The sequence below is a fragment of the Leopardus geoffroyi genome, chromosome B2, assembly GCF_018350155.1.
Source record: "Leopardus geoffroyi isolate Oge1 chromosome B2, O.geoffroyi_Oge1_pat1.0, whole genome shotgun sequence".
Taxonomy (NCBI): domain Eukaryota; kingdom Metazoa; phylum Chordata; class Mammalia; order Carnivora; family Felidae; genus Leopardus; species Leopardus geoffroyi.
This window is the reverse complement of record NC_059332.1, coordinates 102,351,448-102,423,536: the sequence shown is the minus strand read 5'-3', so window position 1 is coordinate 102,423,536 and position 72,089 is coordinate 102,351,448. Positions and strand designations below refer to the sequence as shown.

General features: G+C 40.4%; 1 long non-coding RNA gene across 2 annotated transcripts; it reads left to right on the top strand.

Moving 5' to 3' along the window:
* The first annotated feature begins 41,650 nt into the window (after positions 1-41,650).
* On the top strand, positions 41,651-71,698 carry LOC123608882. Of its 2 annotated transcripts, XR_006717492.1 has the most exons (5): positions 41,651-42,161; positions 68,678-68,803; positions 68,903-69,069; positions 69,730-69,824; positions 71,042-71,698. It is a non-coding gene; the product is annotated as an uncharacterized LOC123608882 (long non-coding RNA). The 2 variants fall into 2 exon arrangements; XR_006717491.1 differs by lacking the exon at positions 41,651-42,161 and having other exon boundaries at positions 68,140-68,803.
* Positions 71,699-72,089: the final 391 nt, after the last annotated feature.

Below are 72,089 nucleotides of genomic sequence, written 5' to 3'. Positions count from 1 at the left end.
CATGTCCTTCCTGAGCATTTGTGTCTGTGCTGACGTTTCTCCAGGTTTCTTTTTGATCTTTTCCCCCATCCCTATATTGCTGGTCTTATCACTGTACTGTTTTGCCTGACTGGCCTGCAATCAACGTGCTGTCCATCCTGGATGTCTTCCCCTCAGGTGCTTCCTAAATTCACTCTTGGCATATTTTCATTCTACAGCCACCCAGCCTCAAGCTTGCCGCCTCCGGCAACTTCCTTGCCAATCTGCTTGCCTTTAGTCTGTCTTCATCTGATTAGCTGCATGAACGCCAAAAATATAATTTTCTTTATCGTACGCAATCTCTTTTGTAGTAGTTTCTAGCGACCTGTCACTTCATATTTAAGCAGCTTGTTAAGAGATTCTGGTCTTCCTCTTGCCCTCTTCCTTCAAATCTCATTACCCTCTGCTCTCTGTAAGGAGTTACATATCTTTCTTGGTTCACCCAAGATAGTCCTGGTTTATGCCTGTTGCCCCAGAGCAGCTGTTAATTGTGCCCTTTTACTCTCAAAAGTATCCTGTTTGGGTATTAAATTATAGGCTCATTCTATCTCTATGGGACTTGGGTCATGACTGTGCATGCCATACAAATTTACGTTGCAATTCTCTGTATTTGAGTTGCCCTCATGCTTGTCAGTAATAATATATGCCATTTGTTTTGATTTTTTTTCTCATGCTCTCCTTATCATGACTTTCATGTCTATTAAACTGTGTTCAAGATCACATGTGGTCATTCTCTCCTTTAGTCAAAGATTCTTTCCAGAAACCCCAGTATATTTCATTTTCTATGGCTTAATTCATTAAGACTGTGCCCCAAACAACAGTGAGAACCTGGAAGTTGTAATTTCTCTTAATGTGGCCATGTGGAACCAGTGTCCATTTTTTTTAATTGGGGTTATAGTCACTTCCTGTGTATGACTCATTATTAAATCACTACTTGTAAAATTCTTACAAAATTAAAAATTATGAACAGAAATAAGTTGAAAACAAACCAAAAAAAAAAAAAGATTTTGATCTTATTTAATCCACTTGTGACTTAATGCTACAAATATTCAGAAGCCAATTTTTGATCCATGTTGTAAGCAACATGTAATGTTACCTGGTATATTTCTGTGTGAAATGAGGTAGATCTGAGCTCTTTTATTTCATTTTTTTTTTCTGTAAAAGAGTCCTGTACCTTTCCTAGTTAAATAGTATCCCAGCTCTAAAGAATTATAAAACAAACATTAATTTTTGCCATTTCTAATAAATACCGGGAACTGGAGTTTTTCCTTATACAAAACTCAGGGATTTTAGCGCCTTTAGTTTTGCACACCGATTGAAGGTCAAACATGATCTGGAAGTGCTCTTGCTTCCCTCTTGGGTTCTTGCCTTTATAAAATAGTGAGGTTGCCAAGTTTTCAGTTAGGATCATACAGATTTGCCATTATCTACAAAGTGTTTCAGTGGAATTCAGGACAAATGTTAGTCAGCGTTAGGGAGGGACAGATGACTGAAATCTACAATTTCTGTCTCTTTCCTTGTTCCTAAAGGAATTCTATGGGGCCTTATCAGCATTGCTGGAAGAAAACAGCTGAGGATTGAGCACAGTGAACTCATTTCCTCACACCCTGTAATAAGCTGTAGTTGGTGAAAAGGAATGTAAACATTCTTATGGTAAAAGAAGTTCAAAAAGAGGCCCTAAATCCTTAAAATTAATAAACCAATAAACCAAAACATTAAACTGCACAACTATTTACATGGCTGATAAGAAGAAGGAAAAGAATTTCAGATATCTTTTTGAAGAAAGGAACAATAAAACAAGTATATTAAAAACGAAAACAACACTGAATGCTATACAATAGAAAAAATATAGAGGATGCCAAATGAAAGCGAACATAAGCTTCTATTGACAGATAATGCCTTTCAGAGTGATGAGTCAAGTTGTTGACTTCCTTGACTTCCTGACCCATTGCCCAGAACTTCTGAATTTTTTCTTTTTTTAAAAAACAAGAAACAAACAACAAAAAACTTCTCTTGTACCTTTTATCTGTTCCTGTTCATCAGGGCACTTCAGAAAAGTTTATTTTCTGAGTTACTTATTCCCTACACATTGCAGGTATGGTTGCGTGTTTTTCAGTTATTAGCACTCGCACTGAACCCTCAACAGCTCACTCCTTTTCCATAAACAAGTTATCCTTTATTTTACTGAGATGGCACTACTGATTCGCCATCAATATTCAGGGCTTCAGGTTGTTTTCTGGAAGTGATGATGGATTTACATGACCCACTCATATTTTTCCAACACTGAGCCCTGGTAATTAAGGTCATTAATTTAAGTGAGGATTTTTCAGGGCTAGCAGTATAGTCTAGGGTCATGGAACAGACCCTACATTTCTTAAATTTTGCTGTATATCAGAATCATGCGAGGAACCTTGATATAAATTTTGAAATCTATGTCATATTGCTTATCAATTAAATCCAAATTTCTAGGTAAGGGATCCAGGATCAGATTCCCCATTGCTGTCGTTTAATCTGTGTTCATGAGGGAACACGGATTAAAGTGTGGGGCCAGTACTTTTGTTTTCTTGTAATGTCTTTCTTTAAAAACAGCTTTCTTGAAGTGTGATTAATATACAATAAGCTCACGATCAAGCGTAGCCATGTTTTTTCATGTCCCTTTGTAAACTCTTCCTTCTGTCCCTCCCTGCCATCCCCAGGCAACCTCCAACCTGATTTCTGTCACTACTGTTTTGTCTGTATTTTCCATAATTGCACATAAACGGAATTGTATATGTACTCTTTTGTTCCCATGTGCTTTACCAGAAAGAGGTTGCATGTATTAATGGCTCATTTAATAAAAAAAATTTTTTTTTCTAGGTAACATTCCATTGTATGGAAAAACCATAATTTTCTTAACAGCTCATTTATTGATAGGTATTTGAATTGTGGCTATTATAAATAAAGCCACTATGAACATTCATGGACAAGTCTTTGTATAGGTGTATGTTTCCATTTGTCTTGCATAAATATCTAAGAGTCGAATGGCTTGGTCATGTGGTAAATGCATGTGTAAATTTTAAAAATCTGTCGCACTGTTTTCCAAAGTGACTGTACCATTTTTATCAACAGTGTTTTAGAGTTCTAGTTCCTTCACGTCTTTGCCAGCGTTTGATACGATCACTTTTTAATTTTTTACTTATTTTTAATAGGCCCATAGTGATGTCTCCTTATGGCTTCAACTTGTACTTACCTAGTGACTAATGATGTTGAGCACACTGCTTATTTACTAACCATATGTATTTTTTCGTGGAGCGTCTGTTCAACTTTTTAAAAATTGGGTCACTTGTCCTTTTATTATTCAGTTGTAAGGATTTTTCATATATTATAGCTAAAAGTCTACTCTGTGAATTTGCCTTCTCATTTTCTTAACACTAGCTTTTGAAGAGCAAAATTTGTGATTTTGATTAAGTCTATTTATTGACGTTTCCTTTTGTGGCTTGTGCTTTTGCCACACTCCAGATCACTAAGATTTTCCTTGAAATTTTCTCATAGAAGTTGTCTACTTTTTGCCCTAATATCTAGGTCTATGATCCTTTTAAATTAGTTATAAGGAAAAGGTCAAGATTTATTTATATTTTTCCGTATGAATGTCTAATTGTTCCAGAGCCACTTGCCAAAAGGATTAGCCTTCACCCCACTGAATTGTCTTAGTAATTTTGTTGAAAATACATTGATTACAGGCATGCTTTATTTTATTGCAGGTTTGCTTTATTGTGGTTTGCAGTTATTATGTTTTTTTAGAGACTGAAGTTTTGTGACAACCCTGTGGCAAACAAGTCTATTTGCACCACTTTTCTAGCAGCATTTTTGCTCACTTCGTGTCTCTGTGTCACATTTTGGTAATTCTCATAACATTTCAAGTATTTTCCCTATTAGTATATTTGTTATGGTGATTTGTGATCAGTGATTATGACTTGCCGAAAGCTCAGACGATGGTTAGCATCTTTTAGCCATAAAGTACTTTTTAATTAAGTATGTACATTGTTTTTTTTAGACATAATGCTATTACACACGGAAAAGACTATAGTATAGTGTAAACATATCTTTATATGCATGGGGAAACCAAAAAATTCATTTAACTCTCTTTATTGTGATATTTGCTTTATTGCAGTGGTCTGGAAGTGAACCTACAACATCTCAGAGATATGCCTGTACACACGTGTGGGGCTATTTCTGGATTCTATTCCATTGCATTGATCTTTTGCCTATTTTTATACCAATGCTGCACTGTCTTGACTCTTGTAGCTTCACAATAAGTCTACATCTGGTAGTGCTAGTTCTTACGTTTCTTCTTTTTCAAAAATTTTTGGCTATTTTGGGTCCTTTGAATTTCTCTATAAATTTTAGAGAATCAACAAGCCTGTTGAACAGATCATATCAACAATACACATATTGAAAGGACAAAGACCATTATATTAGCAGGCAAACTAGGGGAAGCACATTATGAGCCAGGTTCAAAGATCACCTAGTGGTGGTTTTCAAGCCTGAGAACGAATTAGAATCACCTGGGAGCTTACAAAAATTTGATCCATATGTTCATACTAACATAATTAAATAAATGAATAGTTAAACAAATGGGAGAAGGAGGGATAGTGTTTCCTTACAGATGAATTCAATAACTGTGGAAGAAATGAGGGAAATAGAAAATTGCCATTAGAACCCCATGGTAAGAATTTTTGCAGGCAAGATCCATGGACACATGCTAAAGTTAGTTTCAATGTTTGGGGAAGAAGTTTGAGAAGAAAGAGGATATTTGCATAGTCTCAAAGTATTTTCCCCAGGAAATTCATTAATTACATCAGTGAAACTAGTAACATTGCAGTGGAGAAGCCCAGCAGATACAATCTCAACCAAGTGATCAAGATTAACATCACCAGAAATAAGACGCATTGACATAATGCACCTGCTGACATTATGTACTGAGAAGGGCAAACCACTTTTATGGTATTCTGGCAAAAATGAAAAGCCTCAGTGTAATAATCAGCAAATGAAAGGCTTCCAAGTTGGGGCACCTTCTACAAGTCAACTGATCAATACCCTTCTAAAGTGCTAAGGTCATGGAAGACCAGGAAGGAATGGGAAATGTCACGGATTGAAGCAGACTAAGGAGATACGACAACTAAATGCCGTGTAGGATCTTGGATTGGATCCTGGACCAGAAAAAGCACATCCCTGCAAAACTAAGCTGTAGTTTGAGCTGGAACGTTGCAAGACCTTCAGTGTGACTCAGGATTGAGAACCACTGATTTAGATAGCCAAAACTGTTGTTCCTGAAAGGTTTGAAAACCCACGGTATTCAACATGCTTTTAAATAAGCAAGATGGGGGCGCCTGGGTGGCGCAGTCGGTTAAGCGTCCGACTTCAGCCAGGTCACGATCTCGCGGTCCGTGAGTTCGAGCCCCGCGTCAGGCTCTGGGCTGATGGCTCAGAGCCTGGAGCCTGTTTCCGATTCTGTGTCTCCCTCTCCCTCTGCCCCTCCCCCGTTCATGCTCTGTCTCTCTCTGTCCCAAAAATAAATAAACGCTGAAAAAAAAAATTTAAATAAGCAAGATGTACTCATACATTTTTTTTAAAGCTTCAGTAACAATGCCTTTACAAGAAAAACAAGAAAATAGAATGATCTAATGTTTGTTAACCATCTTCTACGTTCCAGCCATTGGGGATGAAAAGGTGACTGAAACCTCCATTCCTGCCATTGACTGAGTGTACAGTTTATCAGAAGAGATAGACAAGTGAACAATGAAGTGTACACCCTGTTATTTTTGAACCTCGTACAGGACATGTGGGACAGGGAAGATAGGGTAGGTGATTCTACCTTCCAGGTAGAAATGAGTTTCCGAAATGCCCCAACTCTCAGGGGCAGCTGGGTGGCTCAGTTGGTTAAGTATCTGACTTCAGCTCAGGAGCTCAGGTCCTGATCTCAAGGTTTTTGGGTTTGAGCCCTGCATCAAACTTGGGATTCTCTCTCTGCCTCTCCCCCACCTGTGCTTTCTCTCCCTCTCAAAATAAATAAATAAACTAAAAAAAAGAAAGAAAGAAAAAAGAAATGTCCCAACTCTCAGAAGTTCTACCGGAAAGATCATGAATTCAATCACCTTACTAAGAGTTACTCACGTGCATCTGGTCTGCCTGGGAAGAAGATAATGCAAAGCAAGATAACTCCAGAGCCATGAAAAATCAATAACATGTAAGTACCTTATGCATTGAAAAAGGAATAGAGATGCTTTTCAATGACTTTGGCATTGTCAGGAGCCTTTAGATGCATTATTTTGTAGTTAATAGAACGGGATCTTTTTGGAAAATTTATTTAAGCATGTGGTGTCAAAATGCTAATCAAACCGTGGCTTAGAACCAGAATCATTAGTTGAATTGTTCATAGAGACTTCTCAGTCTCAGTGAAGCAATGTCAGACCCATTTAAAAATGTTTAAATTCCATCTTTACCGTCCAGGTGAAAAAAGACAAAATATCTTTCAACTTTTTCCCCCCCTAACAACCAAAAATGTTCATTTTAAACTAAATAATTAAATCCTGTACTTTCAAATGCTTTACATTTCAGCCAGGATTTTTTTTTTAAGGAGAGTGTAATTACAGAAGCTTTCTTTTGTGTGCGAGGGGACTTGTTAGTGTATGAGGTGGGAGAAGGATTGTTGTTACAATAAATGAATTGAAATATGGCAGTTTTAAAACTTGTACTCAAATTCTTTGACATTCCTCCCATGGAGAGATGGGGTCTGTGTCCTGTCCTATGGAATCTGGGCTAACCATACTAACTAGTTCGTAAGCAACAGAATGCAGGGTAAGCAACACTGGGTAACTTTGGGAGCTTGTTCATAAAAAGCCATGCAACTTCCTCTAGTTTTTCTTGAGATGCTCGCTCCGGGGGAAGTAACTGCCCTACAGTCTTAACCCGAGGCTTCCAGAATGGAGTGTGCTGGCACTCTCCGCCAACACTGTGGAGACAGACACCTGGGATGACCAGCCTAGTAGACCCTTAAGTTGGCTCCAACTCCTAGCCCAACTCTTGCTGCAACCTTCTGAGAGTCCCCAGCCAAAAACTACCCAACCAAGCCTTTCCTACGTTCCCGATCCACAGAGTACTGTCCCAAATAAAATAGGTGCTTTAAAGCCCCAAGTTTTGTAATGATTTGTGATGCAACAAGCGTAACCAGAGGCATATCAGAAAATATATAGGAAACTATTCATTCATTTTATATATTTCTGGAACAATTTGTGGATTGAAGGATCACATACAGTCCACCAAAACTGGTTTACTGCACTGACCAATTTTTGTCTCATTTAATTGCGTATTCTCGATTTTACATGCATTTCTCTAAAAGCAGTCTCTGATTAATTGTATTGCTAGTGGGAGGACTCACAGTTCAAAAAATGCCCAGAAGGGCAGCTGCTAGGGAGGAAATGTGTTTCAATGGGCTGGAGACTCAGGCCCCCCGTTTTTCTGGCTCTGGCCACCTGTTTCGAGTAAGCTAAAATAGCCTGTATGCAGACATTTTGAAAGTAGTCATTAGGAAAGAAGATGAACCATACTCATTTAGAAAACTCAATTTTATAGAGAGAGAGAAAAAATTGAAGGCTCAATTTAGGGTACAGTTATGAAAGCAATTTGCAAATGATTTAGGATTACTTAGTGGAGAATTTTATATCCAAACGGTAAAACATTTGGCATGGCTGATCGCAGGAAGAATGCGGGGCTGTGTTGAGAAGGAAGCCTGGTGAACACCAATTTCATGAAGCTGCATTGTTGAGAGGGATGTAGTCTGAGTAAGTCACTATCAGGCATATAAGTCTTCTGTTGTCAGGGAGTATGTCCTCCGAGCAAGGCACGGGATAGAGTGTTGCGTACAAAATTGAATGAATTCACTGTTGTATGAAAATGTCTCTCTGACCATGTTATTATAAGTTCTGTTCCTGATGAATTTAGAAGTTGTACTGATTTTCTGAAACTCACAAACTCCTGCCTTTCCTTTTTTTTCCCCCTTTTACTCTAATTAAGCTAAATAGAAAAAAGTAAAAAAAAAAAAAAAAAAAAGATAATCTGGGAAAGGAGAAGGAAGATGGGAGGCCAATCATTTATCTGAGAAAGAGAAAAATTAAGGGTGGGGGGTAATACCATCAATATAATTTTTAATTAACACATCTTGTAAGTGCTCTGAGGAGAATACAGGTAGTTTATTTTCTTTTAAAGTTTATTTATTTTGAGAGAGAGAAAGAGAGAGAGAGAGAGAGCACACAAGCAGGGAGGGGCAGAAAGAGGGAGAGAGAGGATCCCAAGCAGTGCACTGATAGTGTAGAGCCCGATGCGGGGCTCAAACACATGAATCGGGAGATCACAACCTGAGCTGAGATCAGGAGTTGGACACTCAACCAACTGAACTGTCCAGGCACCCGAATATAGGTAGTTTATATTAATTACTAGGTATCCCAGTCTTTTTTTTTTGGTAGCATTGCAATTGTTTTGTCTTTTATTTCGAATTGGAATACTTAAAGTCATGTAGCTATGTAAGTGAGTTATTGAATGGGCTAGACCTGAGAGCATATAAATCATGAAAACCTTTATTACAGTTTATTACCACAAAAAAATATGGCCTATCCCTTCCTTGCCTTACAGTTTCTCTTTTTTTTTCTTAATTTTTTTTTCCCTTCCTCCCTCGTTCCCTCCATCCTTCCCATCCTTCTTTTCCCCCCATCTGTTTCCCATCTCTTCTTTCTCCATTCTCTCTTTACCTGATATCTTCTTTTGGTAACAACTGAGGTATTTTACAATGAGATATAACATAAATTATAAGTAGTCGAGAAAAGAAAAAGCAATCTAGGAAGGTGGATAGCATGGAACTAAGAACAAACCAAGTTGAAAAAAAAAACACATCCCATAAAAGCCTACACAGTTTGTACAAAAGGACTGTGAATCTGGTACTAATTGGCATCCTAGCAGCCAGGAAGAAAGAGAAAGCTGCTTGATCACTTACACAACTTATAGCAGCCATGGCATAAAGAGAGACTAATTGGACAGGAAAAACCAAAGTATTGTAATAAGGACAGGCAGGAATTTCTCCCGAGGGAATAATGTGACGAACAACAAACCCAACAAACTACCTCTTAGTGGGCATAAGAGTGGGTTTTGTGGGGCTGTTTTCAGAGGGCAACCCTCCATGTGAGTGGATGGCATCTTGCCAAAACTCAGTTTAGTAACGAGTTGGTGAGCCATAGTCACTGCTCTGCCTTTTCTTATCCACTGGGTAGACAAGGGTGTGACTCAAAAAGCGCAGGAGAGGAAATGAAAGCGGACGGTTTAGGCATCCTAGTTGGACCAGAGGCAAACACCTATAGCTCCTCACCTACATGAAATGTGAGCTAACAGTCATACTCGACCCAGAGGGGAAGAAAGCAGGTCTGGAAAATTGAGCTCCAGAGAAGATAAATCGGCATGTGATGTCTTTATGTGCCATCTTTACTCAAGACCAGCACCCCAGGTGATAAATAATGCCCAGAGTGTAGCTGGACCCTTCTGAGATGTAGAAAGCCAGGTCCGGCCTGGAGTAGTCCTACGTTTAAGTTCAAAGAATATACTTAAAAACAATTTTTTTTCACATTTATTTATTTTTTTTTTTTTGAGAGACAGAGCACAAGTGGGGGAGGGGCAGAGAGAGCAGAAGACACAGAATCCGGAGCAGGTTCCAGGCTCTGAGCTGTCAGCACAGAGCCCAACGCGAGGCTCGAACTCACAAACTGTGAGATGATGACCTGAGCCGAAGTCGGATGCTTAGCCGACTGAGGCCACCCAGGCACCCCAAAGAATATACTTTTAATTCAATAATATCAAGAAAGCTTTCCAAGAAATAAAGTTATGTTTTTGATGGCAGCTGTTAGGCAGGAAAGAGTTTCTAAAACATTTTAGGTGTTTTGTTTATTTTTTAAATCTCTTTAGGATGTCTCATTACCAGAGCCTCAAATTCCTAAGTTCAACGTCTCAATACGACATTTTATTTGTGGTGTCTTTTTCCTTGGTATTCTTGATCTGTTTCTTAGTCTTGATTGGAAAAGAGATTCTGATTTGGGCAGTGTTTTTCAAAACATCTGTGGCCGGGATCAGAGTATTTCCCCCTTCCCCCTGTCTGTCATGAATTCATATTTTTATAAAATCCAATGAAAATGAATGACTAGAAAAATGATCATGTCGTTGGATATCATGGCAACAGCAAATTGTAAAAAAAAAAAAAAATTCTAAATGCTTACTCTCAGTTTCTGTATTTGTTTCTTGGAGGATTAACAGTTTGCAGATGGGCTTGACATGTCTGGGCTCTATATTTGGAGGACCATGGCTCCAAGGTACCTATACTGTTCAAAGTCAAATTCTAGTTGGCGTGTGATCAAGCTGAGATGCTGTTTGGCCTAATATCTTATGACAGTTTTAACTCACCTTCCTGTCCATTTAGAAGGTATTATGCTGACTAGCACATAAGACGATGGATATAAGGCAGCTACTGGGGCCAGCAATGGCTACATAATGTGTGGGGCTCAGTGCGAAATGAAAATACTCCTTATTTTGACTCCTTATTCAAAATTATTAAGAATTTCAAGATAGTGACAACAGAGCATTAAACTAAGTGCGGAGCTGTTCTGAAGGCAGGGCCTTCAGGTCACATACCTACGATGCTGTCCCTGAAGAGGGTCCTTAAACTGCTGTCACTGAACTTGACACCTTAGTAAGACGTCAGGTACCTGCCCTGTGGATGCTCTAAGAGGCAGCCTAGTGCAGCTGATCCTGGTGTCTACTGGGCCCCACGTGGTATATAAACTCAAAGGTGCTGTTGCTGACAGAGTAGTCCCTTAATACACGTGCATGACATAAAAAATAAACAAACACAAAAACCAAAAAAAAAAACATGATCAACAGTCATTTACACATTGAGTTCCCATGAAGTCAGGTCCACTTTAGAGCCTATTGTTAATATCATTCCAGCTTCTTAGCCCTTTAGAGAGCTTTTGGCTTTTATCTTTCTCTGCTATCTGAATGCCAGGGCAACAAGGATAAATAAAAATGATTATCTTGGTGGCAAGATAAAAATGAGTTTTAGGGAACAGACTGTTTTCTTTCTTTCTTTCTTTCTTTCTTTCTTTCTTTCTTTCTTTCTTTCTTTCTTTCTTTCTTTCTTTCTTTCTTTCTTTCTTTCTTTCTTTCTTTCTTTCTTTCTTCTTTCTTAACAAAGTTAAATGGGTCATTAGGATGTGAAAAAACAGAGACCTGCTTTCAGTCTGGAAGGTGAGGACAGAAAAAAAAAAGGTCTTTAATGTACACGGGCATTTACAATTCAATTTTGAGTTGTTTTAATGGCTATAAGGCAGACTTGCTCCATTCATCTTTTTGAACCTCTAATAAAGTCAGTTAGACACATACATATCTCGTGTCATAATCTTTTCTTTTTTTGGTCTATCAAATAAAGGGGTTGTTCCATTTCCAAGTCCGTGAAGTAGACAATAGATGCAACGCATGCAAGACAGGGCAACATTACGTCAGCAAAACTCCGTGGATGAGAACGCGGGCTCTAGAACCAAGCTGTCTGGGCTTGAACCTCATACCAGCACTCACCAGCACTGCTTTCTCAGGAGGCTATTACCTTCTCTGTGTTTCCGTTTCCTCTGGTAATAGTAATACCACCCCCACCCCCCACCAAGGTTGTTATGAACAGTAAATGAGTTAATTTGTAAAGCTCAGAGAAGAGTACCTAGCTCAAAGTAAGTAGTATGTGTGTTAGCTATTATTATGAATCCATAAACTCCATTAATTTGATGAGGACCATAGCGACATAAATCTACTGGAAAGACATGGAAATCTTAACAGGGCATTGAGCCATGAGAATTTAGTTTATATCACTCTCATCTAGATCTTTTATTTTAATAATTTTTTTTAAAGTTTATTTTACTTATTTGGAGGGAAAAAGAGAGAGAGCACAGGAGGGACAGAGAGAGGAAGAGAGAGAGAGAGAATCCCCAGCAGGCTCTGCCCTGTCAGCACAGAGTCCGATGTGGGACTCGAACTCAGACACCATGAGATCATGACCTGGGCCAAAACCGAGTCAGTCATTTAACCAACTGAGCTAACCAATCTCATCTGAATCTTAAGAGACCAGGTAATGGCAGTGGCCATTGTGATTGTTCTAGTTCAGATTCTTCCTTACTTTGTCCTTGTTGAGTCTATAATATCTTAGCATGGGAAGAGTATTTGATGAGGCCCTTTTGACAAGGCAGTTTGGTCACAGACTAAAACAAATCATTGAACTTCCCTACTTTTTAAATGTACTGAAGTGATGGTGCCATCTTTGATTCCTGACATTCATCTGGTCATCCCTGATCCTCCCTCCTTCTTTATTACTCTTTCATTTGTAGAAAATATCCTGTTTGGGTCTCCAAAGCTAGACTGAACGGCTTACTTTTGTTTTCCTACACAGCTTATTTCTTCAATGTGTCTTCACAACTTTTCCCTTAGCTGTTTGTCATCCATCATCCATCCCCCACTTCCCCAATAACTGAACGTCTGTTTGAATAAGTCTCCTGTTCTCAGCATCTTGTCCAGCAAGGCTGGTTCACAACATCCTTTTCACACTGCACCTGTGAGGAGAGGCTGTTATCAGTGGCCCTATTAGGCTAGACAATGAAGAACCATGTGTAGAGCCTACTTTGGGGTTGAGAGTTTACTATCACTGCGACAAGTACAAAAACTTCCCCACAAAAAGAATTTAAGAGCAGTTAACGGCATCAAAGTTCAGTGGTCCCAACACAGTTTTTAAATTATGCTCATGAACCATTTCAAAAAGCTGAATATCTATAAGGGTAGCAATGGGAGTGATAATAAACTAATATTTAGTAGCCACATATGTGCCAGGCTTTGTTTTCAGTATTTTATATTAGTTGTCATAGCACTCTTGTAAAGTAGGTATTGCTATCCCATTTTTAGATGACTGAACTCTTGATTCCTGAAGTTGGGCTCCGTGTTTGTGAAATGAGAGGGCCTCTCAACTCAGAATGATCTGGCCAGAGAATACAGTGGCACTGTACTCTAAATCAGTGGTCCTTAAACTTTGGTTTGCATCAGAATCACTTAGAGGGCTTGTTAAAAGATTGCCTGGCCCCACTGCCAGAGTTGCTGATTCAGTGGGTCTGGGTGGTGCCTTAAGAATTTGCATTTCTTTTAAGTTCCCAGGAGATGCTTTTACTGCCTTGGGCTCAGCCCAGTAATGGGGGATTGTGATGTCATTCAAAACCAGGGAGAACTAAGGCAGAAATCTATGGCTATGGGATCACTTCTCATGTAAATGAGTATGTTGCAAGACTAGTGATATATATACATCGTTCTGTTTATTCCACCGGAATGAGGAAAACATTGTTTACTTCTTTGTCAAGCTAGGAGTACATTTATTTTCATCATGCCAGTATGTTAAAAAAAAAAAAAGAAAGACTTTTTTAAAAGCAATTTTAACTTCATGGCAAAATTGAGTAGAATGTACAGAGTTCCCATTACCCCTTGCCCCCCAATGCACACAGCATCCGCCTCTATCCACATCCCCCAGCAGAATAGCACATTTGTTATGTCTGATGAACTATATTGATGTATCATTATCGGCCACAGTCCATAGTTTATATTAGGACTTACTCTTGGTGTTGTGCATTCTTTAGATTTTGACAACTATATAACGCTTGTATCCAAAATCCTGTCTTAAAAAAAAAATAAATTATTTTTAGCTACTGCTAAGTAATCAAAATTTCTTTGCTTTTATGGGATGTACTGTAGTTCTTCTCAGAGAACTTTTTTTTTCAAAGTTAGGAAATTCCTGGTAAACGACGCTCTGCTTCTGATTTCAATGGCAAATCAGTCATGGGATTAAGTGGATTATTGTAAAAAGCTTTCTCAAAAAGAGAAAGAAAATCCAGTCATTTTATTCCGAGTGAATGTGTCTGTGATTTCAACGACCCTGATGGTACCAGTAGGAAACAGCCACCACACAAATGGATGGTAACAGCTGTACTATACCACCGGGGAAGACGGCGATTGTCCACGCAGTACACAGCTCTGAAAGGCTTCTTGTCATTCTGTAATTCCCTGTATTGTAGGTGGTAGGGATGTCCTTTCAACAAAACTTCACTCGAGTCTACTAGCCATATTTGAAAGGCAACGTGTTATGGTGGAAAGAGCTGCAAGGTTTTCAATTCGTCAGGTCTGGGTTTGACTCAACTTCAAAACCTGGGAAGTTTTTTCATTCTCTCAGAGATCATTGGAATGGTGGTCATAAATGACAAAACTTACCTTCTCAGGTTGCTGTGAAGGTTAGCAGTGTGCGAAAAAAATGCCAATAAATGGGCACTATTATCTATTCTCATTTTGCCAAAAGCGCTTTGTTAAAGCAATCATTGAGCTTTCTACAAAGATGATTATTCATAAGGTCTTTTATGGATTCATTGGTTCGCTCCTTCACTCTTTCATTCATTTTTTGTGGAACACTTGTGTAAATGCTCTGCATGAGGCATTGGAGCGTGTCGACTGCTTCCTTCTTCATAATGGCATGGAGGTATTCTTGAAGATATTGACGTGAAATATTTTTGATGCTTATGAAAATATAGATGGAGCATGATATTTTATTTTTAAGTTTCAAGAGTTAGGGAGATAGAGATAAGGACCATCTCTAAATGTTACAGTGGTTTTCTAGGGAAGTGAGAGCATGCATACATTTCTTCTTTGTGTTACTGACATTTTCTAACAGTTTTCACATGAAGTTTAGATCATTTGGGAGTGAGGAAAAGGACATCAATTTTTTAAAAAAATTTTGAAAAGTGGTTAATTCTGATCATTATCATTAACAATTATCATTCCTTGGTTCCCCTTGTTGGTAGAACTTTGAGTTATGCATCAGGGGATAGAGGGTAAGAGACCAGACCAGTGCTTAAGAGTCTTTCAAAAAAGTTATAAAGGGAGATGTTTCTCATATATTTGTAATATGGTTACAGAACCTGAATGATATGTCATGAATCAGTTATATTACTATTTTTGTTGCTTGCCACAGCTAGCTTGATCAATGATATCCCACTATCTTAATCAATTTTTAAAAGGACAAAGGATAAAGTTTAAATTTAGAAATAAAGGACAACCAAAATAATGAGAGAAGATAACAAACATCTTTCCTAGAGAAAAAAATCCTCTTAAAAAAATCTTAGGACCTGTCCTGATGTTCCAAAGTTAAATATTACACATGTTTACCATCTTAGGATAAGGAGTTTTACAAATTTAGTTTCATTTTATCCAGGTTAACGTGCACGTCAATAGGCTTGTCCATTCTAAGAGTATTTATCCTGTCATCAATGATGTCATTTACCATGTCTGAGTGATTATGGGAAGAAATCCAAACTAGACAGGAGATGAAATCATATTGGAGTTTTCCACTGTTACTAAGCCTGTGATAAATGGAGGGTTGCTTTGTATAAAACATCTTGCTGTTTCGTACCACATGTCAAATGTCAATTGCTCTGAAATCACAAATATAAAAATAACCAGAGTTTAACAAGAACATTTTCTTAGGGACAAACCAGTTCAGCAGCCAGAGTCACAGATTACTTCAGAATGTTGAGGGGACTTCCTGGGGACGGGGAAGCCTTGGCAGAGTTGTAGATTCTGGAGGCACAATATTATAGTTGTGGTTTTTGCCAGTAACTGGAATATTTCTACCTATTCTTGCTACTGGACACCTGAATCACTCAGAACTTATATTTGTAGTTTGAGACCTGAGAAGGCCTGATAAGAGCTCATGCTTTTTTCCAATATGAAACCCAGTTATATTTCAAGGGCTTATATCAGCAAAAATTATATATTTTTCAAACTTGATTCAAATCATTATCACAACTGTCAGGCCTACAGTGGAAAAAAAAGTTACATAGGAGATTATTATTATTTTTTAAAGGAAAATAAAATGAGATGAATACCATTTACTTCCCAATTCCCTATCTTTGAAGAAAAATTTTGTATAAACAGTATGACTCTTACCAGCTTAAAGTGATTTTATGATGGATTTGATTAGTCAATTAAAATAAGAAGAAGAGGAAAATTCATTCCATTGAGTGCAAATATGCTTGTGGTTGGAAAGAATGCTTGTGGCAGTTTCAGGTAAAATGGCCAGCAGGTGATCAGTTAGTGGTTCATGGTGGTCAAAGGTGGGTAATGTGGTGAACATCCATGCACTTGGGCTCAGGGAGGCAGTTGGTAAGAGAACAGTGATGGTTCTAACCCTGGGTACTGGAAAAGCTTGAGGCCCATCGATCACAATGCAATTCATTCCACAAACATCTTTTGGGCTCTCTGAGCCAGCCACCACACTTTATTGGGTCTACAAAATCATCGAGGCACATCTGTATTTTTGAGGAGCTCCCAGAACAGGGTGGAGGTTGGATAGATATCAAAATCCTGGTAGACGGTACTGCGGGAGCCTTGAGTAGGGAGCTCCAAGGTTCCTAGGGTGGTGGGGAGAAGGTTTTTGTTTTTCTTTGTATCGCTGCTGTTGTTGTTGTTTTCTTTTAGAAAGAAAGAATATTGAGGCTTAGCGAGGCCATATAATCAAAAAGTGACAGAGCTGGGACTCGAAGCCCATGTCCTTTTTGCATACTATGCCAACTTCTCTGAGGGTAGCAAGGTCTTGCTGAGGATTAGATGGAAGCAGTGGGACAGAGACAAATTGAAAAATTTTAAGGGATAAGATGGGGGATTGAATATTGAATGTGACTTAGGGGAACATGCCTAGATGACCCTTGGGTGGAACTCTGGCTTGGACAACTAGAGAGATAGTGACACCATTTACCAAGGAAGGGGAAACAGCAAATTGGAAACAGAGCGGGCATGACAGTAATCACAACTTTAAATCTCCATGCTGCTATTGCTTATGCGTCTAGTTGATATTTGGAGCCCACAGGAGAGGAATGTGAACAGGCAAAGATGTTGTGGAAATCCTTGGCATACAGGTGGTGGTTGAAGTTGTGTGGAGAATGGCATTTCCCAGGAAGAATGTGTCGGGAAAAAAACTGATTTGAAGCTAGGATCCTATGAAACATGGGCGGGAAGAGGAAAGGCAGCCAATGACGAGTTAATGAAGAGATGATCTGCAAAGCGGACAGGGGACTAAAAGTATCCAGTGGTAAAGAAGTAAGGGACATTGGGTTCAAGAATGGTGATGGTCGTTAACAAAGGCTTATTGTTGCACATTGTATGCTAAGCCTTGTTCTAGACACTTTATACAATTCTTCTTTTTAAGAAATGTTTATTTATTTATTTTGAGAGAGAGAGAGTGCATGCATGCACATGCATGAGTGGGGTAGGGGGAGAGAGAGAGAGAGAGAGAGAGAGAGAGAGAGAGAAGTCTCCATGTTGTCAGAGAAGAGCCTGGTGGCAGGCTCAGTCTCACAAGCCCATGAGATCATGACCTGAACTGAAATCAAGAGTCAGACACTTAAATAGCTGACCCACCCAGGTGCCTCTACACTTTAGACAATTCTTATTTGGGTCTCACAACAACTCCATGAGGTAGGTGCCATTTTATAGCCATTTTATCTCCATTTTATAGCTGTAGCTTCACAAGAGTCATGCAGTTAGAAGATAGTAAAAGTGGGATTTGGACCCAGACAGTCTGCTCCAGAGCTCATGCGTTACATTGCATTATACCAAGAATTTGGCCTAAAAAGTTTCCAAAGAAGCTACAAAATGGGATGGTTTCTTTATCCGACTTTTTGCTTTTTAAATTGATTTTCCCTTTCAAGGTTAGCCTTGAAATTCTTTATGAAAATTCCCATAGGAGTGATTTTTTTAGAGAGCCCACTGCTTTGGGGACCTCGGCTTTCATCATTCTCCTGGCATAAGCTCAAACAGGAGTATTTAACATGATATCTGGTCCATAACAAATGCTTGTTGAATGAAAAACTGATGTCTCCTCTGGGAACGACTTGTGGTGTTTTCAACATATTCCTTGAGTATCCATACGATACCATACCATACCATACCGTAGCCAGTTTCCAAGATAGGTAAAATGACCCTTGTCTCCTGGTACTCATGCCCTTCCATAATCCCTTACTTTATAGTGTAAGCTAAGCTTACTGTCTTGCTTCTAACAAATAGACTAAAGTTAGGAGTTAGGTTGTATGTGTTGGAGACTAGGCCATAAAATGCAGTGTGGCATCATTTTCTCTGAGGGAAGCTGAGTTATAAGCTTGCTCTATGGAGAGGAATACATAGAAAAGAACTAAAACTTCCTGCCAACAACCGTGTGAGTAAAATTGGAAGTGGATCCTCTGACCTCAGTCATTTTTAGAGATTACAGGCCCAAATGACACTTGATTTGTGGGAACCAACCGTCTAGGTTTTTCAGGGACTTTTTCAGTGTCAGCACTGACATTCTGTTTCCTGGGAAACTCCTCTGCCGTGGGCAAACTGGGACTATTGGTCACTCTAACTTGACTGGAACCTCATGAGACCCTCTGAGCTAGAACTAGTCAGCAAAACCCCTGTCAGGTTCCTGACTTTCCAGAAACTGTATGTGGGGGTAATTTGTAACCAGCAATGAGTAAGTAATGCATATAACATATCATATTGTACCAAGAAGCCAGGTTCTGCCCCTATGAAAAAGGATGTCGAACAAGGAAAATACAAGGGAATAGGCTGTAATTTTCTATACTTCAGCCTTAGAATTTTCCAGGTCCTACTTTCCTGTATGGCAGAGAATGTTTCGGTTTTTTTCCTGGTACCTTAATTTTTATTTCAACTGCGATGGAGAAATATTATTAGAAGGTTTTCTCACTGGATTAGTGAGAATGCCCTACATGAACATTAATGAAATTACTGCCTGGAAATATCCTAAAACAAAAAGAACTGCTTAAACCAAATAAAATATAAAGTACTGATGCCTTTTCTTCTATCTTTTGCTTTTTATCTCTATAGCTCACGGAGAACAGCCTGGAGTAAGGGTTCCATGATAGAGTCAGCTGATTTAGGGATCAAGAGGATGTTATATTTATAACATTTACAGGTGTGTTTATAGTTTACAAATAAAAAAAATCACTGTTTTGCATAATAAGCAGATGAATTTAGGATTCTACAACGCGGCAATACATTTGGCTCTCCAATACCATCTCCCCCCCCCCCCCATTCTAGGCCTAAAACATTTGTGGATTATAGGTTATTATATGTAAGGCTTTGGCTTCCAGTATATAAAATGACTTGGCGATACTGAATTTTAAAGATGTTGTCTAAATGTTCTAAAGATATAGCTTTTATTAATGGCACACATATATTGTGTTATTCCAAATTATTACTCCAACCCCATAGAACAGGCTTTACAAGATCAGACCAAACACATCTGCATTTAATCTAAAATAATATGTGCATCTATTTTTCTATTATTTCATTTACCAGAGGGACAAAAGTAAACTCTTTAAATAAGCTTTATTCTGTTATGAAAACGTGAATCTTTAAAAACTATCACTTAGGAAACTTAGGGCATTCTTAATGGCTGAGCTGGGAGTCAAACGCCTTTGGGGAAAGGGCACGGAAAATTAAAAGCAAGGTTGAGTCTTTCTGTCAGTTGAAGGGATACATGAGCCCCGAGAGTTTTTGGATCCTTTAAATGGAGGATACCCAATGGATGACAGTGGAATATAAATCTCCAAATGGCTGATACTGCAATATCAGAAAATAAACCAGTGTCGGTGGAATAATCTAATGAGTTGTATCTTATCTAGAATCAGATATTTAAGACAATTTTTAAAATCTTTATTTTAAGGTTTTAATGAAAATTAGCGAAATGTAACGTAAGACTTAACTAAAGAAACACTTTGAGGGAAAGAACTAAATACTTTCTTGTCGATACAACTGGAAAACTTTTTGACCAAAAGGACTATTATTCTCCCTCCCAGTATTTCCTTGTTCCCCATCATCCCCCAAAGGATGTTCGATGCATCATCCACAGTCACTGCTGCATATCTTCTGACATTTTTTTTTTAAGTTTAAAAACTCTGTCTCTTAATTTTTCCCTTTCTGTCATTTTTAACACAGACTCATTTTGTTATGTCTTGAAGCCTCTTGGTTTCTTTTTCAGGTATCTTCTGATAGTTCTTCTGTTGTCTTCGCTTCTTTGCTCTTGTCTTAAAAAGTATTCACGTCCTATTCCCTGAAACTTCCAGTTTCCACATGCTTAATCACTCCCTGTGAAACCTGCCCGTTGTAACCTTCCTCGCCTCTGACCTGCAGCACCCAGATGCTTCCTGTGAGACAAAGCCCAGGCGCTGACTTATGAGTTACAGGAAGCATTGTTCTTTTTTGCTGGAGTCGAAAATGCTAAAATAGTGTAAAAATGCACTATGTTATCTCTTGGTTATTGGAAGGGTGGTTCCCATGCTTTTAGATTTTCCTTCTCTTCTTTTTGGTGACCAACTTTAACCCAGTTAAATTACCACCCCTGCACTGGTGGCTGGATAGAAAGTAGACACACAGGTGAAACTTAGTCCTACTTGTTGGTGTCTCCTATGAAAAATTTGTAATAGAAGGACATGAAACCTATAGGCAATCTTTGACCATGTCCTCTCTTGGAGGAAACTTGTCACACTTTCCACAATGGAAGCTATTTTAAAATTATTACTTTTGAAACGTAAGTTGATGGCCACATTTAGCTCTGGATGTGTTTGATCTTCCACTAGCCTATAATATTTCAAACAAAATCATAAAGCTGAACTGTTAAAAGGAAGTGTGATAAAATCATTTGTCATATTCTTCTCTGTCTCCTCTACAATGGAAAGAAATGACGTCATATATTAGACTGATACAATGCTAAAAGCCCAGTCAGCAGGAAGCCAACCTGTTATTCCACATTCATTCGTTCAAAAAACATTCATGAGAGCCAGTTCTTGTCAGGCATTATACTGAGTACTGAGGATGAGTATGCAGAGGGAGATATACAAGACATCTGAGGTCTTGGAGGAGAGAAGTTCAACTACCCTGCGGTGGAAAAGAGGGTGTTGCTGTCAGAAAAGCTTTAGGAGATTATATTTAGCTCATTCTCAAAGGATGAGTAGAAGCTAGGCAGGTGGGGGGTGTTGGCCATGGTGAGTGGAAGATAAGAAGAGATAGGAAGGGAGATGAGCAAAGTATGAAAGCAAGAAATTGAATGCTGTGTGGGAAACTATAGGCATTTGAATTTTCTGAAGTATGAAGTGTGGGACTGCGTGCTAAAAAATTAAAAGAGTGAGATTGAGTGGCAAGAAATGAGGGCATGGAGGTGGGCAAGGGGCTGTGTTCCCTGTAAAGGAGCTTGGTTTTCATTCTGGGGAGATAGGGAGCCATTAAAGAGATAGACACTTTAGATCGAACTTTAGCAGGTAGTGGAAGATGAAAAGAATGTAAATTAGATAATTGAGGATGTTACACTGTGTAAGCAGAGACAAGAGCCTTAGTTATAACACTAGTAGTTGGGGTAATAAATGAAACATTTTAGAAGTAAAATAACCTCGAGTTTGTGATTTCATTGATTATATCTAAGGATTGAGGGAGGTAGCAATGGAGAATGACACCCAGGTTTCTAGATTAAACATTTGTTTGAATGACAGTACCATAAACTAAATAGAAAATACAGGTATAAGGGCAAATTTACGGGAGAATTTGATAATTTCAGCTTTGGAAATATTGAATTTGAAGTTTTATTGTTTATTCTCGTGGAGTTATTCTGCCTATTGTTCAGCATGAGAATCTCAGTCTCCAGCAGGAGATCTGGACCAAGGATTTGAACTTGGAAGCTATCAGCAAACATACAGCTCTTGAACTACAAGGGTAGATAGAACCACAGCGGGATGGAACATAGATGGGAAATGGTGAGATAAAGTTCTATGTGCCTGGGCAATATTGACTGGTTGTGCAGAGAAAACAGGCAAAAGGAAGACTTACATAAATATAAGGAAAACCCTGGTAGCGTGGAGGCCAAGGGAGTGGAGCTTTAAGAAGCAGGAGGTAATCAATGGTATTAAAACCAAGCTGACTTCCCCGGGTAAAGACTGAAAAATATCCTTTGGAGGTGGTCACTTAGGAGTTCTTGTGACTTTAGAAGGAATAATAAGAGTAATTTCAATCGAGTACTGAAGCAGATGCCAGATTTCACTTGTTTGTCCAGCAAATGGGAATGTAGGTTGCACTTCCGACGAATTTGAAGAAGGGGATAAAAAAATTTTAATGGTAGTCCAAGAGATAGAATGGGATCAAAGAAGAAGGTTTTGTTTTGTTTTGTTTTTAATGATTATGGGAGAGTCTTGTACATGTTTGAAGACTATTGGAAGAGAGCAGGGACAGCAGAAGAAGCCAGAATTGAACCCAGGCTTCCAGTGTCTCCGATATATTTCCCTCACCTACAGAGCTTCGCTGAGGACAGAAATTCAGAAACCTGGACGTTGGCAGAGCAGAGTCTGGTTGAGCCAGTTCTCCAAACTGCAGTTACTCACTACTGAAATAGGTTGTCTTTCTGGTTAGCACATTGCTTGGGGGCGGGGGGGGGGGGAGTTGGGTAATTGGATGGATTAGTTAAAGAGGTGTGATCTAACTCCTTCATGTCTGCAGAATACCACGGAGGTCTTAGGAAACAAAAATTGGATGAAAATTTAGGAAGAATTGGTGAAGTTATTAACAAGGAATGAAAACCCATATTTACCATGAACAAATGAATTAAAAAGTAGAATGTGGTATCTAAAATGAAAGTGTCTGGATTGAGTAAACTAATCTTGCCCCTTATTAACATGGATTACTGAGGGCTGCTTCTCCTCTACTTTCACCCTATTTTCCAAATAAATATTTGACCTTACGACTCCCTCTCGGCACTGCTTTCTTTCTTTTACGTGTAAGAAAGAGAGTTTATCTTAAAAACAAAAACAAACAAACAAGAAATGATTCTGTATACCTCTAGTTGTCAAGTTCCAGCAACTAGAATGCAAAAGACACTGGATATTGGGTGTCACATGTTTGGATAGAACTTTAACAGAACTTGGGAAAAAATGAGGCCATTTTCTTCTTTATGAGCAAGATTAATAGTTGGCATTTTTTCTTATGCTTTCCAAGCAGGCCTTTAGACTTTTAAGGATATTCTCCCTGTGCTATTCTTCTGCAGAGATACCATCTTTTACCGGTGATAGATGTGTTCCTGAAAATTGGTAAATAAAATCTTATTTAAATGCAGTAAAAGAGCTATTTAAAGAAATCCTATAGCAAATATTTTCATATATCCAAAGAGCATTTTTAAATGGATCCATTTAAAAGGTTGGTATGTGTGTGAATCAGGCTTTGTCAGGTGGGAGTGTAACAGTATCTACACTAGACGAAATCCTACCAGAGACAAAGCCAGAGAACTTTAATCAGAGTCACCTCCAAATTCACTTCAGCAAACGAAGCCCTGATCAGCAGTAATAGATCCTGAAAGTCAGGACTCAGGTCTTTTTTATCCAAGTGTAATTCTACTGAGCTATCGGAGGATATAGAAAGCAAGATGCCTGTGGAATGTTAGTAAGGTGAACTGCACTAGGACAAATATAGTCCAGAGCACAGAAGAGCCTCTCCTGGATGTAGACAATAAACTAGCACACCGAGCATTTAAAATATAATCACTAGAATGGATCTTGGGCCAAAGGTTCAAAGTGATCCCACAACCCCAAGGCATGGGTAGTAAGTAGGGACAGGTTCTGCAAACATCAGGTAGACCTGAAAAGAGAATTGACACAGTTCTTTGATTTATACAACTCCTGAATGTCACTCTTACTATGTATCTTGGAGAAGTCAGATATCATATACCCTAACAGCTTTATGGCGAGATTTTATGAGCACAGTTATATTTCATTCATTATCATCTCTGTACCAACTCCTTTGTTTTCTCAGGTTTTCCAGTCTCCCTTTCTTTTATCCTTGGCTTTAATAACATCTTCTGTCAGGTATCATCTTGACATACGTTTTGTCAACTCACTCTCTTTTGGACAAGGTTTTTCTTATTTTTCCCCCTCGACATGAGGTAGAGAGCGCTTTGAGAGAAATGCTACACATCTAATTCATACATTCAGATGCAGACATTTGGTGACATCCCGTTCTATGCACTCATTTTGATTTTTCTGTTTTTAAGAATAACAAAAAATATTTTGCCATGCTTAAAATTAATAAAGGACTTTCACATTCACTAGTCTATTTACCTTTCACAACTATCCCACGAGGAAATATTATGAATTTTGTTTTTCAGAGGAGAAAACTGATGCTTTGAAAGGTCAAGCCACTTAGAGTGGGTGGACCAAGCACCATATGTGCCTTGGATATTCTCTTAGGGAATCACTTAGGCCATTCCCTCAAGTGGCTTTAAGAAATTCCCATAATTAGTTTGAGATAACTGGAAAGCAAGTGACTTCAGAAAGAATGAAAAGCAGCAGCAGCACTACTCACAGCTGCATCTTGGGCTGCCAACAAGCTCCCAAGGCAGATGCTTGTGGACTGCAAGGTATAGAACCCAGAGAAAATAGAACACTAATCCAGGGAATATGATGGTCAAATCATGCATTTATTAGCTTTGAATGCGACATATATATACATATATATATGTATATATATACACACATATATAAATACATATGCATACATATATACATATACATATACACATACATATATATATACACACACATACACATACATATATAAATATGTGTATATATAAATAAATTTATATATAAATATATATGCATACATATATACATATGTACACATACATATATATACGCATACATATATACATATGGCATACATACATATGGCAGAGTATACATATACATATATACATATACATATATACGCATACATATATACATATACATACATACATATGGCAGAGTAAAGGGAAACCTAAGATGTATTTTGTTGGTATGGGAAGATTCCAGTGAAGGGGTGGTGTCTGTTTAATCAATGAGGAAACAAATTCTCAAGAAATAATCATCTCCTTGAATCTCACCACCTTCCAACTGGTGATTCGGGCCGGGATCGAGCTGGTTACGAGATATTCAGTTGAGGTAAAGAGCATCGTGGCTGTGTCATCCGCACTGTTGCATGTTTGAGGTGTGTTGAGGGGCAGAGGGGGCTCAAGTGACTCTATCTCCTGATGTGGCATTTCTCTGGCTCTAGTTCTGGGGCTGCTCCGGAACCTATTTGAGCTCCGGGCCAGCAGGGAGCTTCTCAGAGCAGGCTCCGCCTCTGGGAAACCTCGGTATCGCGGTCACTGGTTTGGCTCCGCCCGGCCCCCGTCGCCAACCATGAAGTTCCGGGCAGGGTGATAACACTTTTATCTCCCTAACTTTCAAAGGCTGCAATGAGAGAGTCCGTGAATGTGTGAAATCACAAACTATCCTTCAATGTGGGGGATTCTGAAAATGAGCAATCAAGCAATGAAAACGTCAAGACAAAAGGAAAAACTTGCCCTTCAGGCGTGCACAGCAGTAACAGCCCACGTAGAGAAACGCCATTAGGATGAAAGTTCCAGGCTTTTATTGTACTTTCTTTTTCTGATATTTGAAAAGGAAAACCTATGTAGAGCTTCTAGTGTTTAGAAGCCTATAAGCCTGTAAGAATCATAGTTGTACTGACATAATGTTATGTCAGTTATGTCTCAATTAAAAAAATTATTATTTAACCTAAACACAAAAATTATGTTATGATTGCCATATGACTGGATTCGGTTGGCTCATGGATTTTCGGGAACTCAATGGAAAGACAAGGAAATACCACCACATACCTTTCTGTATGTGGAACACCTGGAATTCTTGTCTTTTTTTTTTTAATTTTTTTAAATGTTTATTTATTTTTGACAGAAAGAGAAAGAGACACACAGAGCACGAGCAGGGGAGGGGCAGAGAGAGAGAGGGAGACACAGAATCCCAAGCAGGCTCCAGGCTCTGAGCTGTCAGCACAGAGCCTGACGCGGGGCTTGAACCCATGAGCTGTGAGATCATGACCTGAGCCGGAGTCGGATGCTCAACCGACTGAGCCACCCAGGCGCCCCGGAACTCTTGTTTTTTGTTGGTGAGAATATAAAATGGAATTTTACTTTATAGAACTGTTTGGAAGGTTCTAATAAGAAGACATTTACTGTACAGCCAACCCATTTCATTTTTAGGCATACATCCAAAAAAGACAAGAATATTCATGGTGGCATTGTTCATAATAGGCCTCGAATGAAAACAACCCAAAAATCCACTGACAGAAGAAGAATGGAAAAACCAACTGTGGCACACATATATTTAATTATTACTCAGCAATAAAAAGGAATAAACTACTAAAGCAGTCAAAAATTTTTTGAGCAAAGGAATCCTGACACAAAAAGTAAACGTGTGATCCTAGCTACATAAAATTCAAGAAGAGGTCAAAGTCATCTACGGTTATAGAATTTTGAATAGTGGTTACCTGTAGAGGTAGGAGGAATGTGAGGGTTATTGACTGTGAAAAGACTGAAGAAACTTTCTGGAGTTGTGGAAATATTTTCTGTTTTGAATAGGCCACCCTGAAGTATACAAAATTTCATCAAGCTGCACACCTTAGGTTTTGATTAGATTGCAAGGAAAATATACTTCGGGAGAACACCATGAGCATAAATTAAAGAAAAGTCATAAGATGCGGTAGAGACATACAGAAAGTTGTAAGGTAAATTCGTGTTGGTCCCCAGTGAGGACAACCTGAAGACGTGGTTTGGGTGGTGTTGAGATATCAGTTTAACCTACTTTATGGTTTTTGTGGGGAGACAGCTTGTTCATCGTTCCTAGGAGGGGATGGAAGATAGAAATAAAGACAAGTGATGGTGGCACAGTGATTCAGATCTCCAGCTTACAGAGGGTGTGAACACAGCTGTATTTCAGTGTGTTGAGGGCCATGTAACGTCAATGTATCAGGAGACGGCACCTTTAGCAAGACTGGGTCATCTAGAAATAGTGGAAATAGTGGTAGAGACGGATGCTCCCGATCATGCTGGTTTTCCATCAGAGAACCTGGGAAAAGTTATACTATGTCCAGTGGATTAGACCTGTTCCAGAATGCACAGGAGGTCCTTGCTGGGGATACTTCCCAAATACATCTTGGGAGAAGAGATGTCAGGTTAAAGAAGGCTGAAATTTTACATGAAGAAGTGAGAGATGAGTCAGAGACACTGGGTGTAAAAATTACTGCGACTTCAGGTATACTCGGGACCAGTGAGCAGCCAAGGGCTAATTCAGGGGCTCTACGCTGCCTTAAAAAGGAAATAGTATATGTTATATTCATGTGTGTGCTCTAGGGCCCCAAGGTCAAAACTTAATGAGCTTGACTAGGTTTGATCATCAATCTTACTGCTATAACCGTGAGCCATTAGGAACTAACTTTCAGTTTCCAGACTTTCAAAATAGTACAGGTGAGCTTGCCAGGAATTTTCTATGATCCTATAGAAAGTCCAGTAGCAGCTGCCAAGAGTTTGAGTCTCCATGGCAGCAAATAGCTACGCCCAGTAGGAGAGGATCCCCATTTCTTTAGGAAAGACTTCCTGATAGGTCTGAGCCATCTCAATGCTAGGACTGAGAGGTCCCCACCCATGGAGTGGCTTAATAATACCTTGCCAAGACAAATACAGAAACTTTAAAAGAGCCTTTCTCCTCACCCACAGAAATGGTTCACAAATAAGAGCTAACACACACCCGTGAACTCCATGAATCTTCCCAAAGCAAAAAGGCAAGGGATCCACTTGGTGATAAAGTGAACCCAACACATGAAATCTTAGCGAGACGTCAGTCAGGAGGCATGAGAGACAGTTTCCAGGGTATTAGATTAGATCTTCAAAATTACTTGTGGGATAATAGAAGATATAGACATCACGGGGAAACAAAACACTGGTTATTTCAGTTTTGCATTTACAAAACATCCTTGGTCCACGGAAGCTATTGTTTTCTTATGCATTCTTTCTCAGCATACAAATAAATTTCATCCAAAAACTGAAAACAGAAAGTAGAGTGATGTAGTGGAAAGAACATGGACACTGGAGCCAGACAAACTTGGGTTTGAATTTTGTCCTCAGCAGTTGCTAGAGAGTCTTAGCAGAGGTTAGGTTAGGATATACAGCTGCCAGGTCTCGGTAGTTTACAATAAAGATTTATTGTTCACTCGCATTACATGTTTTATTGAGTTGGCTGTGCTTTTGCTCCCTGGTGTCTTTATTCCAGAAACTAAAATAAAGACACAGCCTGTATCTTGTTATTGAGGACCTTGTTGGCCTCATGGGAGAGGGAGAAGAGAAGGCTCATGGTGAACAATGTGATATTTCTGCTCATTGACCTAAACAAGGCCCAAGGCCAAGCTGGATTGTAGAACTCTGTGTAGGGAAGGGCCCACTGGAAGTAAAACATTTGGAGAGTACTTGGAATATAATTTACTTCAGTGATTTTAGTGAAGTTACTTCTCCAAATCTCAACCCCCTCAAACTGGAAAGCAAGGTTAACAATCCCTGTCTTATACAATAGTTCCTAGTAAACAAATGTGAATTATCTGACATGCAGTATGGTCTGAACGAACAGCTCTTTTCTTTCTTCTTTTCTAATGTCTATGAATGAGCACTGATTTGCATTACTGTGAATTTCAGAGTTGAAAAATTAATCAATCCTTCTAAATCATAATTTCTTAACAACTATGTGTTGGCCATGTTTCACTGTGTGCACTGGAATTCACTAAACGGGAAGAAATAGAAGACGTCATCATTTTTTCTTTAAAATTTCACTAGCCTACAGAAGGAAACTAATACTAACAATCGGAGTGCAAAGTAGAAGAGTATTTTCATTAAGCTTCACACATGAGGATCTGAGAGGGGAAATAGTATTGTTAGTGGCATTTTATAGTTAAACGAGTTCAATAACAATTTTTTAAAAATTCATCAGTTCACTAATTAGCAAAGATTTGAGAATTTTTTTCTTCTGGCTATTAAGCAGAAATGAATGTACGTTACAGAAACTTAAAATACAGAAAAGGACTTGCAAGAAAAATAATCATGCATAATCTCACTCCAAGAATATTCACGGTTAACGTTTTATCATATTTTCAGTCTTTTTGTGTGTGTGTTTATAATATTGTACAACTGGAATGATAATGCATAGAGCTTTTTAAAACTTGATTTATTCACTTAATAGTATGTTTTACTTTCCTGTCCACAAAAACACCATTTTGCAAGAATGCTTAACATCCATCTATCATATATCATATGATATATTCATATACATATAGCTTCTATCATTGGATACTTCATGAATTACTCAGCCCTCTGCTCTTGATGACTATTTGGATTGTGTCTTTTTTTTGTTTTGTTTTGTTTGTTTTGTTTTGCAATTAAGAAAACTCTGGATTAAACATCTTTGCACATATATTCTTGTGTGCATTTGAAATTATTTATTAAGATTAGGGTTCTAAAAGAATAATTCTGTCAAAGAATATTTTCTTTTTAAAGCACTTGATACGTATTGTTACTTTGTTTTCCAGAAATTTTTGGTGAACATTTTAACAAACATTCTTTATTTTATTTTTAAGTTTATTTACTTATTTTCAGAGACAGAGTGTGCGAGCGAGTGAGCGGAGTGGGGAGGCAGTGACAGAGGGAAAGAGGATCCCGAGTAGGTCCTGCACCCTTAGCACAAAGCCCCACGGAGGGCTTGAACTCATGAGCCATGAGCTCCAACTCACAAACCATGAGATCATGACCTGAGCCAAAATCCAGAGTCGGATGTTTAACCGACTGAGCCAACCAGACGCCCTAAACCTTTTTTATTTTTTAACTGCATGCATAATTTTGGAGGGGTGGGATTGGGAATAGGTGGGGATAAGGAGTTGGGTTGGAAGATGGGATGTGAACCTGAATAAGACCATATATATATATATATATATATATATATATATATATATATATATGTATGTATATGGGAATGTGCAAAAAATTAATTGAGTGTGGGCTAAATCTAAGAGCAGCCAGGTGAAAGTACTAAGTGGGAAAAGCAGTAGCATTTGAAAATCCTACCCCAAAAGAAGGGTTTTGTGTCCTAGGTGGTTTGGAGGGCAGGAGACAGACTAGTCAGCAGAGTTAGACAGGTTTAGCTCTTCCCCAAGGTCACAGAGCTAGTTAATGACGTAGGATATGGGTCTTTGATCTCACGGTGAGTACATTTTGCAATGCACCACCCTGCCTCTCAAGAAAAGGCATACGTTAAAGAGTCAAATTACTACACCGGGTATGGTGCAATTAAATGACAAAATGGACACCATAAACACGTGCTTCCTGAGGCAGTCGTTCTCTATCCAGGGACTCAGGGTTGGGTCAGGTGGATTTCAAAACAATTGCTGAAAATGTGTTCTGTCTTAGTTTCCATGACTTCCTACAAATTGTTGTTGTTGTTGTTTTATTTCTGTTAATTTTAATTCCGATCGAAATCGTCCATGTGGGGATTTGAACAGACTGTTATATGTTCCAAATTAGTATTTCTCTTGATGTTCCCTTTCCCCTGACCTCCGGCAAATGTTTTGGATATACCCTGTGTAGTGGACAGCTTAGTATTTATTATTATTAGTTTAAAAATGATTGAGCATTACTCTGCACTCTTACTGTTCTAGCTCCTGGAGGTAAAGATGTGAACAATAAAGATATGGCTCTTCAGAGGGTATTTACATTTTAATGAGGAGAGACAGACAACACTAAAAAAGTTAACTGGCCCAGTAATTTCAGAGGGTAATATATGTTATAAAGAAAGTAAAATGTGATGTTTTGATAGTTATGGGGCCTTGGCTTTACTTAGGGTAATGGACAGGGAGATACTCATTAAGGCAAGGTCTTTGAGTTAAGGGCCAGAAGGGCAAGAAGGCACCAGCCTTATGAAGACTGGGGTAGAGTATTCTGTACAGAAGGAATATCAGTGGCAAAGGCTCCAAATCAGGAACAACGTGCCATGTTCAAGAAATGGTAAGAAGCCTGTGTAGCTGTGAGTGTGACAGAGAAAGGGAAAAGAGGATCTTAAAAACAGAAAAGGATTAGCTCCTGGGGGTCAGGTAGGCTATGGTACGTTTCGATTTTGTATCAGTTTTAGTAGGGAGATATTAGAATGCTAAAGAGACCACAATGAATGTGTCTGTCTAAACCTAATAATAATTGGCGACAACAGCAGACGTGAAAAAATTATGAAAAATGATTTCTATCTTTTCTCCACATCCCTCACCGTCTTTCATATGAGATAAAGAGATTAGAGGGCCAGGGACGGAAGATAACAACAAAGAGGCAGAGACTGGTGTAGGGCCCTGAGCACTGGCCGGGTTTGGCCAGGTGGCTAACAAGGGGTTGGTTGTGCCAATCACCAAAAGAGGCAGTCTGGAGAAGGAACAGGCTCCTGAGAAAGGGTGATGGAAATGGCAGATTCATTTTGGACATTTTAGGCGTGAGATGTCTGTGGAGTAAATACCTAGCTGGATTCTTCAGCAGACATCTGGCAAGACAGTCTGAAACTATTATGGAGAATTTGAGCTGGGATTGTAGAGCTGTAGATGTGGGAGCCCCAACCATACGTAGTGATCGGCATAGACTTTTTGCAGGTTGTGGATTACATGTGGTTTAAAAAATATTAAACAGTTTATTAACTGAAAAAATAAAATGTCCATGAGGCAGCATTTAGAAGGTATGTATCATCTGGATGCTACAATAGCTTACATAGTGGTTATAACAGTTTGGGAACCCGCTTTCTTACCAAACAGACATGAGGCTATGAGGCAGGCCTGGGAGAACTGTCATTCTGTGGGTGTGAACACAAATTGCAAATCATGTTTTTTTGAGGCCAGAAAGTTGTGTTTTTTTTAAATTAATTTTTTTAAGTTTCTGTAGTCATCGAGAGAGAAAGAGAATGGGGGAGGGGCAGAGAGAGAGAGGGAGAGAGAGAATCCCAGGCAGGCTCTGTGCTGTCAATGCAGAGCTTGATGCAGGGCTCCATCCCATGAACCTCGAGATCGCGACCTGAGCCTAAACCCACAGTCTGACTCTTAACTGACTGAGCCACCCAGACATCCTGTTTTTGTTTTTGTTTTTGTTTTTAATGAGTATTTTGACTATACTATATGTGAACTCGGGTATGGGGCTCTGAAAGAAGAAAACATGATTTGGAGAGAAGGAAAATGGCAGTGACAGTGAAGGGTAGGGGTCAACCAGCAAAAATGAGTTTACCCGTGGAGGTGGGCTTTACGAGGCCAGCGTTCAGTGGACCATTTAAAAGGTGAAGAGGAGAAGTTTCTCAGAGTGAAACGGATGGTGTGTAGTCTTTGTTTTCATATCTGAACAAAGGAAGAGCTGAGCTCTGACAGCAACATGAGAAAGATGGCTTTGACCAATTTTCTTTAAATAATGTAATTTTAAACCACTGGACTTTTGAATGATGTCTCTAGAATGGTAATATGTCCCTGAATATGTAAAATAAACCTTTATAAATAAGTTGGCTTTCAAAGTATTTTGCAGTATATTTCATCTATTTATATTCTCTCCATGACACGATTATCCAAGGTTTTCTTCTCCTGTTGTGCTGGCTAACCTAAAGCTGATAATGGATAGTCAGCAGTTATGGAAATGGATAGAATTACACAAGGCAACTCTATAGAGCAGTGGTTCTTTGACCTAGTTGTGCACCAGAATCACCAGTGAGATTTATTTTATTTTATTTTACTTTATCTTATTTTAATATTGATGTACAGACTTACCCCAGATCAAATAAATCAAAATCTCTGGGAATGGGAACGAGGCATCAATAATTACAAGTAAGTCTTGGAGGTAATTCCAATGTGCAATTAAGGTTGGAAACTATATAATATAAAAGGAAGAGAATTGAGGACATGGTCCTGGGAAATACTACATGTGAACATATATAGAACATATATAGAAGAGGGAACAAGACAGGGCCAAAAAAAACCAGGATGGCTGGAGAGACAGACAAAAAACCAGAAGGGGTGGGTTTTCAGAAACTGGGAGAGATACAGAAAATAGCCAACAGTGTTAGGTACTGAAATCAGCAAAGACAAGGACTAAATATTCTTCTGGATGTCATTTGTGTCTTTTGCATGAGCCACTCCAATGAAGCCAAGGGTTCTGAAGTCGGTTCGCAGTGAGAGACAATAAGTATGGGAATAAAGAAATTGAACAGAGTATTAGCATGGCTGTAAGTGGATACAAATATGTGGCCATAGATGAATGAGACATAGAATCAGGGAGAGCTTCATCAAAAAAATATGGGTATCTTACAGCATGTTCATAAGCTTAGAGAAAAGAGTGGTAGAGAGTGAGAAACTGAAAGTATAGGAAGGAAAAGGAAAAAGAACAAGGTTTTTGAGGAATCAGAGGAGGGTAATATATAATATGATGTATATAACATGATTAGATTTCATTAGAAAAAGAAATTCATTCATTGGGATTGAAGAAAAGCAATAATATAGGAATGAATAAATGTATTGGGAGAAGGGAGGCCTGATGTTATGAGAGATGAGGCAAAATAGCTTCTATTTTCTCTGTGAACTAGAAGGTAAATCTCCGTTGTGAGTGAGAGGAGTATTGGTGGAGTTAGTTCCTAGAAGAGAGTGGAAACATTTTGGAAAGATTGCAGGGCAAAGTGGGAGAAGCAGGTGACTGGGGTTAAATGGAAAGATGGCAGAGCCTTGTTGTGACAGGAGACTGTGGTGCTGGTGTTCAAGGGACGTCAGCAATCTGGACACAGTAGTCGGGGTTGGATGGTTGGATGAATTGAGGCTGGACGTTTTACTGGGTGGTCATTTTGAACTAGAAAGAAGCTGATGGTGTTAACAGCATTAGGGTCTAAGAGGTGGACCTCCATAAGATCCAGACTGGCTAGAAAAGGAAACAAAAAGAAATGATTGATAAATTGAGAGAAAATGGAGGGAAGGATGAGGCAACAAAGGTGAAGCAGGAGAACATTTATGGTGGGAAGAAGGGGAAGAGAAACGAGGGGCATAGAGAGGATTGTTGTCAGAGAGGAAGGTTTTGGAGATCGTGTTACAGAGTAGTAAAGGAGAGGGAGGAGGTACACAAAAGCCGAGGAAAGGATTTTAGCTACATTGAGTTCACAATTCGAATTGGAGGCTAAATACAAAGACAAGAAATAGAATAAAGGTGACGTTTGCCAGTACTGAAAGAGTGATATGCGCAATGCCTGCTCTGGAGGTTCAAATACGACATCATCATAAGGAAGAACTACCAATGGACTTCACGGTGGAGAAGAAGAAATGCCACCTGTATCTTGAGGGTGAACACAATCCAGAAAAATAGGAGCCGGGAAGGGATTTTAGGCAAACAGTAGGGTAGCCTTGAATATAGAAGGAAATAAAATTATATTTGAATAGAGCAGTTTGACTAGACAAGGACTTGTGGAGAGAAGGTTGCATAAAAGGGAAGTAACACTGGAAGGCTTAGGATGGCCTTCAATGTACGGCTAACGAGTTTTGATAATGTGATAGCATTCCTTAACAATATCTCAGGTAAATAGAATTTCTGCCAAAATGAAAGCAGAAAATCATACCTAAAGGTTAGCTTTTCAACAGCCTTCTTCTTCACCTGATTCGTTAAATCAGGATCCATCTTTTCTGGAGATTGCTCGGAACCCTGACATTCTTTAGGGCCCAATGTTTCTGGGACATGACCTTCTTTTGTCTCCTCCACCCTGCCCTCTGACTGCCAGATTTGCCACCTTCCAGCCAAATCATCTGATATTTCCCAGTAGAATCTCATCCCCATCCAGTGAAGCTCACCCCGGAAGTTAACAAGAGGGATCCTTTCGCAGCTCCGGCCCCGCGAGGTTGTGCATTTTAACTGTCAGCCTCTGGGGACAAGATGGTCACATTCCTCGTGTCACCCAAGGAAGAGATCGCAACAGCGGGGCCTTCAAGATGCTCCCCCTCCTAAGATGAGTCAGACCGTATACAGAGAAAAATGGTGATGCAGGATGAAGGCCCTCAACTTCTGGTCCCTCACCCCAATTACATTTACCTTTGCAGCCACTCAGTGCTTCCCCCTCCCCTCTCAGGACAAGTGGTGGCCTTCTCTCTATTTAACTCCAAATCTGTTCCCTACACCCTCTTCACCCATTCTATACAGTTTTCTCAGAGACCTCACCCATTTATGATTTCCTCTTTCCGTCCAGTCGTTATTTTAGTGCCTCTTTCCTCTTGGAAGATAAACATCTTCTATCATAAAACAGTACAATAAAATCACTGTGGCATAGCCTCATTTCTCTTCCGGTGGCATTCATTCTCCTTTCCCTCTTGGTCTAGCTTCATTGTCCACATTCTCTGCCTCTGCCTTTGATTCACTGTTCTAGACTCTAATCTTATTTATTTATTTGTTTAATGTTTATTTATTTTTGAGAGAGAGAGAGAGAAAGCAAGAGAGAGAGAGAGAGAGCACATGTGAGTGGGGGAGGGGTACAGAGAGAGGGGAAAACACAGAATACGAAGCAGGCTCCAGGCTCTGAGCTGTCCGCACAGAGCCTGACACAGGGCTCGAACCCAAGATCGTGACCTGAGCCGAAGCTGGACGCTTAACTGATTGAGCCACCCGGGCACCCTTAGACTCTTAATCTAGCTGCTGTCCATATGCAGCACTGAAATTCTCTTCTGAAGTCACTAATGAACTCCTTGTTGCTATTTTAAAGGATCAGTGTTCAGTCCTTGCTTCTCCCCAAGACTAACCCAATTTATTCTCGTCTGTAGGTGGATTTCCTCTACTCTTCCCCTGAATATTGGCCTTCCTCAGAGTTCTGTTCTCAGGCTACCTCTGCGCTCACTGGGCAACTTTCCAGATTGATCTCTTTCTCCCTCACATCTTCACCTGCCACCTGTACGCGGAGGTTTCCCGAATCTACATCTCCAGCCCTCAGCTGTCTTTCCAGTCCAGACTCACATCCCCTCACCCAGGGGAAACCTCTGTTGGAGGATCCACAAGCACCTCCAACTTAAGATGAAAAAAAATGAGCTCAGCATCTAACCCTTCTCCCTACCTTCCCCACGTCTTTACGTCTTCCTGCTACATTTAGCAAAGGCGCCATCATTCATGTTGTTTCTCCAAATGGAAAATTGCCAGTCATCCCTGATTCCTCCCTTGCATCCTCCACCCCTCCTTTTTTCCTCCTGGAAGCTCCCCCACCCCACCCTTTGTGAAGCCTTATCAGGGTTGTCTATATGATACAGATAGTCTTCTAACCTTTTCCTTGACTTCAGATTTCCTCACCTGCGTTCATTCCCACAGTAACACTGGAGGGATGGTTCTGCCATGGTCTGCCTGTGCCTCTCTAGCTTTCAAGTAACAGGCGGAAAAGTCTTTGCAAAGCAAGTAACGCCCTCCTTATCTGGCCCAGCCTCATTTCTTACCACCCGTTTCTCCTCTCTTCACATTTCCTCTCTCTGTAATCCCTCCTATTTGCTTTCTCTCAAACCATTCAGAGCTACCCGCCCCCGCACCAAACTCGCCATGCTTGTTTTCGCATTTGCACCCATGTTTCTCTCTGCCACGTACACCTGGTCTTTCTTGCCTGCTCTTTTACATCTCTGTCAACGCCTCTCCTGTCGTGAGAGATGGAGCTGGCTGCCCGCCCTGTGCTCTAGCCCTCTGCACCTGCAAGGATCAGAGCTTCTGTCACGCATGGTATATCTTACACATTCAGTTCCCTCATTGGTATGGGAGCTCCAGCAGGTAGGGTCTGAGTCTGCCTTGCCTCTCTATTCTCAGAATTAGGATGAGGGCAGCGCTGGGCATGCGCTCTATGAACATGGGAAAGAGGTGCATCTCTATCGTGGGTCCTGATAGGTGATTCATCTGGGCTGGAGGGACCCTGAGGTGCCTCTGAGCCCTCCTCTGATTTGGAGGGCTGTGACAACTCCGCGGTCTCAGGAAATGTACTCCAACAACTATTGTAGTATCAGTCATGGTTTACATGAGAAGATACTAAAAATCTCCCTGGTACCAAGTGCTTCCTCTAGACATAGAAGAGGTTAAGTAAATATTTGATACATTAATGATTGAACAAATTGGTGACTCAAATATTAATTCTTTCTGTTCCAAAATAGCCCTGGCAAGGAGATTACCGTATTAAAGAATGAAATGTCACCTTTATTGTCTAGGGTAAAGGCGGAGTTGATTGTTTTCAAGTTCTTATAGCAAAGTCAGAATTTATTTGATGTTTGGAGGTTATTCCCATTGAACCTGAAACAACTGTTTGTTTAAACTTTTCTCAGGACACTTTACATACAGATCCTAAATGTAGCGTGGGGGGGGGGGTGGGGGATGGGGAAGGTGCGGGTGTGTGCGCTTGCGCACCCATGCACGTCTGCTGCTTGTTTGTTTTCTTAGGTTTGTGGAAAGGAAATACTGTATTTACATCGTGCTTCAGCTTTCTCAGCACTCCCTTCCTTTAGTCCCAGGAACATGCATCACGCCGAACTTAACTATTTCTTGACAAACCCAGAGCATATGTTCGCACAGACAAGGAAGTCAGAATGACAACACTATTGAAGGTAAACACGTCTGCACTGAGCTATTATTTCCTCAGAATTCGTCTTTTGTGGCTAATTTTGTCACATCTCAATGGTGGACTTGAAAACATTCAAATATTGGCTAAACTGATCTCAGAAAAATGCTCTGAGAAATATTAGGGCAAAATCAGCTTATTGATTCATAAACTGAAGAATTTGATGAAATGTAGTGTAATGATCTATTCAAAAATTCATCACAAAAAGTGGAAGATGTGCTGGGTATAATTGATTTTGCCATCACTTCTGGAGATTTATTGAAAACAATCAATGACTGAAGCTTTGTGAAGGATGCCTTCGTTCTTATTATGACTTGGATGTTATGTGAAAATTGAAAAGTTATGACTAGTTCTCTGAAACTGGCAGAATAAAGAGAATGCACCTTGTATATATTATGAAAACCATAATTCTTGTCAAATGAAATGCATCTCTTCTGCATAAAACACTCAAGTGTGTTAGTGAATGCGGTGTTTCCTTTTTCCTCCCATATTTTACTGTCAAGCAAAACTGACGATGTTTTGTGGATACATATTCCAAATCAAGATCTCTCTTAGCATGTAGATATATAAGATTTTTGATTAGTATTTGGTAATCTTGACCGAAAGAAAACTGCCATATCCAAGACTGAAGAGTAGGAGGAAGCAAAAACAAGGGGAATTCTTTTTTTTTTTTTTTTTTTTTGTGTATTTATTTTTTTTGGGACAGAGAGAGACAGAGCATGAACGGGGGAGGGGCAGAGAGAGAGGGAGACACAGAATCAGAAACAGGCTCCAGGCTCTGAGCCATCTGCCCAGAGCCCGACGCGGGGCTCGAACTCACGGACCGCGAGATCGTGACCTGGCTGAAGTCGGACGCTTAACCGACTGCGCCACCCAGGCGCCCCGAGGGGAATTCTAATAATACAAATTCATGAGCCTTGGTCAGTACCATAGGCGTGGACCTGGGTCTGTATTGTTTTTTGAGTTCTCTAGGTAGTGCTGAAGCATGGCCAGGTTTGGGAAGCACTAGCAAGAACCCAGTTCTCTCTGCCTGGATTAATTTTCACATCTGTCAGAATGCTCTCCTGAACTAGATGTGGGTATGAAACAGTGTCTCTAGCTGGTGGCAAGGGAAAGGGAACAGGTGCTTGCCTCTTCTTTCCCTTCTGTGATAGCAAGTACGTCTATGGTAGGTACACTAGCTGGCCGCAACACCTCCCTTGCCCCGCTGGAATCATCAGTTGACAGAGCTGGTGGGAAACGCAGAGATTACTTTAGAGGAATTACATTTTGTAGTTGAGGACGCATTTATATAGATAGTAAGTTACTTGGAAGATCACATAGATAGTTCCAGAAAGATTTGAGACGAGAACTCAGATCTTCTGAGACCACATGCATTTCTAATTTTAAAAAAAGGAGGGGGGGGGGAAAGCTATTTACAATCAGACTTCAATCTAATTTCTCATCCTCATTTCCTATCACTTCACTCTCAAAACTCTGTTGACTTTTTCTCAGAACTCTGGGTATTTCATAATACAGTAGACATCAGTTGTAATGCCAGCTCAGTGTCCCTTCTTCCTTATTTTGGTAAAAGTTCTTGACTTGTCATTGTGAAACCACTTATCCATCATTCTCATCTGATTTGAGTGGGTTCACCCCAGCCCCTGGCTTGGGGAACAGGATATGACTTAAACCAGGGCAACTGCAGGCCGAGCGATTGGTTCAAGAAGGACAGGGATTCATCCAGGCCAACGAGAGTCAGTCAGAGAAATTTTTTGGAAGCATTAGGAAAGAGCCGCTTTCTCCACTGTGGTCCTCATGAGCAGGAAGGAAACTATTGCAGCTGATGGCCTGGTTTGACAGCAGTTAGGGAATCCCTGCCTGAGAATAAGGTCAACACAAAGGTCATGTGGAAAAAGAGAGACTGATTCTTGGTGTTCCACCTAGAGTATATGGATCCAGTCACGCCATTTCCATGTCGGTTCCTGGATTTTCCACTTATGCAGCCAATAAATCACCTTTCGGCTTCGGCTGGTTTGACTGGGTTTTTGTTACTGTGCAGCTATCCTACCGTTTCCTTGTAATATCCATTTTCTGTTTTTCCTCCTACAAAGCTATTTATTAGAGAAGGCATGAAAGTCAAGTTTAACTGTTAAAAATAAACAAGAAAAGGCATGAAAGAGTGTCCTGCAGGTGTTCTATTCTCGGCACAAACCAACTGCCTGGTTAATAGCCTTGACTTGATGACCGTTGGGGCAAGCATGTGGGAAATGGATTTCATTACTTTTAGAACACTGGCCTAGGCCTATGAAATGTCATTGGACAAAGATTCATGCTTTTGTGGGGTTTATCTTTTTATGCAGGGAGAGATGATTTTTTTAAAAAACATGAAAAACTAAACATGTAAATTATTCTGTGGCTAGTAAGTGATAAGTGTTGTGTTAAAAACATGACCAACAGCAAAGAAATCAGAGAAGGGGGTTCTTTTAGAGTTTTAGGACTTCCTTCCAGTGTAGGGGGAGATTCCCCCCAACAAAACACTAAGCAATTCTTGGACACCCCGCTGGTGTCAACTCAATTCTGATACTATTTACTAGGAGAGAGCATCAGATTCCACAGGTTAAGGGTTCAGTAGTGTAGGACTGCCTCATTCCCCAATCCCACCTCCCCACTTCAGAGACCAGGCACAAGCCCCAGGCTGTTACCTGCGAGTCTAGGCAATCAGCTATAGATTGGAGGTTCCAATGATCTCCTCCTCAGGTTCCTTTAATTTGCTAAAGCCACTCACTGGACTCAGGGAAACACCTCTGTTTACCAGTTCATTAAAGGATATGATAAAGGATATGAATCAACAACCAGATGAAGAGATGTAGAGGGTGAGGGATGTGGAAAGGGCACAGAACTTTCCTGACCTCTCTAGGCATACCACTCTCCCTGGATCTGTAAGTGTTCACCAACCTGGAAGCTCTCCAAACTCTGTCCTTTTGGACTTTTATGGAAGCTTTGCTATATCGGCACAATTGATTAACTCATCAACTATTGGCTAATTCATCCTGTAGCCCCTCTCCGGTTCTAGATTGGGGGTGAGGTTAGTGGAACTGAAAGTTCCAAACCTTTAAATCACACAGCTGGTTCTTCTGGCAGCCAGCTGATACCCTTAGGTGGGGTCCAAAAGTCACCCATTAACATAATAAAGGACACCTTATTTGCTGTCATCACAGGAAATTCCAAGAGTTTTAGGAGCAGTGAGTGAAGAACTATGGACAAAGACCAAACACATCTAGTCAACTGAGTGACCAAAATATATATTTCTTCTGAATCACAATATTGCATGGGTACTAGAAATGCTGGGGATGGGATTTAAAATTAAGATTTAAATTTAAAATAAAATTTCATTAGAAAAGTAATAACTAAGAAAAGACAGTAGTGAGGGTGACCACCTGGGGAAAGAGTGTTTTAGGCTTTTAGAACAACCAGTGCCAAGGGCAAAAGGGAGGGGACAGGTGTCCCAGGAGCAGGAGGCCAGGTTAGCTGCTACAGAGCTAAGTCAGGAAGACCACAGAGGTTAGATCACATTCTATTTGTAGCCATCTGTGAGCATTTTGGCTTTTATTCAGTGAAATAGAGAGCAAATAGGGTTTGTTTTATTTTTCTCTATTCTAGCAGAGGAGTGACATCTAATTTTCATTTTTGAAAAGTGCCTCTGGGTGCAATGGTGAGAATAATCAAGGGGATAAGGGGGGAAGCAGGGAGATGAGTTAGTAGGCTGTGGCAGATAGCGTCCACAGATGCTCAGCTCCACTCTCAGGCTTCTAAACTCTCCTCTGTGTACCATGAGTCTGGAAGCTTGCAGACCATTATTCCTAGGCTCTCTTGCCAGCTGGCTTTCACTTAAATCTGCCAATGGAAAGCATGGTGGGAGGAGGAGTGTAGGAGGAAGAGACAAGCCAGTTTTTCTGCTTCTGATGGCACTTCTAGCCACATGGTGGTAGGGGCAGTGGGTGACCGAGCACCTGGAGAACAGAAAAGCCATGAACCGATGGGAAAATGGGTGCAAATGGGACATGTTTGGGGCAGAAGTAAGTGGATGAATAGGGAAGAGAGGAGGAGTTCAATTTTGGATATAGGAAGTTTGAGATGCCTAGTAGCTATCCAAATGGGGAGATCAATAAGTGACTACATAGTTTGGAGCTGGCTGTAGATATAAATCTGAAAGTTAGTGATGTTGTTTGAAAGCCACGAGATTAGGTGAGCTCACTGAGGAAGAGAGAAAAAGAGGACCACCCCCGAATCCACGCTGTCTGACATGAAAACTCAGGGAGGAGAAGAGAAACTGACAAAAACAGATTGAAAAAGAGGGATCAGTGTTGTAGGAGGAAGATCTCAGAGAAGAGACAGGGACCAACTTTGTCAGATGGGCTGCTGTGTCAAAACCGCATGGACACTGAATGGACGGCTGACATCAGCAACATAAAGGTAATTGGTGACCCTGACAAAAGCAGTTTTTATAGGGTGTGGGAGTGAAAATCCTGGTACTATTCATTCACTTATGCATTTTTTTTAATTTTTTTTTTCAACGTTTATTTATTTTTGGGACAGAGAGAGACAGAGCATGAACGGGGGAGGGGCAGAGAGAGAGGGAGACACAGAATCGGAAACAGGCTCCAGGCTCTGAGCCATCAGCCCAGAGCCCGACGCGGGGCTCGAACTCACGGACCGTGAGATCGTGACCTGGCTGAAGTCGGACGCTTAACCGACTGCGCCACCCAGGCGCCCCTCACTTATGCATTTTAAAATACCCGTTGAGCACCTGCTTTGTGCCAATCACTGGGGATTTGAGGTCAATAAGGAAGACATTGCCCTTATCCTGTAGAAGTTTAGAGTATTCTACTGTAATGACAAGCTATAATTTCATGCAGAGATAAACTTCGAAACAGACTCGTATTATACGTGTGTGTGCGCATATACATACACACACTTAAAAGACTAAAGACAACAAGAAAGATACAGGCTAAGGGAAGTTTACTGTGAGGGCCATCGCACCGCTGGAACAGGTACTGCCTCTGAGCTGGGACTTGCTAAATGCTGTTTATCTTGTGAGTTGAAGCATCTGGCCTCTTTAAAAAGGGATTATCGACTCTCTTTTTGTTTTTATTTGGGAAAGTATTTGACCAGGTGCCATAATTTGATTTTAATCTGATTTTGTCTCTGTAAGACTCAGATAGTTTAATTACTGGTTTGATCCGGCACCTAGAATATGAATTGCTGGAAAAATAACACGTTGCATTCCTATCGTCAGGTTTGTTTTCACGGATTCTCTCTCCTGAATACAAGTGGTTATTCATAACTCTTCAAGGGGGCGATTTGCAAAACAGTATTTTGATCATCTAAATATCATCTGATAGAGCATGTAAAGCAATCTCTGAAACCCTAAAATTTTCTGGAATAAGTTTGCCATCAGGTCCTGTGCAAATGAAAAGAATTGAAACTGAAACAAAACTTAAATTATAGATGCTCTAATGTGTGTTTCATTATGAATCCTAAATATTATTCTTCTGTAATTCTTTTGAGCAAAGTAATCACTAGTAAGACAATAAAAATGTCAGTATATCTTGGAAGTTATTTCTTTATAAAACAAGAGACCTCTTGTTTTATGGAGAAGCTTTACTCTTCCAAATATAAAGTCCATCAGTATTTTGAGTTTTCTGTTTGAATTCTATACAGTATTTTTTTTTTTTTCAACGTTTATTTATTTTTGGGACAGACAGAGACAGAGCATGAACGGGGGAGGGGCAGAGAGAGAGGGAGACACAGAATCGGAAACAGGCTCCAGGCTCTGAGCCATCAGCCCAGAGCCCGACGCGGGGCTCGAACTCACGGACCGCGAGATCGTGACCTGGCTGAAGTCGGACGCTTAACCGACTGCGCCACCCAGGCGCCCCTCTATACAGTATTAATAACCTAAATACGAGTGCTTTTAGGCCATGACAAAGTCACTCTGTGATAAAGCATGTGCATTTTGTTAATTCAGACCATGAGATTGTCCTGCAAAGAATTTCCTTTCACAAGTATTGATATGACCCATTTTGAACTAATCCTAAGAATATTATTAATAAGTAGCTGGATATAACTTACCCCCACATTCAGAAATTTGAAATGTAAATGATTGGCATGCCAAACATGGGCATTTCAAGAAAGAGATTCTCTCACTGGGAACTTTCATCAGAAAATGGGTGAATAAATGAGAAACTATAGTACAATGCTAACAAAAACAAGAAAGAAAGAAAGAAAGAAAGAAAGAAAGAAAGAAAGAGAGAAAGCTGTTAAATATTCTGATTTTGACAGAAAGCCCTGATGATCTTCATGGCCTGGTTTTGGCTCAGAGGACTTGAAATAATCAACCAAGCCCCCCCCCCCCCCCCCACAGTCAAGGTGTTTGCCATGTTTTCTTAGATTTCAGTAATGGAAGACTATGGGATTAGTGGCTAAAATGAAAACTTCTTCGTGTTTTGTTTTCAGTTCTGTTGACTTTTCCTCAGGGATTTTTTTTTTTTTATCTCCTCTATTCTTGAAATGAAGATGAAAAGTTGCTTCCAGGAGTGTTAGGCATAATTTGAGTTCATTTCTCGCCCTACATGCAATTTCAATCTAGATAGTTTATTAGCTAATGAGACATAATGCGATTCCATTTGTCAAGATTAGATTTGTGGGGAAGAATCACAGAAATATCCTCCCCTTTTACCCTTTGCATCAAAGTGATTATTAATTCACACTTGGCAGGGTGTTCTGCAAGGTCAGAAGCTTAGCAGAGCAGACTGGGAAAATGGCTCTGAGCTCGCTTGTTCACTTAGCTGACAAGATGGATGTAAATCAGGACTTGAAGAGGACTTTCCATTATTTAAATGGGAGAGAGTAATTTTCACTGGTTGGGTCTGACTGCTTAGGAAGCATAACACATTCCTTTTTGATGAAAAAAAACTCTGTGAGAGCAGTTTCCAAATTTTATTTCTCAGAATCAAGGGTCTCCTGTGTAGTGAGATGCGGAGGGAAAAGAGGAGACTCAGATGCCTTCTGGCCCCTCACTTCCAACTGCTAATTGAAGCAGTTCTCCCTTCACTTTTTTTTTTAAATGTTTATTTTTGAGAGAGAGAGAGACAGAATGTGATCAGGGGAGGGGCAGAGAGAGAGGGAGACACAGAATCTGAAGCAGGCTCCAGGCTCCGAGCTGTCAGCAGAGAGCCCGACGTGGGGCTGGAACTCAGGAGCTGTGAGATCATGACCTGAGCCGAAGTCGGACGCTCTACCGACTGAGCCACTCCCCTCAGCTCTTTTAAATAGTAAAATGTTCCATTTGAAAACAGTACTACGGAATAGATTAGCTGTTTTAAAAATTATTTGGACACCTGGAGAGGGAGGTCTCGTTAAATGAAGAGAACAGCATAATGAGGAGTGGGGCTCTAAACCCAGATGTAGTAGGGCCTGCTAATTGTTCCCTCAAATTCATCCTCCTCTTTTTCTTTTTAATAATAAAGCCCTGAACTGCCTGCTCTCCTCTACAATCATGTAGCTGGTACAAGACCACCCAGCTAGAAGCTATATTTCCCAGCTTTTTTTGAGCTAGCCCTGAGTCACATGACTAAGTCCAGAGCAATAAAGTATGAGCAGAAGTGATGTATGTACATTTTGTGTCACTTCTTTGGAAAAAAGAAGCTTATTGCCCTCTACTTTCTTTTGCCCCCTTTCCAGTGACTGGAACAGCCTCCTTAATCTCTAACATAGAAGCTATGCAGTGACGATATCAGACCGATCCCACCAGACCTTAACTGCTATTGAGCTATGACATGGGTGAAAAAAAAATTCCATGTAGTTGAGCCCCTATATTTTGAGTTTGTGTTTGTTTGTTTGTTTTAATAGTAGCTCAGTCTTGACCCAAAGTGATTCAACGAAGGTCATGCAAAGAGTTGTGAGGTCAGTCTCATTAGAAAGGCTGACTTTCAAGAACTTAATCTTCGATGTAATTGGGTTTAATGTCATGTTTACTATGAAATAACATGGTATAGAAGAATATCACTCCAATCACTGCTGGATAGGCCAAAAGAGGTAGATTCCAGTCATTGTTGTCCTTATTACTTGAGACAGCACAAAAGAAAAGCAGGATTAAAGGCATAGGCACATCTAAACAAACAAACACGGGCAGAAATTAAGAAGTGGGAGGTAATATTGCGACACGAATGGCTGGCAGTTAGTGCCTACTAAGAGGAAAGCATGAAGTGAAGAGAAATTCAGGCAAAGTGGCAGCTAGGGGAAGTGTTCTCATTATTTATTAAGTACTTCTGTTGTATTTTTCCCTGTAAGAAGCTTCTGAGACTTAACAAAATAAGTTATCTTACTGACACTCTGGTGTTTTACATTTCCCGTTCCTTCACAGGCATCTTACTATGGTCTCTTATCCAAGGGTTTCTCAATGCTCATGATACACCATTCCTCCTACGTCCTGCCATTGCCCCAAGCTGAACACATTGGAACTTGAACTCCCTTTCTTCTCATAGAGATTGCTTCCCTTTCTACTGTTAGCTTGTCACTTTTTTTTTTTTTTTTTTTTTTTTGCCATTTCTCTCTAAGATTTTCTTTGGCTTTTCTTCCTTCTTCATTTGTTTAGCCAATGTCAACATGTCTTTCTTTTCTTCCTTTAGACTAGTTTTTAGACTCATCAATTGCTCTCTGTTCTCACACCCACCACTGGGTTTCAGACCAGAACACGTCAAACCTTGGATATAGCCCACAATCTTCTACTGGGTCTAATTGATTTAGTCATAACTAATTTCTGTTGATTCTTCCGTGTCAAGATCCAAGGAATTGCTCTAAAAGGTGCTTTTAGCATTTCACTTCCTTCCTCAAGAACCCAGAAGGGTTGACTGCATTTGCCTATTGCCAATAACCCCTGTTTACCTTCTTGCTAGGCCTTCCATAAAATGACCCTGGTAAAATCATTCTGGGGTAGTAGCTAAGAGCACAGGTTTCGGTGTCCTTATGAACCGGCTTCAAATTCTAGCTTCACTACTTATGGACTCTGTGGTATGGCCTCAATGGATTAAGCCTCAATTGACTATCTGTAACTGATGGTAATACCTGCTGGTAAGGCTTTTTGAGGTGTCTAAGATAGCTGTAAGACGTGTGGAATAGCATACAACACACAGTGGGCTTTTGATTCATTTATTTATTTTTATTGTCTGGTCATGCTCCCTCTGCCCCTGTCCTCTGTGTTATAGTCCTTGCTTTCACGCATAGTATCTGCTCTCTCTTTTTATTTTTCATTATTTTCTATTTTTTAAAATGTTTTATTTATTTTTGAGAGACAGAGAGTGATCCGGGGAACGGCAGAGAGAGAGGGAGACACAGAACCCAAAGTAGGCTCCAGGCTCTGAGCTGTCAGCACAGATCTTGATACGGGGCTCGAACCCATGGACAGTGAGATCATGACCTGAGCCGAAGCCGGACACTTAACTGACTGAGCCACCCAGGTAGCCCAGCATCTGCTCTCTTACTTCCTTGGCACTTCAGTGCCTCCCCTTATATTCCCAGTGGAAGTCATACAGTGTTTCCTCATACAGTCTTCTCTGAATTCCGGTTGTTTCTCTCATTGCCCAATATGTTTTCATTTATTTTCTTCAGCTGCAGATGAAGTGCATCCTGAGGGACAGGAATCATTAATGGGCTTTTTTTCTACTCTCTTCAGCATCTGGCTACTGTGGGTCACATATCATCTGCTCAACATCTAGTAACGAAGGTATTGAGATAGATGAATTCACAAATATCAGAATACAACAAACTCTTCAAAATTACTATACTAGGAAAAATTGTGGAGGGAACACATGTCCTAAAGTCGCTTTGATGTTGTTGTGATCCCACTGTGCCCTTTCTTTATACTATTTCCCGTGTGACATGACTGAACTTGAGAATAATTCATAATATGGTGAAGAAGCTATGGGAAGGCTCTTAGGTGAAGGTGACTGAGAGAGGATGTTGCACCTGGGAGTTGAAGGGAGAAAGGGGCAAAGGGCAAAAGAAAAGATACTAAATTGAGAGAAAGAAATGAAGGTAACATAAGTAAGAATAACATAGGAGACTAATTCACCATTATGCCTAACCATTGATATCAGCGGTATCATCAGACTCCAATCATAAACTTGAAAAATAGGCATTAACAAGCCCTGTATAAGTAAAATCTAAGGCACTTACGAAAATCTATGTTAGATCTAAAAGCTTGCATTATGAATGAAAGTTTATTGGCCACCATTGTCCCAGACACATCATGCTCCTGGGAGTCTTAGAAAATCTCCTGATCCCAGTCCAAAGCTGAGGTTCTCTAGGATACCCAGAGCCCTGCAGGTCTGTGAGGGCTGGATGACTTTTGAGCCCCCTCATCCTAGGGCTCCAGGTTAGACTGGTATCAGTTTATCAGAGTCCCCAGCTTTGGTAGACTCTGGGCTTTGCCTCCTCCCTCTCAGTCTCTAAGGCTACCAAAAGCTCAGCTCGTTTTGCTACTGTTTTATTTTTTTCTAGATCGGCAGATGACTTTGGCGCAAAAGTGGCTTTACATCTTGGCTTTCCTTCTCAGGGATCTTGTCTTTTAGATTTTGGTCCAGTAATTCCTCAGCATCTTATTATCTCTTTGATGTTTTTAAGAAGCAATTATTGTTTTTATTATTATCATAAATATTTTGTTCAGCAAGTTTCATTTGTTCTCCATAAAAGTGTAGGTCTGAATTATTTCAATTGTAATTATTAGAAGGAAGCTTGTCATTGCATTTTATAGTTGCAGAAATTGACGTTTAAAGAGAGTTACCCATCCAGTAGAACCAGAATTTCAATCCAGTTTGTTCTCATCTTAAACCTCTTGCTCATTTTGCTCTGTCATGTAGACTGACAAGTGAATTTGGTAAAATTTGGCTATAAGTCTAATGTATTGGGTAGAAGTTACAGGAATCAGCTATCTGCCTTTATCTCACTTTTAGCCTTGGTTTGCAACATTCCCTCCTGCAACAATATTAGTTATTAAAAAGATAAAAGAAAAAAAGATTGATAAAGCCTGCTGGCTATTGCTAACTGTATACATTGTGCCTCAAAGAAAACTGGGATATTTTCTTTTTTATCATGCACCCAGGTGGCAAAATGATGGAATCTATCTCCAAAGGGCTTAAAGCGCTTAACCAACGCGATCTCATTAATCCTCACAACACGATCTTAATGTTTCTGTTTTATAATGGGTGCAATTTACCAGTAGGAAGTAATTAACTTGACTCAAATCTTGATTTTGAAAACTCTTCTTTTTGGATCCCTTGATTGTTATACACATGTCTGGGGCTGCCTCTCCGTATTAACTACAGTGTGGTTTATTTAGAGTGACATTCACAAGTAAGACTTTAGGGGAACACTTCGTAAAACCCAAGGTAAATGATGTTAAAAGGATGTGTTAAAAGGATGGTGTTGGGGTGGTACTTATAGGTTTGGGATAGAAATTTCTTCTAGTCTGATACAAAAGGAAACAAAGAATTGGAGGCAATGCACCCATATATCAGGCCAACACCACAACATTACCTTTCGATAAATGTAGAAAATTGTCATTAAAGGGCTTCTGCTTCAACTATATGGACAATTAGGACTATACGGTCCTAATTCTGTGCTAGAACAAATGGTAAACTATTATACACTTGTGTGCATGATGCTTGCAAACAGAAGAATTAGACACTTCAATATTGTTTCTTATAACCATACCGAGGAGACTAGAAGCGCAATCAAAGATTGACAGAGTTCACTCGAGGGCAGAAAGTTTTTCACACTCCTGAAAAAGGTCAATGAAAATATTTTCAGCCAAGTTGAAAAATCACACACCCTCTTGTTTAAAGCTTGCTTACGTGCCTCGTATCTACACACCAGAAATGATGCATACCGGAATCAGAACTTTATCCTCGACCCCCCCTGAACTTTGGACAGGAAAGGTCACGTATCCAAAGCACGCAGAAGCAGGAAGCTCAGATTGCCTTTTTGCCACATCCCGGTAGTTGCAGAGAGAAGTTTTTGTTAGGAGAGCTGTAAGGTCACAATGGGGCAGCACTTGAACTTTGTCATGCTTATGCAGCAAGAAAAAATGACTGCTGGTCTGGTTGGGGGCACCTCTAACAAAGGTGACCCGAGTTAAATATAAGGAACACAATTAGAGTAGCATGAAACACATCAGCCAGACATTTTCTGTAGCCAGAGTCCACGACGATCATGTGCTCGTCAGTATTTGTGGGCATGATAGCTTATGCTAGAGCAAAACCTCACGGTGAGATGGGGATTTAAATAGCTGATTATGGGGATTCATGGTTAGACTGCCATTTTATCAGGCAATGATGCCTTTTGTTTCTGTTGTCAGGGTTATGAGATGTTTCTATTCCTCAGAAAAAGCTATTTTGCTACAGGACATTTCCGAGTTCAGATAATGGCCTCTCCAAGAAGCACACGGAGAGAAAAGATGACTTCATGTCAAGACAGGGCTTTGGGAATAAGCTGAAGTCACTGCATGTTTGCATATTAATGAGGGGGAGCAGGTGAACATTAACAAATGGAAGCACAGAGGGTGGCTGGTGAAATCGCTAGGGGCTGTGCAGGCCCCAAACGATTTGCTATTAAGTACAAGCTAATGGAGTGATGCTTTAGATTCTACCAGCATAAATGATCCATAGGAAGCGAAGAGCTAGGAGTACTCATTTTCTTTCCTCTTTATAGTATAATATTTCAGCTGGCATTACGATAGTAATCAGTGATGGGGTTATTAAATAGAAGTAGGGCTAATTTCAGCATAAAGCAGAACAGTAAGGAGTTGCTAAAATGCTAAGAACTGTTTTGATTTTAATGTCGTTCTGTGTCAGAATAGTGTCACGAAGAGCACAGAGTTAAAACAGGCTATGGGGTCAAACAGCCTGGGTTCAAGTCGGTCTCTACTGCATCACAGCCCCGGGACTACCTGGAAGTGACGCACTTGCCCTCTCTGCAGCTCAGTTTTCTGTAAAGTGGGGGGTAATACGGTATTCCTGTCATTGTTACAGTATAATCTTAAGTAGGTAATTTTGTACTGTAAGCAATATAAAAATCTGTGTTAAAGAAATGAACTTCTGGCAGGGCGCCTGGATGGCTCAGTCGGTTAAGCCTTGGGCTCTTGATCTGGGCTCAGGTCATGATCTCATGGTTTTTGAGTTCGAGCCCCAAGTCGGGCTCTGTGCTGACCGCGTGGAGCTTACTTGGGATTCTCTCTCTCCCTCTCTCTGCCCTTCCCCCGTCTCTCTTTCTCAAAATCCATAAAATCAACAAGTCAATACATAAACATTTTTTAGAAAGTAATTTTCACCAAGAGACTTCTAGTTTCTGTCTTTTAAGTAGCAGTTTTCTGGCACATTTAAAATATTCTCTGATATATGCAAATCTTGACTTAGGCACATTCCAGAAAGCCTGGTGTCTGGCTTTTGTCCTCTCTCTTGTCCTATCCAAAAGCCTTAGCTCAGAGCTGGGAGTCCCTAACAGGAGACCCAGTCACTGCGGCAGAAAGGTGAGCTTTGGAAAGGGAAGTTCTTCAGTTCGTTTCTGTTGGCTCCTGGGAAGCCCACATGGGAACAGAGTTACTCCACAGGAGGTGCAGATGAACCTATAAGGCAGACGTGGGTAGGCATTTGGGAACTTGAGTAGCGCCTGGAGAAATTTAACCAATCTCCTATTCTCTGATATAAAAATGATGTGGCTATATTATATGGTAGAATTCAAAATTCACCTAAAGACTTTAAAGTAATCAGGTGTTTGAGGTGGGCATAATATAAAATGTAAAATGTAGAAGTATTCCTCCCTGACATTAAGGTACTGCAAAGAAATTACAGAGAAAGACAGTTGGCCCTGTATTCCCAAGATCAGCTGCACCCCCACTCCACAATAGAAGACTAATCTCAGCTTGATCAGCCTTTTGGGAGAGTCACCTTAAGTAACTAGTCTTTGACTACTTTTCCACAGGAAAAGTAAGTTTTTGCTTTTTACCAATTGTGTTTTTAAAGCTAACCTGGTCAACTGAATTGTTATTAATTACTGGTGTTATGTTTCTAACTTAGTGGTTATAACATTACATATATAGTTTTCTCATTCTCTTCCCCCTCCTCCTCCTCCTTTTTCATAACTAACCCAAGAATTAACATTATCTTGGTATTTATGGGAAACATAATTTGCCAGCTAAGGCTATATTAGGCAGCTTTTGCCTTTCCACATACAATTCATGAATTTTAGACAAATATATTAAAGAAGAAAATTTTCTATTTGAAAAGCTACACAATTTTAATTAGACACTACAATAGTTTTAAGTTTAATTTTTTTTGAGGTAGAAAAAGAAAATAAAAACTGGCAAGTAAGTCAGCCCCTTTGACTTGACACCTTGGATTATATTTGTACAACGTGAAATTTTTATCACATTTGACCCATTACTTTATTGAGCTATTTTTAAACAACTAGGAGCCTTGAGTTTTAAATCTATATAAAAAAAATTTATTTTAATGAATATAAATGGACTAAAGCAGGGATTAGCAAACTATAGCTTTTAGGCCAAATGTGGCTTGTTTGAGTACAGTATAAGAGTTAAAAATGGCTTTTAAATTTTAAAGTGTTGTAAGAAAAACAAAGGACAATATACTACAGACACTGGATGTGGTCTACAAAGCCCAGAGTATTTATTATCTGGCTTTTTACAAAAGTTTGCTGACCCCCAGTCTAAAGGATTACATGATATATTGTTTCTAACTCCTATTAATGCTGTCCTAGTCCTTTCTAGGACTCACTGTTGTTTGATTGTCCAGCCTCTTCATGGAGTATGGCTAGAGTTAACACACATGGTATCTGAGTTCCCATAGAAAAAGCTGTGGCTTTTCCTGATTATTTCGTAGCTGAATACAGTAACACCATAAATTCAATTCCTGACCTTTACGCTAACTGGAATTAACCTTCCCTGGTCTTAAGTAGAATCTTGTTTTCTGGCCGCAATTATTCAAGAATAATTCTCATTAGTAGGTGGTAAAGGACAGCAACAAGACTGAAGTTCGGAATACTAACTAGTCTTCAAATTATATAAACACAGGGTGTAAAAAAAAATCCTCTTTTTAGTGAGAAGGAAGACAGAAACTCAGGGGTTAACCAGGTAAAGAAAAAGTGTTTTTGCTTTTAAAATGGAGGTAAAGAAAGACAATCCAGCGTTTGGGGAAATTGTAAACTGCTACTTGTATTGCTTTTTTCTTAAGTGGAAATATACATGTGAAAAACACCATTCTCTTCCTTCAGGAAAACAGAAAACCAATTCGCAATTACGCTCTCTCTCTCTCTTTTTTGTGACCAGTGGTGATTTACCCCTCACAGTCCAGTACATGGGTTCCTGCTGACATTCTGGCCCCAGATATCTGACCTTAGTTTGTACCATTTCATGCATAGAATTCCTTCCATTAACTGAAAAAAGGCAAACAATCCAGTGCAGATCAAAAGCAGTAACTAAAGAGAATACGATCTAGAGCAAGGAGATTTTGACACAAATAATAATAATAATAAAAGGGTCAGATTAATATTGTAAACTGTTATCGACCCCCATCACTTCTGCGAAAGATTATTTCTGGAAGTTTTCCGAAAATTTCCTCGTTTGTTTAAAAAAAAAAAAAAAACCTAAAAATCATTTTATGTATGTGTACTATTAAGTTTTATTCAGTTATTGGCTAAAACTCAGTTCATTCCTTTTGCAGTTCTCACTGCCCAATTATGTTCTCCTTTTGACGCTGGTCTTAATGCAGAAATGAAGAAACAAAGGATTAGATTAACAGTTTTTACATGGACAGACAGAATTTGGGCAGGTTCCTTGAAATTCCCTTCAGACTTTGTGGGAATGGTACAATCAACCACAAGGCCATTCCTGGAATATTTCCTCTTGTTCAGCTTTGAAAGATTTCTGGTTGTCCCATGGCCTTGGAGAAATGCACGGTCTCATTTCCTTGCTAAAGGGCCCCTTCCCATGGTGCTGGCTATAGTTCCGTGCTGACCTTCGATGGAGGGTGACATCTACTTCCTGGCCATCAGCTAGCAACATCCTCGTCCCTTCAAGAAAGCAAATCTCAGGGAATGGATAGACAGGCGAAGGAAGTCAGGAAGAAAGGAAGAGACTGTAGCAAAATGGAAAAAAAAAATAAATAAATAAAATAAAGCAATTTTGGTAACTTCAGGAAGAATACCATCAAAGCTGAAGGTTCTGATCTCCCATTTATTACCAGATACATTTTCAGATATGAATATTGCTAGAGAATGACTGATTAGCAAATCAGCCACTCCTTTTCTTTAACACACGATGCCACGTGACGTCTAGCACGTGGAATCAAGAGATTTGGATCTGAACCGTTCAGTAGTTGTTTCAATAATAGTACCTCTGCCTGAAGATGTGTGGGATAGTCTATTCTCTTTCAAGGTTAAGCTCACCCTTCTTTATCCTCTTCAGACATTGATGGGAAATCGGAAGTTTGGAAGTGGGGGATTTACAACGAAAGTGCTAGACGAAACCCTGCTTTTTGGGGCGCCTGGGTGGCTCAGTCGGTTGAGCATCCGGCTTCGGCTCCGGTCGCGATTTTGCGGTCCGTGAGTTCGAGCCCCGCGTCGGGCTCTGTGCTGACATCTCAGAGCCTGGAGCCTGCTTCAGATTCTGTGTCTCCCTCTCTCTCTGCCCCTCTCCCACTCATGCTCTGTCTCTCTCTGTCTCAGAAATAAATAAACATTAAAAAAAATTTTTTTAAATAAAAATTAAAAAAAATAATAAAAACCCTGCTTAACTTCAGTTATCCCAGCGTTCTCTAAATCTATTTAAATACCAAAGTCCCTTATAAAAAAAATAAATTAATTAATTAAAAAAATAATTAAATACCAAAGTTCCCCTGTGCAAGTACCTCAGATATCATCTTGCAGAAGTGGAGTTCTACAGAAGACATTTTAGAAAACGCTGGCCTAGTGGGATATCTGTGGAGTCCTCAGACAGAACTGAGCTTCATCCTAGAACTGCCTCCTTACTTGTCATATGACCTGAGGGTGCTTTCAAGCTTCACCGAAGCTCTTTTTGATTTCTCTGTAACACGGTTGGTTACTATACAGAGATGCCTTAGGGTGACCCTTGGTGATCTACGCCCTCGTATGATCTCCTCCTCTTGAATGTGACCGGCGTCTAACCAATAGAAAATGGCAAAGGTGATGGGTTGTTGCTCTCCTGATTCTGTTTCCTCACGCGCAGACACATCCTTTGTCTTCGCAGACTGCAGAGAGACTCTTCCGCTGACCTTGAAGGAGTAAGCTGCTACCACGTGAACAGTTGAGAGATGGCCGCGTGGTTTGGCACAGTGGGCAGCTTAAAGGATCTGAGGCCTCAGCGATAAAGCAGCAAGAACATGAATCCTGCCAGTACTTTGGCGTTCCTGGCCACTCTGGCCAACTGCAGGCCCTCGTTCATGGGGGCCCACCTGGTTCACACCGACCTCACAGACAAGCAGGGCAGGCTGGCAGATTTTGAAGGAAGGGCATGCTCTGTTTTTTCTCTTAAGCTCCCCGACAGAACACTCCCTCTTCCTCCCAAGCAGGGGCCTGAACAGGGCCAGAATTGGGGGGAAGCCAGCGCAGGGTCAGAGTCTGTCTTGATGTAAGTGAGATTTTGATATTTTGTTCATTATAGGGTTATTTTTTTTTTTTACATTCATTTAATTTTTTTTTTTAAAGATGTCGCATTAAAACTTTTTTGTTTTAATTGAGTGTTTTTGGCACCTTCCTAGATTTTGTACCTGAGGTGAGTGAGTCACTCGCATCACCCTAGTCCCAGCCCTGCAAGAAACTTGCAGGGTAACATTAACAAAGGCCTTTCCAGATAGAAATATAAGGAACACGGGATACATTTCTAGTGACTGGATATTTAGTAGCTGAATCGGCCATACCCTACCGTGACTGTGCGAAGTTACTCAAATAGTCTCAGAAACTTTTATTTCTTTAGTCAGTGTGTTGGATTTCTGTTATCACAAAAGGAAAAACGAAACTAACATCAGAGGTGCTAGAAAGTGATTGTAATATTTAGTGAAGCAACGAAATAAGGTTGGTTCTAATGGTCTTCAGAACCAAGTTGTTCTCGAAGCAAATACTTGCTGTGCCTTGTTTTTTCTTCCATTAAGATGCAGAAAATATCTGGTTACATAAGAAATAGGAAAAATGTAAGCACAGATTTGGATTTGCCAAGCTTAATGCATGAATGTATCCGACTAAGTCTTGAGGTTATTATGTCCGTCAGAAGGATTGCCTGTTCTTTGACAAGTGTGAGCCTGCCTCTGGAATTCGCAACACATTCCAAGAAAATCATATCCTAACCGGTTTGTTGTTTACCCTGAAGAGGGCATTTTTGCACCTCATTTTTCAACTCTTTCGTTTGTTTACATTGAGGCAAAACATTCTCACACAGGAAGAGACTAGATAACTCTTTCTCACTGGAAGAAGGCTTCTCTTTTCAGGGTCAGGAACTTTATGTCTTCAAATTTAATTATCGGGAGATTGTAGACCGGTCCTCCAGGCTACATGTCTGTGTCTCTGACCTTTCCAAGGGCACAGTGCCTCTAGGCATACCACTAGATAGGCAAAGGATGGAGTCTAACTTGAATAGCCTTGTTAACTTGTCTTCTGATGCTGATACAGAGATTCTCATCAGAACGCATTTGGGTGCCTTTGAGAGAGCTCAGTTCAAAAGGTGGAATAGTCTAGCATCAAAATCCTTACCCAATTAACTATGACATCTTAAGTTCTCCCAGCCAGACCTGGAAGAGAAAGCCTTTTACATTTACACAAGAGGTAAGCAAGTCCTTGGACCAAGTTCATCAATTTCGTAATTTTGTAAGCTCTGACAAATCGAAAACATCACTTCTGATTTACAGCTTACCTGTAAGGAAGATCTACTGTCATGGCCGTTGGGCACATTTCAGTCAATTACAAAAACTTAACAGTTTTTTTTTTTTTAATTTTTTTTTCAACGTTTATTTATTTTTGGGACAGAGAGAGACAGAGCATGAACGGGGGAGGGGCAGAGAGAGAGGGAGACACAGAATCGGAAACAGGCTCCAGGCTCTGAGCCATCCGCCCAGAGCCCGACGCGGGGCTCGAACTCACGGACCGCGAGATCGTGACCTGGCTGAAGTCGGACGCTTAACCGACTGCGCCACCCAGGCGCCCCCAAAACTTGACAGTTTTAAAGAATCTTCCTAAGTCTCTAGCTTTGTTCTGGATGGCTTTCACTAACTGAGCATCTAGACCTGTGCTCTTTAATGTGGTAGCCATTAGCCACAGGTGACTACTGAGCACTTTCAATGACTATTCCTCTGAACTGAGATGTACTGCAAGTCTAAAATACGCAGGAGATTTTAAAGACAGGAGAAATGATACTATTTTGAACACAAAGGACTAGATGAATATATATTATCAACATTTACTTCACCTGTTTCTTATTACTTTCTTAAATGGTGCCTCTAGAAAATTAAAAATTACATACGGAGCTCACATTCCATTTCTATTAGACGGTGCTTATCTAGATGCCTTGGAAGCGAACATCATGGAAGGAGACTCAGGAATACTTTGTGCATTTATACTTCCTTTGAAATACTCCAGAAACAGCATTCATTTACACAAAACCCCTGTGAGATGGATGGAAAAATGCCTCTTACTAGCATTTCAAGGAAAATAACTTCAAAGGATATTGTCATCATGACTATGATTCATAAGTAAGCAAAAACTTTGAGTTCATGCTTCAGAGAAGAAAGCATTCGGGGTCAGCTGTTTCCCTCACTCCTAACTCTTTCTCAGGTCCAGCTGAAACCAGAAAAATCTTGGGGTGGGAGTGGGGAGTGGTGTGGATTTGGGCAGTGACGTGTAGGTAGTAATTTTCACAGGAATACCTGGCAGAGAGTAGGTTTTTAAGAAGCGTTCGTTATGTTGACAACAGGGGACTCATGAATTTGGATTAAAAGCCTCATGTTGCCAAATTGCAACTGGCTGGCTGGAACGCCGTGGTGCGACATGGCAGTTCAACACCTTGTTGCAAGGCCAGTCATTCCTGTCCCTCTGTGGCATGGTGAGGCTGGGTCAGCACAGAGTATGGGGTCCCTGGGCGAACGGCAGGAGTGCAGAGTCTGAAAACAGTACAGAGACGTAAAGTTCTGAGAGGCTAGAGAGGGTGAGGGGTCAGAGGTCGCCATACATCAGGAAAACATTAAAAATGCATGTTGTGACAAGAATTCAAAGTGTTTCCAGCAGATGAGCTTCAGATTAGTGAGAGAACTGCACCCAGAGGTCAGTGTAGATACAATATTGAACCTGACAGAAGAGTGGGTAATGGAGCTATGGGTTAAGCCCTGCAAAGAAAAACTTGGTTCAGCCAAGTGCCTCTGATCCACTTCCTGCCTGAGCAGTGACTGGTTCCAGGTCATATGTAGGTCCGAATGTTTCAGGGCCAATCAGGGCTAATGTCACCTGATTGCAGATGGGATGATTGAGTAGCTGAATGTAGGGTCCGGGAAACTTTTTAAGGGTTTGGAATTTTGCCCTTTAAAATGTGAGCCAAGCTCCTTTAGTTGCTCGGTGTGGCTCTGATGGGAGGAAAAGGGCCAGAAATGAGGGGCTTTGATACTCTCCTGGCTCTTTTCACCACTGATTAAGAAAGAAAAACTCAGGTGCCTGGGTGGCTGAGTCAGTTAAGCATTTGACTTCGGCTCAGGTCATGATCTCATGGCTTATGAGTTCGAGCCCCGCGTCGGGCTCTTTGCTGATAGCTCAGAGCCTGGAGCCTGCTTCAGATTCTGTGTCTTCCTTTCTCTCTGTCCCTCCCCCTCTCACACACACACTCTCTCTCTCTCTCAAAAATAAATAAACATTAAAAAAAAGAAAGCAAAACTCTCCTTTTCCAACATTACTAGGCATAAGCTACTAAATGAACTAGATTTACACTTAAACACCTCCCCCCCATTTCTTTTTAAGTTTTTTTCAATGTTTATTTATTTTTGTGAGAGACAGAGCATGAGCAGGGGAGGGGCAGAGAGAGAGGGAGACACAGAATCCAAAGCAGGCTCCTGGCTCCGAGCTGTCAGCATAGAGCCTGTTGTGGGGCTTGAACACGTGAACCACGAGATCATGACCTGATCCTGAAGTAGGACACTTAACTGACTGAGCCACCCAGGTGCCCCAACACCCTCCTTTTCTTTGTTTTCTTTGCCTACTTGGAGAGACAGAAACAAAATTAAATGTTTGGCATATAGGAAGTTATCGTATGTAAGGGCAATCTGCTTTCACTGTCATAGTCTACCAAATGAGCTTAGTTGAAATGATCTTGCCTCAGAATGGTTGTAGGATATCAAACTTGAAAGCTGGTCTTTATAACTTTGATATTGTAATGTATAGATGAGGCCCAGAAGAGTAAATGCCTTTATGACCTTGTGATCCCAATCTGGGTTGAAATAATGGCTTTGGTGACGTATTGATTGATTGATTTTTTTAAGATTTCTTTATTTTTGAGAGAGAGTGCACAAGAGAAGGGGCCGAGAGAGAGGGGAGGAGAGAAGATACGAAGCAAAGTGGGCTCTGCACTGACAACAACAAGCCCGATGTGGGTCTCAAACCCACAAACCGTGAGATCATGACCTGAGCTGAAGTCGGTCGCTCAACCAACTGAGCCACGCCAAGTGCCCCGGTGACATGTTGATTTTGAACAAATGGCACAATTGATAGTTGAAGTAGCAATTGCCTAAGAAATGTGATCACTCTGTTGCTCTGGAGAAACCCAAGGGATCTTTGTGCTATTATTATTGGTTTGAAATCAAATTGGTGACCCTAAGTAAGCCAACAGCAGCTCTGAAACCATCATTAATAATTAAATGATGGAGTCCAAATTATAAGTGGAATCAATGTCTTCTTTTCTCCAAGAATCGGAATCATACTGTTTTTCCTAAATAACTGCCGGACACAATTGGTTTCTCTTAAAAGATGAGCTTGTCTTTACCTCCTTACCAGTGAAGTGGTGAATCATAAAAATAGATACAGCTCTCAGATCTGACAGTTTAATACTTTTCTTCAGTACTGGATTTACTTAGAAAATGGACATCTTCAAATTCTTGGCTACGGAACATCTGAACAAGCACAAATACTTCTCCAACCCATAATTGCCAGTTTGGACCAAAAAAAAAAAAAAAAAGTATGGCTTTTTGTGGATTAAAGACTTAGATTTCAAGCAGTGACTGCCCCCCCCACCCCAATCTCCCACTACCAAATCCAGCAGTCTTATAAATACAACGTAAATTTGCATGAACTATAATTACTGTGGTCAATTATGCTACAGCAAGCACATAGTTTTTCCTCAAACATTTTCATACGCAAAGAAGAAACTGCCTTTATGACTCATTTTTAGAGATGGGCCAACAAATTTGGGTCATGTGAGAGCTGACTTGTTTTTTTTTTTTTTTTTCCCTGCACACTTAAGATGTGTTCATGTTTAGGGGAATCTAACTAAATCAACTTTCTATTACTTTTGATTGGGTCCAGATGAAAAGTAATTCGAAAATAGGTCAGAGTTTTTAAATCCTGAGGATATCTTTATAATAAGCAGACCTCTTGCTTACTAAGTAGTTTATGACCATATACCTTCTGATGTAGTGTAATTATTTAAAAAAACAGCTTTAGGGGCGCCTGGGTGGTGCAGTCGGTTAAGCGTCCGACTTCAGCCAGGTCACGATCTCGCGGTCCGTGAGTTCGAGCCCCGCGTCTGGCTCTGGGCTGATGGCTCAGAGCCTGGAGCCTGTTTCCGATTCTGTGTCTCCCTCTCTCTCTGCCCCTCCCCCGTTCATGCTCTGTCTCTCTCTGTCCCAAAAATAAATAAACGTTGAAAAAAAATTTTTAAAAACAGCTTTATGGGAGTATAATTTATGTCCCATAGCATTCACCCAATGTAAGTAGATAATTCAAAGATTTTTGTGAATGTATATAGCAATGTAACCTTTACTGTAGTTCAGTTTTAGAACATTTCCATCACCCCTGAAATTTCTCTTGTGCACTTTATATAGGCCTTCCTGCTTCTACTTCCAGCTCCCAGCAACCATCAATTTGCATTTTCTCTCTACAAATTTTTTTTTTCTGGACATTTCATGTAAGTGAATTAAATGGTAATTATGCCTCTTGTGTCTTACTTTGTTTTGGGGATCCGTCTAGGTTGCAGCATGCATCGGTTGTACTATCCTTTGATTGCTGAATAATATTCCGTTTTATGGATATGTCACATTTAAAAAAAAATCCATTTACCAGTTGATGGACATTTAAATTGTTTCCAGTTTGGGGCCCTTATGTCTAATGCTGCTACGAACATGCATTGACGTGTCTTTGTGTGGACATATGCTTTCATTTGTCTTACATAGATTCCTGAGAATTGAATTGCTTTATTATATAGGAAGTTTCTGTTTAAATTTTTAAGACAGTGTTAAATGTTTTCCAAAGCATCCGTGCCGTTTTACATTTCCACCAACAATATATGAGAGTTCCCATTCCTCCACACCATCATCAATACTTGGTATTGCATTCTCTGTCTTTTTGATTATAGTGATATTAGTAGATGTAAAGTGGCATGTCATTATGGTTTCAATGTGCATTTTCTTAATGACAAATGATGTTTAGCATCTTCTCATGTGCTTAATCAACTATGTGCATATCTTCTTTGGCGACATGCCTAAAAATATTTTGCCCATTTTTTTTTTACATTTATTTTTTTGTTGAGAGACAGAGAGAGACAGAGCGTGAGCAGGGGAGGGGCCGAGAGAGGGAGACACAGAATCTGAAACAGGCTCCAGGCTCTGTGCTCTTAGCACAGAGCCTGACGCGGGGCTTGAACCAATGAACTGTGAGATCATAACCTGAGTGGAAATTGGACACTTAACCGACTGAGCCACCCAGGTGCCCCATTTTGCCCCTTTTTAAAATGGGATGTTTGTCTTATCACTGAGTCATAAGCGTGTGTTACGTATTTGGGTACAAGTCCTTTATCAAACACATGATTTGCAAATATTTTCTTCTGGTCTGTGACTTGCCTTTTTATTTAAAAAAATGGGGTGCAAATGTTTTTAATATTCTAAATTTTAATGGAGTCCAATTTACCAGGTTAGCAGCTTAAAATTATTCATGGACTCTCTATAAACCACAAGGGCATAGTCAAGAATCCATAGCACCACATACAAAATCACAGAAAGACATACAAAGTCAGATCTGACTTCCATGCATCTCTGCACGACTTTAGCCCTTGACCGGATTTTGTCTCTCATTCCATGTTTTAATCAGAATGTTACCTCCTGCACCCTCTTAATTGACCATGTCATTTCTGCTCCCTATGCTTTTGCTCTGGTTCGTCTTTCTACTCGGACCAACGTCGCACATCCCTTTCCCTCTCTGGCTAAATTCTTCTCTTTCTAACTCCTTTATAACTAAGATCCTCTGGAAAACCTCTGCTATTCCTCCCTCCCAGGCTGGGTTGGGTGCTCTTCCTAAATGCCTATTTCAGTCTTCGCCTATTTCAGTCTTAGCATATCTCACAGTATTCTGTAATTTTTGTTACATTGTCTTCCTTATCCAAGAATAAAGTTGTTTAGATAAAGGGCTAGTTTTTAGGTAATGGGTTAGTTTTTCTTTGTATTTATAGTGCCTAGCATAGCTGCAGTTTTATTATAAGTACTTAATAAATATCGACTGAATATATGCTGTGTTTTAAAAAGTCATGAAGAGCCTGACTTTTAGGAAAGCAAATCTATTCAGTGGATTATAACCAATCAGAGATAAGCATTCAACAAACCTACATGTTCGGAGAAATAAGATTATCAGAAGGATTCTGGATTCAGCATCAAACCATTTGTTCAGTTTTATTCTATAAAGACACTGTTTTATTCTATAAAGAACTATCTGCTTTACAAGAGTTTTCTCTAATACTCACAACACCCTCGTGTAAGAGAGGTAACTGTTGATGTCCCTGTTTTATAGGAAAGAAAACTCAGAGTAAGTGCCTTGACTGAGGCCATCTAGCCATTTGTAACGGGAAAGAGAACAGGTCATTTATAAACTTAGCATGATAAGAAATCATGGCTTCGAGGAATGAACTTAATAAATGTTCAGTGAACACACACTATGTGTCAGACAATATTCTAGGAGCTATGAATTTAAAAGGAAAAGAGGAAACAACATTTTTTTTTTGCAGTCATGGAGTTTATGATCTAGGTGGTCATGCCATTTCCACTAAAACAATGGATGCTACTCTAACCAACACGTTAAGAGAGAAAAACTGAGCTTTCAATTCACTTGAGATAGTAAAGACAGAAAACGGTAAAAAATTTGAGTCATACAGACATGAGAATGCTTGTTTCATCCTTCATTTTTCTTTTCTAAGTGGGAGTTGAGAAATGAATGGATTTTCATATACACAGGGGTTTGCCAGCAACATAAACATCATAACCTGGCCCTGGCCCTGCCCCTGGCCCTGGAATGGCCAACTATTTGGCCATGATATCTGTCAGAGAGACCAGGCAATGCCTATGTGTGCAGTGCTGTGTTTAGGAAAGAGTCAGAAGAGAAAGGATAATTGGAAAAGGTGGGAAGGAGGTAGGAAAATTGAAAATGCAGTGGGGAAGAGAGAGAACAAGGACATAATCATTGTCAAGACCAACGTCTGTGGGTCTTCTCTCTGTATCCTGAGGGTAGGGCCCTGCCCGTACTGGTAATTGTTATATGACTTGGGACCTAGCACAAGGCCTCTCCCTTGGTTAGTGTTCACTAAGTGTATTAGAAATATGATTTATTGAGGGGCGCCTGGGTGGCGCAGTCGGTTGAGCGTCCGACTTCAGCCAGGTCACGATCTCGCGGTCCGGGAGTTCGAGCCCCGCGTCAGGCTCTGGGCTGATGGCTCAGAGCCTGGAGCCTGTTTCCGGTTCTGTGTCTCCCTCTCTCTCTGCCCCTCCCCCATTCATGCTCTGTCTCTCTCTGTCCCAAAAATAAATAAACGTTGAAAAAAAAATTTTTTTAAAAAAAAATAAATATGATTTATTGAAATAAGTCTATTCATTAAATTAAAAAAAAAATTTGTTGATCGCTCTGGGATTCTAACCATAGTGTGAGGTGTTGGTCCCTGCCTTCAAGGGATACACACGATATTTAAGGAAAGAAACAAAATCGAATTATTGAAAGGAAAGTAGGATAAATACTGTAACAGAGAGGTGAATAAAGTGCTATGAAAATGCTAGAAAGAGATACTTGCGCTGTCTCGGGATTAGGGGAAAGCTTCGTGGAGCGTCTGACATTGGAGCTGGGAGGGTTACTTAGGGCATGGTCTGGAGTGACTGGCCGGTTCAGGATACAATGGGAATGTCACAGTGGCTAGAGAGAAAACACCTGGACAGAAGAGACCGAGGACATGTGAAATTTACAAGGCCAGGCTAGCCAACTGGATGACCGTCTGGGGCATCCGGCAGGCAGTAGGGGCACACGTTAGTTCACCCGCTGTGCCGTCAGGGCTATCTTTTTAAAAATATGTTTTGTGATGTTAATACCCTTCTCAAAGCCACAAAGCCGCTCATCCATCACGAAGGATTATATAATATGGGTTTCCACAGGCTGATGAGGCCTCTAGATAGACATGCACACGAAAGTCTAATTGTGGAAGCACTAGTCCACATGAGTCACTGAACCTTCGTGGCCTTAGCCCTACTTCCTGGTATCCATGCCCTGGTATAATCCTCACTAACACTGAGTTAGTGCAGGTCTATGTATCAAACAGAACACAGAGGAAAGGATGGTTTGCCACTTCTAAGGCTAGGTCCTAACATATATTGGGGCATCGCCTGTTACGTTCTCTCTTCATTTATGTGCTCTGGGGAAAGCCAGTCGCTATGTCATAAGGACATTCCAGGAGCCTGTGGGTTGCCCCGTGTGGGAAGGAACTGAGGCCTCCTGGTGACTGCCATGTGAGTGAGCCGTCTTGGAGGCAGACTCTTCAGCTTCTGTCAAGCCTTCTGACGGCTGCAGCCCCAAGCAGGAATCCCGAGGGACTTCTGAGTCAGAGCCACTAGCTAAGCCGCTCCCAAATACCAGACCCATAAAAAGTTTTAGATAAGAAGTGTTTGTGGTGGTAAGCCACTGAATTTTAAGATGATTCTTTAGGCAGCAATTGATAATTCATACATCACTGATCATGTAAAGTCAGAGTTAAAAGGGACTCCAGTGATTAAGCAAGGCAGACACTGATAGCTGGGCTCACCCTTTCCCATGAGGCCTGAAGAGATTTGATCAGAGCTGGCACATGTTGAGACCCCTTTACGATCCCTGATTCTAAGAGATGCGGGGCTTGGTCCAAGTTTGCGTGTGTAATTAATGAGAAGAACTCCATTTCCTTATTGCAAGCCCAGGTCTTTGCCACTATATGGTGCTACCGTCCATAAAAATGACTTAATTTAACCTTTTTAGTTTTTAGGAGATACCCATTCACTTGCTGAACATCAGTCACTCAGCTTGTTAAGAATTACTCGTCTGGGAAGAAGGTACCATAGTGTTTAAGGAAGTGGAAGAGAGTTTGATTCATGGCAGGCTAGATAACGGCCCCCAGAGATATCCAGGTCCTAATTCCTGGAATCTACACATGCCACCTTGTATGGTAAAAGTGATTTTTCAGATGTAATTAAGTTGAGGATCTTGAGATGGGGAGATTATCCTGGATTTTCTGGGTAGAATAGAATCTAAATGTAATCACAACCGTCCTCTTAGGTGGGAAGCAGAGAGCAATTTGATAAAGAAAAGAAGGCAATGTGATGCAGGACAAGAAGAGAAAAGATTATGTGATGCAGGGCCATGAGCCAAGGAATGAGGACAACATCCTTCCTGGAAAAGACAAAGAAACAGATTCTCCCCTGGAGCCTCCAGAAGGAGCCAGCCCAGATGACCCTTTGATTTTAGCTCACTGAGACTGATTTCACATTTCCGACCTCCAGAACTATAAAAGAATCAATCTGTGTACCAATCCATCTCCTTGTCTTGTTAGTTTGTGCGAGACCATCTTTACACGACTCTGTTGTGCCCTCTGTAAAATGGGAATAATAAAATATTTCACAGAGTTGCTGTTAGATTATGATCATTCATGTAAAATACTCAGGATAGGACTTGGCTCGTGGAAGGTTCTTTATAAAGTTGGCTACTGATTTGGTCTAGACAGGAAGATTGCAACATTTTTTGCCTCCTTTCGACTAACTCAAGTAGAGTACTAAATAGCTCTTGGAATTCAGAAAGGGCTGCGTATTTATTAACTGTTCGAATGTCACTATCCTATCAGGCACTCCGACCCTATTGGCTTCATCTGCTCTGATCGTCTTTTCTCAAGAGTTGACTGCAAGATACAGAAAAGGCAAATGGATGGAATGACTGGAAAATAACCCCTGAATGAGAGAACTAAAGAGGGTCTTGAAGGGATTTCTTTGCCTATTATCTGCGTTCAGGGAAAGTCACACAAAACAGGTGAAAGGTTATCCCGTTTGTAAAAATCTCTGGCGAGGGAGTGCCCACAACCTTTCCTAGTAAGGTCCCTTGGTGCAGATGAAGACTGTTCTTGATTTTCAAAGAAGACTGCACTGATGTCTGTAAGTCTCCTCTGTGGAAAGAAATAGAACGGTTTTGTTTTTGAGAACGGCTTAATACACAGTGCCGCTCAAAAGAGTCTGTTGTGAAAGTGGCCACGTGTTAGTTACCTGGCCGTGTCTCCGTTTCGGTTTCAGGACCACTGAAGGTAAGAGGCAGCAGAGTTGTACAGAGATTTTCTTTTCCTTACCCTGGACTACACTTCAAAATGTCACGAATGAAAAAGAAAACGTATAATAAATCTATTTACTTACGTTATTCATCCCTACAACTCTGTTTTCTGTAGACTCTTGTATTTTCTATTTTTCGCTTCGTGGATTCGGCATTTGTATTCTGTTGTTTACAGGTACTGGTTACATCTGCATAGATGAAGTGCTCTGTGGTTTCTACCGTGAGCCCTTGGGGGGGGGGGGGCGGGAACAGCTTCTACACCTTTCTCTTGTATAGTGTTTGGTGGGACTTCTTGTGCCCCAGGGCTGTTTTATGATGACAGAGATGTCACTATAAAACGAAGCTAAAGGAACATTGTTTACTTTTATTTTAATATTTATTTATTTATTTATTTTCAAAGAACATTACATTTTTTTTTAGCTTATTTATTTTGAGAGACAGAGAGAGAGAGAATATGAGAATGAGTGGGGTAGGGGCAGAGAGAGAGGAAGGTAGAATTCCGAGAAGGCTCCACGTTGTCCGTGCAGTACACGACGCAGGGCTCGATCCCATGAACCGTGATGGAGTCAGACGCTTAACTGACTGAGCCACCCAGACACCCCTCAAAGGACTATTTTTTTTTTTTAATAGGGTCTTTTGCTGTTGGGTCTTTAGGGGGTGTCTCTCTATTTACAGAGTAAAGAACTGAGGAAGAAGAGCTGTATCATCATGACAAGCAACTGTGGCCAAATGGCCCAGGCCAGTGATTTTCTAAAGGCCTGCAAAATCCTGGTCCTGTTGGAGATGGCCGTGGAAACAAATGAATCTGGTTCACTGACCTGGCCTCTGATGTCAGACAAAGGTTTAGCCTAAGGATGAAAGACCAAGTTCCCTTCTATCTCTGAACATGTCTCAACCCTGGACGTTGTCCTTCTCCATCACTGAATCCCATGTTCGCCCACCCCCGTGGTTAGCAGCTCATTAGAGGGGGGTGCATTTTTCCTAATTTAGCCTGGAATGGCTGATGCTTGTTGGGCTAACAGGGTGTGATGCCTGGTGCAGGAACAAAGTCAGTCTGAAGTCAGTTGGCCAGAATGTCTTTCTCTCCAATGCAGACTCAACTACCCAAACTGGTAATGGAGGCAGACATCTCTTAATTGAAGCGGCCTTGTTTAGCCAACGGAGATTGACGGCCGAGGTGGCATTAGGTTTGCTGCCTCACAGGTGCCATCTGATGGTGGCAGTTGAGCAGAACCTTAGTAGGTCTTTCGTGGCAGCTTTGTAAGACACTGACTATAAGCCACGCACAAATTACTTTTTCATATTTAAACATTTTTTAATCTTCAGTTTTCAGAGAGCGAGAGAGACAGAGACAGAGACAGAGCATGAGCGGGGGAGGAGCAGAGAGACAGGGAGACACAGAATCCCAGTCAGGCTCCAGGCTCTGAGCTGTCAGCACAGAGCCCAACGTGCTGCTCCTACCCACAAACTGTGAGATGGTGACCTGAGCTGAAGCCGGACGCGTAACCTACTGAGCCACCCAGGTGTCCCTCTTTTTCATATTTAGATGCTCTGATTGTACAAGGTAGGTGAGGCATGAACAAAGGCACATCCAGAGGGTGATGCTCAACCTCTCTCCAGATGAGAAGCTCAAATCAGCTTTTGCTTTTGTGGGGAATCAAAATTTAATATATAATCTAAAATCCTCCCAGCTTATGGAACTCAGGTCACAGGTCCTAGGAGAGAAGATGAAACTTTCATTTACCTTTACCCTATACGTGGAGAGATTCTGTGCATAACCGCTTAAACCAACAGCTGGTAGATTTTGATGCATTTATATCTGCTTACACAAGATCAACTCCCACCATAAACACTGAATTCTGTTTATAACAGAAGGGCAGGATCCGCGGGTAGCATCACCAGAGCGCTCCGGGCTCTTTTTTTCCCCCCTTTTCTCAGAGACTCCAGAGGAATGTGCCTTTGTACCGCCTCACTAGCATCCCTAAATCATGATTAATTTAAAGCCTTTTCTCTCCTTAGTTAGGCCTGACACAAGCAACCGCTTTTCTGTCACATCGATTTTTCTGTCCTTGCAGATTCGAAGCCAGGGCTGAGTCCTCCTAACAGGGCGAGTTCTCTGACAAGGAAGTTTTGCAAGCAAATTTACAGCTGGAGTCAAGCTCGTCAGTGAGGGCCAGAGGGGAACTGTCGCAATCCACTGGGTAAGTATGCATTTAATAGTGTTTATCCAAGCAAGTTTGTGATTTCTTCACTCTATGCAACAAATATGTTATTTGTAATACCTATCTTCTCTAATCTAGGTGTTTGAAAAATGCCTCTAACGTGTGTGGGCTAGAATACATTTTGTTTTTCTGTGGGCATATTCATTTAACAAGGGCAGCCTTTGAGGACGATCAAAAACTGTTTGTCATTTTTCCAAATCATCTCTCTCTGCGGTGACCATGACTTAATCCTGAAGGAAAACAAGGTAATCTTTTCAAATAAACATTCTCAAGGATGTTTAGAGGGAACCCAGTCGCTAGTATGCTGAACCCTCCCCGTGACTGAAAATAGTTGTATCGAAGGAATCCAATGACAGTGAGTTGGAGGGTTTGTAAGCATTTGGTATTTTCAGATGATTGATAATAATAATAAGCTAAATTGCGAGCAAAGGCGTGTGTGTGTGTGTGTGTGTGTATGTGTGTGTGTGTTGGAAGAGTCACTTAGGATCTTGTTTCTCAGTGCTGTTGGTGGAAAATGAGGCACAGAGTGGTTAACCACTTTCCTTAGGTAAGGGAGCTGGCGAGGAACTTTGGTGATATTTAGAACCTAAGCCCATCAGCTTTCCTGGGGCTCACCTGCTTCTGGTCAGAGTGACTAAGGGATGAAGAAACATTTGATCATGATGTAAAAAGGGAGCTCTGAAACCACAGCAATTGGTTAGTAAGCAATGCAGCTTAGTAGTACACGATTCCTAGTCTCAAGGAACTTGGCATGAAATAAAAAGAGGAAAGGCTCAGTATGTATTGAATAAACAAAACTTACTTGGATGATAGAATTAATTAAATCAATACAGACCAGGGGCATGAGAGTTTATCATATTACTGACAACATTATTTGCATTACAATTTTTTTTTTTTTTTGCCAGTCTTTTCCCTTCTGGTCTCTGTGCTCTTGAAGGACATTTGGGCCTGAAGTCCCAGGACTTAAGGCTGATCCCGGCACAGATGAGGACAGGAAGAGGTGAGTGAATAAATTTGGTCTTGAATTTGATATTTTTATCTCCCATTGTTTGTGGGCCTGATGTTCTCTAATTTATCATTTGCTATTTAAGATGCCCATACATTCAAGGCATCTTTTTAAATATGTCCCCACCTATACACGACATAATTACATTATTACCTTGTTAAAAATCTTATAGCTGTGCTGTGCAGCAGAAACACAATGTGAGTTTTAAATTTTCTAATAGGCACATTAAAAAAGTGAAAAGAATAGTATAGGTCATTTAACTCAACATATCTAAAGCCTTGCCATTTCAGCAAGTCAATTAATATTATTAACTAATGGAATTACTAATGAGATAACTTACGTTATTTTTTTCATAGTAGGTTTCTAAAATCCAGTGTGCATTTTAACTTAATGGGCATCTCAGTTCAGACCTACTTTTTTTTTTTTTTTTTTTAACTTTTTGAATGTCTATTTATTTTTGAGAGAGAAAGACAGAGCACAAGCTGGGGAGGGGCAGGGAAAGAGGGAGACACAGAATCCGAAGCAGGCTCCAGGCTCTGAGCTGTCAGCACAGAGCCCGACACAGGGCTAGAACCCGCAAGCAGTGAGATCATGACCTGAGCCGAAGTCGGACACTTAACCGAATGAGCCCCCCCAGGTGCCCCATTTCAGACCTACTTTTGACTATGATGTAGATTACTGCATTTCAGGTCAACAATGTGCACTTGTAACCGCTGTATTTAGCACAGAGCTAGAGTTCACATGTAGGTGTAGGCAACGTTTTCCCTGCCATTATGCACATTCTCAACCCCTGTCGTTCAGAAATAATCCCATCCTCAGTCCCCTGTATGAAAGCTGGGTGACCAACCATCCTGATTTACCCAAGGTTTTCTGGGACACAGGACTTGCCACTGTAAAGCCAACACAATCTCAAGCAAAACCGAACGGCTCGTCATCCCACGTGTAAACCATGCCTGTCCATCCACACATTTTATCCTCTTGGCCGCAGTGAGTGGATCAGATTTAGAACATATACACCTGCTGCCACTCATGAGATTTTGTGGGAACCACTGGGGAAAAGACCCTCACTTTCTGCAGTAGTTATTATATTGAGCTTCAGCTAACCTTCTTTACATCATGAGGAGAGAGCCTGGTTGACAGTAGTTCTTCAGAGAAAACCAGAGGTAGGGAAAAACTGAGTCTTGGTGACTTTTTATTTTGTATTTTTTTAGTTCCTGGATCCAGCCTTGCGTGAAGCTACTCTGCCCTTAAACTTTTCAGTAAGACAAAACAGTGTTTTTTGTTTGTTTGTTTGTTTTGTTTTTAAGTAGGAAGCAATGGAGATCTGCTGTTTGTTCCTCTCCTGTCTCTTTCTCTCTAGCTCTCAGACCTTTGCCTTTGCTCATGTTTGCGAGTGCTTTGCTCCATTGTAGTGACTCTCACGACGGATCGTAAGTCTCATTCTAGATATTGGAACAATCTAAAGTTCGTGAGATCTCCAACCCACGGGCTAGGGACCCTTGGGAGATTGTGGAGTTGTAAGGTCAGCATCTGAAAATCCGTCCATCCATTTATGTCTTCTTAATCAATGAATACTAAAAGTGAAATCATTAGCATGTGGGAAGATAACACTTTTCGACAGCTCCAGGAGAAGACTGAGTAGGCATTCAATAGATATCATCGAGCTACTACTATATAACTTGACAAGGTTAAGTGCCCTATATGAAGCATTTAACACATATTATGGCATAGTATTTAGACGGGACTATTATCCTTGTTGTTTTGACATAGAAAAATAAATTTATATATATATATATATATATATATATATTCTTTATTCACTATTCATTTAACACATTTATTTTTTAAACTATTATGTTCTCGATGACTTTAACGTGTGGTAGAGAAAATAAGCTTACAAATATAGCCTATGAAACCACGCATGAGTAAATAAAGAACTAGGAGACGCCACTGAAGAGGAGAGGACGAGAAGCACCTGAGGACAGAGGTGGGAATGGGTGCAGAAGGGACTCTGACACAATCGGAGAAGCTCCCACAAGCATGGTGCCTGATGCCTGACACAGCAAAGTGTATCTGCTCTATTGCAGACGTCTTTACCTTTTTCAGATGAGAGTTCCATTATTTCACAATGACAAATTTTACTTTGTTTTTCTGCATCATGGTGACATAAGGTCATGTTCCCAGGGTTGTGGGATCGAGCCCCGCGTCAGGCTCCTCGCTGAGTGTCGAGTCTGCTTAAGATTCTCTCTCTCTCTCTCT